Source organism: Silene latifolia, chromosome X (genome assembly GCF_048544455.1).
Source record: "Silene latifolia isolate original U9 population chromosome X, ASM4854445v1, whole genome shotgun sequence".
NCBI classification, from domain to species: domain Eukaryota; kingdom Viridiplantae; phylum Streptophyta; class Magnoliopsida; order Caryophyllales; family Caryophyllaceae; genus Silene; species Silene latifolia.
Window position 1 is genome coordinate 97,081,977 of NC_133537.1, and position 72,089 is coordinate 97,154,065.

The following is a 72,089-nucleotide window of genomic DNA, read 5'->3' on the forward strand; positions in this document are numbered from 1 at the left end:
ATCCAATGGGAACAAGTACATCCTTGTGGCCGTAGACTACGTCTCAAAGTGGGTAGAGGCAATTGCCACTCCAAATGATGATGCAAAAACGGTCACCAAGCTCTTCAAGAAAATAATCTTCCCAAGATTTGGAGTTCCTGGAGCAATCATAAGTGATGGAGGAACGCATTTTCATGAAAAGAAACTGATGTGACCATAATTAGCGCATATTTAGCCCCCGAATTAGCCTTGTTCCCATGCTTTTTAGTGCATATTTGGGTCATTTATTGTCTTTAGTTCTTTGTTTTGCATATTTTTTGAGATTTTGATCCCTTGGTAGGAAATGAGTGCAAATCTTGCATTTTCATGGCAAAACGAGACTAAAGTGATTGAATTCAATGACCAAGCATCAAGGAGAGACAAGATTAGAAGGCCTTTGTACATATTATGGTAGATGAGCAATGTTGAGGAAGGATCCTTGCATCCCCAAGGAAATCCCCAAGGATTTTATGAAGAAAAGGGAAGAAAAGAAGAAAAAACAATGCTAAGCTACAATCCGAGCGGATTGCCCTGAATCCGCCCGTCCTCCACAGCACAATCCGTGCGTCTTCTGCCAAAGACGCCCGGGCAGCGGCCACCAGAATCCGGTCGTCTTCTCCCAAAGACGCCCGTCTTCGCCTGCTACAATCCGCCCGTCCCGACACCAATACGCCCGGATTCCAGTCCGGCACAATTTCGTCTTCTTCAAGCATCCGTGAAAGAAGCCCTTCCTTCGAAAAATACCGGCGTCTCCCTGCTCAATCTAAAAAGTGTAATTACTAGTTCAGCCCTTAGTTAACCCTAATGCATCCACCTAATTTCCACTATAAATACCCCATTAGTCTAATTAGAAGAGGATGTTCTTCTTATCAATTATTAGAGTAGTTAATATCAATCAAATCCCTCTTTAGTATTGTAATCAACAATTAATCAAGTTTTAATACAAGTTTTATTTCCTTAATCTCTCCTTTGTTCATCCTTTATTTTGGGTAAATGAAGATTATTTGGGTTATTATTGGGAGATTGACAACCTCTCAATCAAGCATCAAGTACTTCTTTTATTCTTTGCTTTATTATTGGAATCATTAGTAGGTATAACTCTCTTAATCCCTTTTTAATTATTGTTAATTACTTTCATTTATTTATCATGTTTCCTTTTGTTGGTATGATTGACAACCTTGCTAGCATGATCAACATGATAATGAGTGAGTAGTGACCTAGCTGGGGTTAATGGGTAATTAGGGGAAACCAACATGGGGAATGATTCATGCTTAAATTAATATGCTTTCATAGTTTATTTGCTTGCTTGTTTTGATCTCAACTCATGCACATGTTATGTTTGATGAAATGTGAGCCTATGAATCCTTGCATTTTTTTACCCATCACCTATCTTTTCAATGAGACTTGTAAGACATAAACCAACTCGAGTCTCATTAGACCATGCATGTTGTTGAGTAAGAAAGACTAAGTCGACTTGTAGGTGTTGTACAATCTAATCGATTCGGCTCCGGGACCCAAACTTTCCTAGGATTTTAAGATATAACCCAACTCAATCCATCACAACAATAATTGCTTGCTTATAATTTGAGAACATGTTTGTATGATCAATTCCCATGATTCCCCTATGACCCCATGATACCCTAGTGCTTTTTATCAATTGTTTACAACCCTTTTATTTAATCTTGCTTATTTACTTTCATTGCTATTTAGTTAGTGACCTTCTACATCAACCCAAATTGTGACACCCCTAAGACACCACTAGTTTCAATAGAAATCTCATCTCAATTCCTGTCCCTTGGGATCCGACCTTTACTTGCCTCTTTACTAATTGTAGAGTTGTTTGTGAAGCTATAAATTGTGTTTTGATTCGGACGTGACCCAACGACAACATCTATTCAATTGTGAACTCGAAACGGACCGATCAAAAATGGCGCCGTTGCCGGGGACGGTGTTAACTTGATTTAGATTTTCTTATATTGTTATTAGTTGTGTCTTTCTTTGCCTTGGGGAAGTAAAACTCCTCAAGATTTGTTCTAATTGTTTTCGAGTTGTTTGATATTTTGCATGTCTAGAAGGTCACAAGGTGATTTGTTACCTTTTGATCGTGAAATTGAAAGAATCTTGACAAACAATAGAAGATTTGCTAGTAGGTATTAGTGAGGTTGTGATATTCAACCAACTATTGAGTTCATCAACCCTTTTGCAAGAGAAGGTGAGGAGAACCCAACATAAAATACCCCACAAAATCAACCCACAATGCCTAAGTTTTCATCTCATTCCGTACCACCGAGGAGAACCTACCCAATGGTACTCCCACACCACAACATTTGACCGGAAATTTTATTGCCAAATCCGCCTTTATCCAATTAGTCGAAAGGAGCCAATTTGGGGGGATGCCTAGTGAAGACCCTCATTCTCATATGGAAACCTTTTGTGACTATTGTGATGCGATTTATCAAACCGGTGTAACTCAAGACCAAATTCGATGGGTCTTATTTCCTTTTTCTCTAATCGGCACCGCGAAACAATGGTTGAAGGGCCTTGATAAGGCCACTCTCAGAATTGATTCTTGGAAGAAGTTGGCTCTAGCTTTCTACAAAAGTTTCTACCCACCGGAAAAGACTAACATGCTAAGAGCTCAAATTACGGGTTTTAAGCAAAGGGATGAAGAATCTTTGTATGAAGCTTGGGAGCGGTTCAAGGGAATTTGTCGCTCATGTCCTCACCATGGACTTAGCGAGTGGTTCTTGGTACAACAATTTTGGAACGGTCTATATGATGATTCAAGGAACATTCTCAACATGGGATCAAATGGAATGTTCACCGAAGTTGATGACAATCAAACATGGAACAAGATTGAGGAAATGGCGGTCCATAACTCACAATATAGTAGACCTCGCAAGGCTACTAGAGGAGGAAGGCATGAAGTGGACTCCGTTACTCAATTGGGTGCTCAACTTAGTGCTCACATTGACACAATCAATTTGAAGTTTGAACAAGCTATGGCTAGACTTGAAGAAGCCTCAAAATCACCAAAGCATCATGTTAATGCCATGACGGCATCCTCATCAATCCCAAGTGGGATATGTGAGAATTGTGGAACTTTGGGACATGACCAAAGTGAATGTAGGGGAACAAATGAACAAGTGAATGCTTTCCAAGCATACAAGAGTGGTACCCCTTATTCCAACTATTACAATGAAAACACCAAATTCCATCCAAATCTCTCATACAAAAGCCAAAATGTTCAAAACCCTCAAACAACATACACTCCACCTCCCATGAGAAACCAAAATCAAAGACCCTTTTACAACCAAAACCAAGGTTACCAAAATCAAAATCCATACAATCAACCAAATGACCAAGGTTTTGATGTTCAAAAAGCGGTCCTCCAAATGCAAAAGAATCAACAAGAGTTTTTCACTCAAATGCAAAAAGATAGTCAAGCAAAGGAAACCACCATCAACAACATTCTAGCTCATACCAAGATGTTGGAAACCCAATTGACTCAACTAGCATCTTCAAGCTCACAAAGACAAAAAGGGCAATTACCACCTCAAAGTAATCCCCCAAGACATGAAACGGTTAGTGTCATTCACTTGAGAAGTGGTACAAGGTATGAAGCATCGAAGAAGCAAGTTGAGGATGAAGTTGTGGAAGCTAGTGATAAGGAAGAAATTGTGCAAAACTCCAAAGATGGAGAACCATCAAAAGAAGAGATCTCAAGGAAAAATGAAGACAAGGTCAAGGAGAAGGAGCCCATTGTGATTAGACTTCCTTTTCCAAGTCGTCAAGCCAAGCCCAAATTTGATGACCAACTTGGAAAGTTTATGGAAATTGTGAAGAATTTGGAAGTCTCAATTCCTTTCACGGAATTAATCAATCACGTTCCGGCCTATGCGAAATACATGAAAGATATCCTCACAAAGAAGAAGTCGATCTGGAAACTTGAGACTATCGCCTTCACTAAGGTGAGTAGTGCAATACTTCAAGGGAGATCACCTCCAAAACTAAAAGATCCGGGAAGCTTCTCAATACCGTGTACCATTGGCGACACCACAATCAACAAAGCCTTATGTGATCTAGGGGCTAGTGTGAGTGTTATGCCGTACTCGGTGAGTAAAAGGTTAGGGATGGGAGAGCTTAAGTGCACCAATAACACACTCCAAATGGCTTATAGGTCGACGAAGACACCATTAGGGATATGGGAAGATGTCCCCGTACGAATTGGGAAGTTTTTCATCCCGGTGGACTTTGTCATTGTTGATATGGAAGAAGATTCCAACATTCCAATCATTCTAGGAAGACCCTTCTTACACACCGCGGGTGCGGTGATTGATGTAAAACATGGAGAGCTCACTCTAGAAGTGGGAGATGAGAGTATAACTTTTAATCTTTACAAGACTATGAGAGCTCCCCGTTTACATGAACTGTGTTTTATGATCGATCATTATAGTCGGAAGGATGAAAGGAAGAAGTCGGAACTCCAATGGAAGAAGAAAATTGAAGATGCTCCATTCAAAGAGCAAGTGAATTGTGACAAAGAGAGCTTGTAAAGCTCACCAAAGTAAAGCAATGAAGAAGATGGCCTCATTGGCCAAGAAAAGGAAATGGGAAAGTTGTCTCCATCAAATCAAGAGATTTTCAATGATCAACTTAATGAAGTATGTGGTCTTTGGGACGACGAATTTGAAGGGATTTTTAATCCCTACATTGGTAATGCCATCGATCAAGACCGACAACAAGGGCCAAGGTCTATTGAGGACCTCCATCATGATAATGAACAAGCTTTTGATTACTTTTTCAAGGTGTTGAGCAACATCAACAACACCTTGTACATACCCCATTGACATCTCATCACGAATGAGAGTTTGGTGGAGTCCTCCCTAAACCACCATTTGTAAATATTTTTAACTCCCTAACTTGCATTTCAATTCTTATATTGCATTTTTGTCATTTTTGGATTTTTATACTTTGATCAAGATAATTATCATGTTTGAGAGAAGTGAGGGAGGGACTAATAATTTCAATTAATGTGTAGTGCTTTAGCTTAGTGTGGGGATGGCAATTGCCTTGGCTATCCATGCCTTAGTAGTGCCCCCACAATGAAGAACACGAGATATGAATAAGAATGGAAAAATGACAAGGGATATGCAAAGTACACGGATGGTACTGAATCCGGGTACAAAGGGGTCGAATCCGAGCGGATTCAGGAGAATCCGCTCGTCTTCAGGCAATCCGGGCATATTGGGTAGAAGACGCCTGTCCTATTATTAGCTGAATTTTTGAAATTTCTGACTGTCAACGAATCCGGGCGTCCTGCAGTAGAATCCGCCCGTCTTCAAAAATCCGCCCGTCCTGAAAGGAAGATGCCCGTCTTCTTGGCTGAGGAAAACAAGAAAAATCCCTGTAAAGGAATCCGCCCGTCTTCTGTAAAAGACGCCCGTCCCGTGTTTGCAAATCCGAGCGTCTTCACTGAAAGCCGCCCGTCTTTAGGCGAATTTTTCCCAACCCAGAACAGGCCAAATCCGGGCGTCCCGAGCAGAAATCGCCCGTCTTGCCCTTACATTTCAAATTTTTCGGGTTTTATAAACCCCCTCACACATTCATTTCTTCATTCCTTCATTCATAACACTACTCATAACCCTCAAAACCCTCATCCTCTCCATTACAAAAACAAGATTCCTCAACAACATTCACCAAAATCAAATCAAAACATCCTTTTAACAACAAATCAATCACTCCTCTTTCAACAAAAATCAAAACCAAGCACAAAATCTTCTACCTTTGAGTCGATTTTTGAATTCATAAAGGCAAAGCCTTTCATCTTTAAATCGATTTGGGTGCAATAGAAATTGAAGATTTTTCACTCTTTTCTTGGTTTATTCAACAATGGCAAGGACTAAGGGAGCAACAAAAGCAACAAAGGCAAAGGCACCAAAGGCAAAGGCACTCTCATCAAGACAAAAGAGTCTTCAAGCAAAGAAAGCATTGGCTATGGTGGTAGCTAACCCAAACTTGGAAGTGCAACAACAACAACCTCCCATGGAAGCAACAACATCCTCTACTCCAGAAATTGCTCAACTTTCGAATTATCCGGAGGTAATTTTCATTTCCAAATCCCATAGAGAAACTTTTGCCAAGTTTGCTAGAAAATCATTTCTATCCACCAAGTTTATTTGTGAAGATACCTTAGATAACTTGGGTGTCCTTGAGCAAACTAGAGCCTTCTTCAAAGCCATGGGGTTGGAGAAATTGTTTGAATCAAAAGAATTGACATACCCCTCCCTTACCTTAGAATTTTTGAGTTCTTTGAACGTTAACAAGGTTGAGACCATGGAGACCATCGAGTTTCGTCTAGCTAATGTTAGTAGGCGCATCTCCTTTGAGGAAATGGGTAAAGCTTTGGGTCTTAGTGATTCACCGAGTTATTTTAAGAATGTTGGCAAGTATGACCCCGACCCTATTTGGGAGGCGATTTCCGGAAGGAAATTTGAAGACTTTCATGCTAGTCGCGCTCTATTAGTCCACCATCCGGGCATTAGAGTGTGGCACAAGGTCATAGGGAACACCATCATTGCAAGAAAAGACACCAACCATTTCACCAAACTCGATTTTGTTCTTCTTGAGTCGGCTTTGAACATTGGAAGGGAATTCACCAAGCCTTTTAACTCTCTAAGGCTCTTGGTGGATAGATGGCTAAATATTGATTGTGGGAAGAAAGGCACCACCGTTATTGTGAATGGAGGCCTAGTCACTATCCTAGCTAAATACTTTGATCCAAACTTCAACAAAGATAGCAAGTATGAGGCGAGAGAGGGTGGTCATCTCATTGATATTAATACTATGATATACAAGTACTAGTGGGTTACCCATAACCCTCTTGACACCAAGTATGGATGGCTCACTAGTGATGCTAGATCTTTCACTTTGCCTTCAAAGATTTGTCGATTGAGTGTCGACCGGACCAACTATCTACTTCCCCTATCAAAAGAGGCCGAGTACATTATCCAACAATAAAAGGGTGAAATTGAAATGCCCTCCTCTTCCATTGTCACACCACCCTACCCTTTCGAGTACCAAGAGTTCAAGCCGGAAGGTGATGAAGCAAGAAATGATTATTTGACTCTTCTCATGCAAGAGATGCACAAGCAAGCTTTCGAGGATCGGAAAAATGCTTACTTAGCCCAATATCCACCCCTCTTACACTTAGCTAGGCAAGGACTACTTGACCCTTCATGTCCTTTGCCTAGTTGGGCGGATAGGGAAGTCTTCTTTCCGAGTGCATCTAGGGTTGTTCCGGGTGATAATGAGGTTGTCGTTAATGAAGAGGTTGATGATAACATTGATGAAGAAGCTAGTGAAGAAGGAGAAGAGGATGATGAGCAAGGTGAACAAGAAAGTGAAGAAGAAAGTGGCGATGACACCGCTTCTAGTGAGGAAGGTGATGATAATGATGATATGATGGAAGATTAGCAAGCTTTAGAGGCTCCTACCCTCTTGAGGTTTGTCTATTTTTCTCTTTGTTCTATTTATTAATCTTGATCATTGTTGGAGTAGTCCTAGCACCATAGAGGACTCACACCTCGGCCCCATTGAGGTGTTCTCATTTTATTGCTCCCACCTTTTAAAATCCAAAATGACAAAATTAGTTTCATGCATTGCATAGTGTGTGCATGAACTACACCCATCCTTAGGACATTAGCAATAATGTCTAGATCGGTTTGGGGAAGTTAATGCATACACAACGGGAGGTAATCTAAATTATCCTCTCCGTCATAAACAAAACCATGCATCATGTAGTGTAGATTAGTGTAGCTTGCATTTAGTGTAGAAATCATGCATCATGTTTGCATAATTTCCCATCATTTTGGCCATTGAGGACAATGCCCATATTAGTGTGGGGATGGGGAATTCTAACTTAACTTTTATTCAAAAATCCAAAAAAATTGAAAAATTTCGAAAAACCATAAAAATTTGAAATTTGAAAAACCCAAAAACATGTTTTTTTCTTTGGTAGTGTAGTTATATATATATTGTATATTGTTTGTTCTATCCTTGTTCACATTGATTGACTACGCCACATCCGAGACATGAGGATATCGAAGACCGCATGGTATGATCTTTCCAATCTCCTTTTTCCTCTTTATGTTAATGACTATGTGGCTTTATTTTGATTGATGCGGTATAACAATGTGAACTTAGGACTTGCATTTAGTTTATATGTCATATTAGTTGATAGAATCGCTTGCATTAGGATGTATATAATAGTTGCATCATGGCATATAGTTGCATTTAGATAAAATATTTTGAAAAGTACCTAATTGAGAACTTTGACAAGAGCAACTAAGCCATTACAAATACTTTTTCAACGTTAGACTTTGCCTACTAGAATGGTTGTAAAACACCATAGATTGTGTCATACTAGTGTCTTTTGACCCATGACCCAAAGCCTAGTCAAGGGTTTGCATGTGAGTCACCTATTCCAACCCCGTGATGCGATGTGGACATGGTTAACTTGTCTAGGTGACCTTGATTGACCTTGTGGTAAGGCAACCCAAAAATACTTTTCTATCAATAAGCTTGAAGTGCTCATTTCGAAAATTTTGTTATGTGGAAGTAATTTATTGCTAAGGAAACCTCAAATGTTATGAAATGTTGAAATGTTGAGAAATTTAGTTGTTTTGATGGAGGCGTACCACTTTGATGTGCTTTGGAGAGGGATCCATTGAATTGGGCCCCCACACGGTTGTGAATTCAACCGCCCAGAGACAGAGTGACTATCACCCCGAAAAGCTATTGTCTAGAGGTTAACCGGTTGTCTAATAAGCGATTGGCGAAAGCAAAGGACACTAGCCCGGAAGGGACAAACCCCATCTTAAATTTTTGAAATGTGAAAGTTAAATGAGGACAATTTTGAATATTAGTCATATCCACCTTTGTTTATACCGATTTGAGCATTTCATTCCCAAAAAGCCTTTTGTTAAGCCACTTTGTCGAGCTTGGGACGATCCATGACCTTTACTTTTGTAGAGAATTCGAGACTTGTCATGTCATATACTACTAGCATCATAGGGATCATCATTCCACCACCATCCGATCGCTCTTGACGAAAGCATTTGGAATTGAGGACGAAAGTAGTCTAGTTTAACACTATTTGGAGGTGATTTAGTGCCATCCTCTTAGCCTTAGTAATTTGTTGAACTAGTATTTGTGAAGGATTATATGCTCTTAAATTTGTTCTCTCTTAGTTGCCTCCGCCACTTGATGAGGAAGTGGCTATTCCTTTTGTAGATGCATCCATTATTTGATTTTGTGTGCTTAATGTTTGGATGTGTCGCCATTTTGGCAAGACCCACCTTGCCTTGCAAGAAGGCATCCTACCTCATGATTGTCTTGTTGTGAGTTGAAGGGGCGGCGTGAGACCCGCTAATTGTCTCATATCGGCTATATTATTACGTTAGTTTAAATAATGGTCCTAGTCTTTGTCACCTCTTTACTCGGGACGAGCAAAGGTTCGGTTTGGGGATATTTGATGTGACCATAATTAGCGCATATTTAGCCCCCGAATTAGCCTTGTTACCATGCTTTTTAGTGTATATTTGGGTCATTTATTTTCTTTAGTTCTTTGTTTTACATATTCTTTGAGATTTTGATCCCTTGGTAGGAAAGGAGTGCAAATCTTGCATTTTTATGGCAAAACGAGACTAAATTGATTGAATTCAATGACCAAGCATCAAGGAGAGACAAAATTAGAAGGCTTTTGTACATATTATGGTAGATGAGCAATGTTGAGGAAGGATCCTTGCATCCCCAAGGAAATCCCCAAGGATTTTATGAAGAAAATGGAAGAAAAGAAGAAGAAACAATGCTGAGCTACAATCCGAGCGGATTGCCCTGAATTGTGGCCCTGGGGACGGGCGTCTTCAGGGCAATCCGCACGGGTTGCTGCTCAGCCTTGTTTCTTCTTTTCTTCTTCCCTTTTCTTCATAAAATACTTGGGGATTTCCTTGAGGATGCAAGGAACTTTCCTCATCATTGCCCAACTACTATAATATGTACAAAGGCCTTCTAATCTTGTCTCTCCTTGATGCTTGGTCAATGGATTCAATCAATTTAGTCTCATTTTGCCATGAAAATGCAAGTTTTGCACTCCTTTCCTACCAAGGACACAAAACCTCAAAGAATATGCAAAACAAAGAACTAAAGACAATAAATGACCCAAATATGCACTAAAAAGCATGGGAACAAGGCTAAGTCGGGGACTAAATGTGCGCTAATTATGGTCACATCAAATATCCCCAAACCGAACCATTGCTCGTCCAGAGTAAAGAGGTGACAAAGACTAGGACCATTATTTAAACTAACCTAATAACATAGCCGACATGAGACAATTAGCGGGTCTCACTCCGCCCCTTCAACTCACAACAAGACAACCATGAGGTAGGATGCCTTCTTGCAAGGCAAGGTGGGTCTTGCCAAAATGGCGACACATCCAAACATTAAGCACACAAAATCAAATAATGGATGCATCTACAAAAGGAGTAGCCACTTCCTCATCAAGTGGCGGAGGCAATTAAAAGAGAACAAATTTAAGAGCATATATTCCGTCACAAATACTAGTTCAACAAATTACTAGGGCTAAGAGGATGACACTAAATCACCTCCAAATGGTGTTAAACTAGACTACTTTCGTCCTTAATTTCCAAATACTTTCGTCAAGAGCGATCGGATGGTTATGGAATGATGATCCCCATGATGCTAGTAGCATATGACATGACAAGTCTCGAGTTCTCTACAAAAGTAAAGGTCATGGATCGTCCCATGCTCGACAGAGTGGCTTGACAAAAAGGCTTTTTGGGAATGAAATGCTCAAATCGTTATAAACAAGGGTGGATATGACTAGCATTCAAAATTTGACCTAATTCAACTTTCACATTTCAAAAATTAGATATGGGGTTTGTCCCTTCCGTGCTAATGTCCTTTGCTTTCGCCAATCTCTTATTAGGCAACCGGTTAACCTCTAGACAATAGCTTTTTGGGGTGATAGTCACTCTGTCTCTGGGCGGTTGAATTCACAACCGTGTGGGGGCCTAATTCAATGGATCCCTCTCCAAAGCACATCGAAGTGGTACGCCTCCATCAAAGCAACTAAAATTCTCAATATTTCAACATTTCATAACATTTGAGGTTTCCTTGGCAATAAAACGTTTCCACATACAAAATCTTTGAAATGAGCACTTCAAACTTATTGATAGAAAGTTTTTTTTTGGTTGCCATACCACAAGGTCAATCAAGGTCACCTAGACAAGTTAACCAAGTCCACATCGCATCACGGGGTTGGATAGGTGACTCACATGCAAACCCTTGACTAGGCTTTGGGTCATGGGTCGAAAGACACTAGTATGACACAATCTAGGGTGTTTTACAACCATTCTAGTAGGCGAAGTCTTAAGTTGAAAAAGTATTTGTAATGGCTTATTTGCTATTGTCAAAGTTCTCAATTAGGCACTTTTCAAAATATTTCATCTAAATGCAACTATATGCCATGATGCAACTATTATATACATCCTAATGCAAGTGATTCTACCAACTAATATGACATATAAACTAAATGCAAGTCCTAAGTTCACATTGTTATAACGCATCAATCAAAATAAAGCCACATAGTCATTAACATAAAGAGGAAAAAGGAGATTGGAAAGATCATACCATGCGGTCTTCAATATCCTCATGTTTCGGATGTGGCGTAGTCGATCAATGTGAACAAGGATAGAACAAACACAATATATACAATAATATATACATGACTACACTACAAAGGAAAAGAACTTGTTTTTGGTTTTTCAATTTTCAAATTTTTTATGGTTTTTTCGAAATTTTTCAATTTTTTTGGATTTTTGAATAAAAGTTAAGTTAGAATTCCCCATCCCCACACTAATATGGGCATTGTCCTCAATGGCCAAAATGATGGGAAATTATGCAAACATGATGCATGATTTCTACATTAAATGCAAGCTACACTAATCTACACTACATGATGCATGGTTTTTGTTTATGAAGGAGAGGATAATTTAGATTACCTCCCGTTGTGTATGTATGTACTTCCCCAAACTGAGTTAGACATTATTGCTAATGTCCTAAGGTTGGGTGTAGTTCATGCACACACGATGCAATGCATGAAACTAATTTTGTCATTTTGGATTTTTAAAAAGGTGGGAGCAATAAAATGAGAACACCTCAATGGGGCCGAGGTGTTAGTCCTCTATGGTGCTAGGACTACTCCAACAATGATCAAGATTAATAAAATACAACATAGAGAGAAATAGACAAACCTCAAGAGGGTAGGAGCCTCCATAGCGTGCTAATCTTCCATCATATCATCACTATCATCATCTTCCTCACTAGAAGTGGAATCATCACCACTTCCCTCTTCACTTTGTTGTTCACCTTGCTCATCATCCTCTTCTCCTTCTTCACTAGCTTCTTTATCAATGTTATCATCAACAAACGCATCAACCGCATCACCAACAACCTCATCATCACCCGGAATACCCCTAGATGCACTCGGAAAGAAGACTTCCCTATCCGCCCAACTAGGCAAAGGACAAGAAGGGTCGAGTAGTCCTTGCCTAGCTAAGTGAAGGTGGGGTGGATATTGGGCTAAGTAAGCATCTTCCCGGTCCTTGAAGGCTTGCTTGTGCATCTCTTGCATAAGAAGAGTCATGTAATCTTTGCTTGCTTCAACACCTTCGGGCTTGAACTCTTGGTACTTGAAAGGATAGGGTGGTGTGACAATGGAAGAGGAGGGCATTTCAATTTCACCCTTTGGTTGTCGGATAATGTATTCGGCCTCTTTTGAAAGGGGAAGGAGATAGATGGTCCGGTGGACACTTAAACGACAAATCTTCGAAGGCAAAGTAAAAGATCTAGCCTCACTAGTGAGACACCCATACTTGGTGTCAAGAGGGTTATGAGAGACCCACTTGTACTTGTTTATCATAGTATCAATATCAATGAGATGACCACCCTTCTTTGCCTTCTACTTGTTATCCTTGTTGAAGTTAGGATCAAAGTATTTAGCCAAAAGAGTGACTAGACCTCCATTCACAATGACGGTAGTGCCTTGCTTCCCACAATCAACGTTTAGCCATCTATCCACCAAAAGTCTTAGAGAGTTGAAAAGCTTGGTGAATTCCCTTCCAATGTTCAAGGCCGACTCAAGAAGAACAAAATCGAGTTTGGTGAAATGGTTGGTGTCTTTTCATGCGATGATGGTGTTCCCTACGACCTTATGCCACACTCTAATGCCCGGATGGTGGACTAATAGAGCGCGACTAGCATGAAAGCTCTTGAATTTCCTTCCGGAAATTGCCTCCCAAAGAGGGTCGGGGTCATATTTGCCAACATTCTTGAAATAACTCGGTGAATCACTAAGACCCAAAGCTTTACCCATTTCCTCAAAGGATATGCGCCTACTAACATTAGCTAGGCGAAACTCGATGGTTTCCATAGTCTCAACCTTGTTAACTTTCAAAGAACTCAAAAATTCTAAGGTAAGGGAGGGGTATGTCAATTCTTTTGTTGTAAACAATTTCTCCAACCCCATGGCTTTAAAGAAGGCTCTAGTTTGCTCAAGGACACCCAACTTATCTAAGGCATCTTCACAAATAAACTTGGTGGATAGAAATGATTTACTAGCAAACTTGGCAAAAGTGTCCCTATGGGATTTGGAAATGAAAATTACCTCCGGATAATTCGAAAGTTGAGCAATTTCCGTAGTGGTAGATGTTGTTGCTTCCATGGGAGGTTGTTGTTGTTGCACTTCCAAGTTTGGGCTAGCTACCACCATAGCCAATGCTTTCTTTGCTTGAAGACTCTTTTGTCTTGATGAGAGTGCCTTTGCCTTTGGTGCCTTTGCCTTTGTTGCTTTTGTTGCTCCCTTTGTCTTTGCCATTGATGAATAAACCAAGAAAAGAGTGAAAATCTTCAATTTTTAGTGCACCCAAATCGATTAAAAGATGAAAGGCTATGCCTTTATGAATTCCAAAATCGACTCAAAGGTTGAAGATTTTGTGCTTGGTTTTGATTTTTGTTGAAAGAGGAGTGATTAATTTGTTGTTAAAAGGATGTTTTGATTTGATTTTGGTGAATGTTGTTGAGGAATCTTGTTTTTGTGATGGAGAGGATGAGGGTTTTGGAGTTATGAGGTTTATGGGTAGTGTTTTGAATGAAGGAATGAGGAAATGAATGTGGGATGGGGTTTATAATAAACCCGAAAAATTTGAAATGCAGGGGAAAGACGGGCGGGTTTCCTTCGAGACGCCCAGATTCTGTCTGGATGGGCTTCAGCAAATTCTCGCCTAAAGACGGGCGGATTGCAGCAAAGACGGGCGGATTTGAAAATGCGGGACGGGCGTCTTTCAGAGGAGACGGGAGGATTCCTTTCCAGGGATTTTTCTTGTTTTCCTTAGCCAAAAAGACGAGCGTTTTCTCTTCAGGACGGGCGTCTTTATGAAGACGGGCGGCTTCTATTGCAAGATGCCCGGATTCGTTAACAGTCACAAAATTTCAAAAATTCAGCTCAGAAGGACGGGCGTCTTCTGCCCAATATGCCCGGATTGTCTGAAGACGGGCGGATTCTCTTGAAACCGCTCGGGTTCTACCCCTTTTACCCGGATTCAGTTCCATCCGTGTACCTTGCATATCCCTTGTCATTTTTCATTCTTCAAAATCTTGTGTTCTTCATTGTGGGGGCACTACTAAGGCATGAATGGCCTAGCCAATTGCTATCCCCACAGTAAGCTAAAGCACTACACATTAATTGAAATTATTAGTCCCTCCTTCACTTCTCTTAAACATGATAATTATCTTGATCAAAGTATAAAAAATTCAAAAATGACAAAAATGCAAATTAAGAATTAAAATGCGAGTTAGGGAGTTAGAGATATTTACAAATGGTGGTTTAGGGAGGACTCCACCAAACTCTCATTCTTGATGAGATGTCAAGGGGGCATGTCCAAGGTGTTGTTGATGTTGCTCAACACCTTGAAAAAGTAATAAAAAGCTTGTTCATTACCAATGTAGGGATTGAAAATCCCTTCAAACTCATCGTCCCAAAGACCACAAATTTCATCCACTTGATCACTAAAGATCTCTTGAGTTGATAGAGACAACTCTCCCAATTTCTTGTTTTGGCCAATGAGGCCATCTTCTTCATTGCTTGACTTTGGTGAGCTTTGCAAGCTCTCTTTGTTACAATTCACTTGCTCTTTGAATGGAGCATCTTCAATTTTCTTCTTCCATTGGAGTTCCGACTTCTTCCTATCATCCTTCCGGCTATAATGATCGATCATAAAACATGGTTCATGTAAACGGGGAGCTCTCATAATTTTGTCAAGATTAAAAGTTATACTCTCATCTCCCACTTCTAGAGTGAGCTCTCCATGTTTCACATCAATCACCGCACCCGCGGTGTGTAAGAAAGGTCTTGCTAGAATGATTGGAATGTTGGAATCTTCTTCCATATCAACAATGACAAAGTCCACCGGGATGAAAAATTTCCCAATTCGTACGGGAACATCTTCCCATATCCCTAATGGTGTCTTCGTCGATCTATCGGCCATTTGGAGTGTGATATTGGTGCATTTAAGCTCTCCCATCCCCAACCTTTTACTCACCGAGTACGGCATAACACTCACACTAGCCCCTAGATCACATAAGGCTTTGTTGATCGTGGTGTCGCCAATGGTACACGGTATTTAGAAGCTTCCCGGATCCTTGAGTTTTGGAGGTGAACTCCCTTGAAGTATTGCACTACTCACCTTAGTGAAGGTGATAGTCTCAAGCTTCCGGATCGACTTCTTCTTTGTGAGGATGTCTTTCATGTATTTCGCATAGGCCGGCATGTGATTGATTAATTCCGTGAAAGGAATTGAGACTTCCAAATTCTTCACAATTTCCATAAAATTTCCAAGTTGGTCATCAAATTTGGGCTTGGCTTGACGACTTGGAAAAGGAAGTCTAATCACAATGGGCTCCTTCTCCTTGACCTTGTCTTCATTTTTCTTTGAAGTTTCTTCTTTTGACGATTCTCCATCTTTGGAGTTTTGCACAATTTCTTCCTTATCACTAGCTTCCACAACTTCATCCTCAACTTGCTTCTTCGGTGCTTCATACCTTGTACCACTTCTCAAGTGAATGGCACTAACCGTTTCATGTCTTGGGGGATTACTTTAAGGTGGTAATTGCCCCTTTTGTCTTTGTGAGCTTGAAGATGCTAGTTGAGTTAATTGGGTTTCCAACATTTTGGTGTGAGCTAGGATGTTGTTGATGGTGGTTTCCTTTGCTTGACTATCTTTTTGCATTTGAGTGAAAAATTCTTGTTGATTCTTTTGCATTTGGAGGACCGCTTTTTGAACATGAAAACCTTGGTCATTTTGTTGATTGTATGGATTTTGATTTTGGTAACCTTGGTTTTGGTTGTAAAAGGGTCTTTGATTTTGGTTTCTCATGGGAGGTGGGCTTTTGTATGAGAGATTTGGATGGAATTTGGTGTTTTCATTGTAATAGTTGGAATAAGGGGTACCACTCTTGTATCTTGGAAAGCATTCACTTGTTCATTTGTTCCCCTACATTCACTTGAGTCATGTCCCAAAGTTCCACAATTGTCACATATCCCACTTGGGATTGATGAGGATGCCGTCATGGCATTAACATGATGCTTTGGTGATTTCGAGGCTTCTTCAAGTCTAGCCATAGCTTTTTCAAACTTCAAATTGATTGTATCAATGTGAGCACCCAGTTGAGTAACTGAGTCCACTTCATGCTTTCCTCCTCTAGTAGCCTTGCGAGGTCTACTATATTGTGAGTTATGGACCGCCATTTCCTCAATTTTGTTCCAAGTTTGATTGTCATCAACTTCGGTGAACATTCCATTTGATCCCATGTTGAGAATGTTCCTTGAATCTTCATATAGACCGTTCCAAAATTGTTGTACCAAGAACCACTCGCTAAGTCCATGGTGAGGACATGAGCAACAAATTCCTTTGAACCGCTCCCAAGCTTCATACAAAGATTCTTCATCCCTTTGCTTAAAACCCGTAATTTGAGCTCTTAGCATGTTAGTCTTTTCCGGTGGGTAGAATTTTTTGTAGAAAGCTAGAGCCAACTTTTTCCAAGAATCAATTCCGAGAGTGGCAAATTCTCTTGTTACGGTAATTTCATTTCTTGTTTATTTCGTTGATTCATTCTTCATTATCTATATTTCGTACTTTACATTTTAGTTATTAGCAATCTCATATTACTTTGTTACATTTCATTATCAAGTTATTATCATCATAATTCATAGCATTTCATATTTACACTCTATCATAGTAGTTCCACTAATTTATATGTTGTCATTATTTAGCATATTTATAATTCTGATATTTCCATTTAGTTATAATTCTATTATCATCATGTTTATTAATTCATATGACATTAGTTTAATTTCTAATATGAGTGCGTGTGGACATCGGCCACCCGCGCCGCGCGCACCCGCGTGTTGGTTTTGAGGCGGCGACACTTCTCCCACGGGACCTTGGTTTGCTAAAGTACGTCATGGGCTGTTAGCGATTGGTGAGGCATTGAAACCGGTGAAAGGTTGAATAAGCCTGCATTTGTGGAGTCGCCACTAATTTATTGTGGAAAAATTGGAAACCGTTCGAATACCTCGTGCCATGTCAAGACACAAAATAGTGACATGAACACTAAGAACTCATTACCCTTAGCATTCTATGTCTAGAATGACTCTCGAAGATGCCAATGGACACGGATGTCCAGAGATAACTGGAGTAAGGGGTGAGGATACGTATTAGGAAGCTCTTTAATTCGAACACCTAATCCCGCCCGCCTCGATAGCGGCCTCTACTAATGATTAGGGAAATTATTCATATTTGATCTGTTGTGGATGTAATGCATGCAATGCAACAAACATGGATTAATTCTAGCATGTGAAATTAGACTATATCGGTTAACATGTATTTTAGCAAACAATTAGGGTCGAAGTAAATGTAAGATTAATTACATGTGAATGCCATAAAATAAAATCATACATAATAATAATTGCGATAAATGAATTACAATAAATAATTAAAATTAAAAGAGGTTACAAGGCTTTATTTGATCTACGTCAAAAGCATGCTCGAGAACGGAATTTCAAAGAAGAAAATAAAAGAAAAATTAAACTAGAATTTAAAATATGAAAATACGTCAGATTAGAGGTGATAATACGAGTAATTCAATACTTGCGGGTTTTCGCCGTTTTAATTCAAATTGATTCTTCGGGTTTCGTCTTGTTCATGTCGAGGTTCTGGAGTCATAACTTGATACATAAGTTTTCTTTCGAGTTTTTGTGTGTCTAAATCCGTTCTTAACCTAAAGTTTGTTCTTGTGTATTTCCGACACGAGACAATCATAATCATGTAAACGTTCTGTAATTTCTCGTTTCTTATTTCGTTTATGACTTACCCAGATGCATGTAATCAATTAAAGCACTTCAATACGAGTCTAAAATCAATAATCCATCTTAAATCTACCAACGAATGATAACATTATTGCGGTTCTGACTTCAACTCTAGAACAGGCGCAAGGATTGCTGCGCCTCTTCCAGAGTAACATATTAATGCCGAAACATATTTTTATCCATACAGAAATTATATTAGTCAAATTAGAATGTAAAATGTTAGTTTTATTAAGTTAAAATATTAAAATATAAATTTTATTATTGAAAACATAATATAAATATATAGTTACATTAATAAAGTAACATATTAATATAATAAATGAATATAAAAAACAAGTTTTAAAATATTAAAATATTAAACCAACAGTTAAATTGATATTAAAATATAAGTTTTTATTTGTTATAAAATAAAAAACAACAGTTAAATTGATATTAAAATATAAGTTTTTATTTGTTATCAAATAAAAAACAACAGTTAAGAAATGAATGGTTTTACTGTTACTTAATTTATTTTGTTTATTAAGTGAAAATATTAAAATAGAAATTATGTTTTTGAAAATATAATACAAATGTTCTACATAGCTCGTCGCATTAATGGATTGGTTAAAATATAATTTTAGGGTTTTAAGGGTTTTTTAGGGGTTTAGGGTTTGTAGGGTTTATTTGGGGTTTAGGGTTTATTTGGGGTTTATGGTTTCTAGGTTTTTTAGGAGTTTTGGGTTTATAGGGTTTATTTGTGGTTTTAGGGTTTTTAGCCATATGTACGATCATATGTGTAATACGTATGGTTAAGACGTAAATTTAAGACCTAAGGTTAAGATATTATTCTAGTTATGGTTTAAGATCTTCTCAATCGTATGTTGTTATAATTAGTTAATTGTCCCGATCAACAGTGTAGTACTAATTTTAGCAATGTTTGATCAATATGAGTTTATATATGATCGGAACGCAAGACTTGATTAAGATACCTATGTCTTATGGTTTAAGATGTTATCGATCGTGCATTGCTATTGAGTAATCATAGCAATATACGATCAATACGAGTTTAAATATCTATGTCTTATGGTTTAAGATGTTATCGATCGAACGTTGCTATTGACTAATCATAGCAATATACAATCAATACGAGTTTAGATACCTATGTCTTATGGTTTAAGATGTTATCGATCGAACTTTGCTATTGACTAATCATAGCAGTATACAATCAATACGAGTTTAGATAGCTATGTCTTCTGGTTTAAGATGTTATAGATCGTACATTGCTATTGACTAATCATATCAATGTACGATGCAATACGGGTTTAGATACCTATGTTTAAGATGTTATAGATCGTACGTTGCTATTGACTAATCATAGCAATGTACGATGAATACGGGTGTAGATACCTATGTCTTGGGGCGTAAGACATAAATTTAAGACCTAAGTTAAGTTGTTATCAATCGTATGTTGCTATAATTAGTTAATTATTCCGATCAACATTGTAGGACTAATTTTAATAAGTTTCCAAGACTTAAGATGAGATCGTACGTTGCTATCGACTAATCGTTGCAGCGTATGATCAATAGGATTGTACGAATTGTTCGGCGGGAAAAGGACAATTTAGGGTTGAAACAACATAAAAAGTGATGGTACTTTATAGTTAATCGTGGTCGTTCAGTTGTCAATAAAATATTAGATGATATTCCACATTAAATCGTGGCCATTCATCCTATAAGTGACCAATCACAAATAAAGCCACGGTTTAGTAAATATTACAACCTTTATAAGCATTTTTTTGTTGTTATCATATCAACTAGGAGTAAAACATAATCACAGTCTCTCTCTAGCTTCTCTCAATAATACTTGTTTTCTTCTCTTCTCTATTTGTTCAACTTCTCTCTCTCTCTCTCTCTCTCTCTCTCTGTCTCTCTCTCTCTCTCTCTCTCTCTCTCTTCTCTTAATAATACCTTTAATATTCTTAATTTTAATTTAATCCTTATTTTTGAATACGTCAAGATGGAAAACGCGGCCGTTGATGTTGTTAAGAGATCAATTAGAGGTAAACAAACTTTGGTGGATGAGCTCCGTGTGACAGAGTTGGAGCATGTTTCGAGGATGAAATCCCTTATGGAACGCCGCAACCGTTGGCATGAAAGAAGTGTGAAAGATTTCGACAAATCACTCGAGGCCCTCATACAATCCTTCTTAAGTGACTATCAGAGGACATACGATTTCAGGAAGGACTTGGAGGGGGAGATCGGGGCCTTAGAGGCCATTTTGCCTTCTTTATCTTAGAAATTAGTTTTATTTTTTTCCTTAATATTGTAACCTTTAATTTAGTTTTAGTTTTTATTAATTTAGTTTTCCTTAATATTGTAATCTTTAATTTTCCTTAATATTGTAATCTTAGAAAATTCTGTCTTTTAGTATTCTGAGCCGTATTATTTAATTTAATAGTTTAATTGAATTTATTCATGAACCACTTTATTTAATTTAATTTAATTTAATTTATTTATGTTATGGTTCACCAAAGGTCACCATCCTTGTTATAAATACGGGTGAGTTAAAAGAAGTATCCATTTCTACCTAACCTTTTCTTACTCATTCACTTTATCTCTCTTTATCTTCTCTCTAAAAACTCAGAAATTTCAAATGGGAGGCCTTGACGATATTGCTATTCAATCTTTGTGTTTTTTAGAAGAACAAGTTTCCATGCTCCGTGAACAGGAGTTGAAAGTGATGAAGATGGTGGTCGGGGCGATTGAAATTCGCAACGATTGTTATGTAAAAGGCATAAAGGAAATGGAGAAGGAAGCGGATGGTTTCATCAAATCCGTGTTGGGTACTTATGAAAAATGTTGCAAACTTAGGGAAGAATTTGAAGATGATATTATGATTTTAAAATCCTTAGTTAATAAGGATTAGGCTTAATATTATACTTTTTTTTAAGTTTATCTTAATAATAATCTATTTTCGTTGTTACATTTTGTCGTTTAATTCTCTACTTTTTTTTTAGTATAAATTTGTTTGTTAATTTTGCAACTGAAGAGACATGCATGTGGATTATTTTGGTAATGAAAAAGGATCTTCATAGAATTATAAAATATAATACAAACCATACTTATAATAATCCTTACAAAATACGAAATATTAACTAAAATTAGTTAAAATCCAAGAGATTCAAGTTGAACAATCTCCCTTTCAATTTTCCTAATTTCAATTTGCGCTGGTTCACGATTTGCCCTTACATAGCTTATCATATTATCCATATTTGCTTGCACGTCCTGCATCCCTCTTGTTATCGCAAAGTCTCGTACATGAGACGCTCTGGTGATTAGGGTTTCCAACTGAGTGTCAATCTCTCGCAGCCGAGTGTGAACGTTTCTGCGATCCATTGTGTATTGAACTAAGAAAGCAATAAACTGTCTATCCATCTGAAACAAGTTAATTAAATTAAGAAGCAACAACCGCACAATCAGTTAAATAGATAGTTAAAAAAATCGATTTGGGTTTGGGATTTATTCAATAAAATCAATTGTGACAAAAACAAAAAACTCAAACAATAATTGAAGATAAAAGAACAAATACCATGATTGATAATGGAGGAGTATGGAAAATAAGATTAGGGTTTGTCTTTTGAAGGATAATTTTGAGATGAATGTGTTTTGCCTTTTATAATGGGAAAAGGTAGCAGTTAGGTTTTTTTTATTATTATTATTAAAAGTTGTGACTTGATGTGATTTGGAAGTCAAATCATTTTTCAGAATTGTGAGTTTATGCATGCCGCCGGATTTTCTTACACACGCAACAACAATAGTCATTTCAAGTTATGTTTAGACAAATCAAATTTGAATTGTTCATTTTTTATTACTCTTTATGGTTTGTATTATGTCAAATCAATTTAAATTGTTCATTTCATTATTCTTTTTGTGTTGTGTTTTCTCAAATCAATTTTAACGGTTCAAATAAACAAGTAAAAGAGATGAATTGAATAAAGTACATAAATGAAAAATACTAGAAGTCCACATTTTATATAATTTAAATATTATACAAATTAAAAACTAACAAACCGAGATGAATACCCAAATAGGAAAAATTGTGGATTTGGGTACAACATCCATACATACATACATACATACTAAATTAATTTGAAAAAAATTTAACAGTAACATTTTCAAGGTAGTCATTCTCTTCCATGAGAATGATCCTATTCTCCTTTATTTTTTGGAGGTCTTGTATAGCAGATTCATAATCTGCATGCAACTTCATCTGCTCCATCTCCGACAAGACGTCATGACTAATACCCATCTCCCGAATCGTATCAAGGTAGTCGTTGATCTTCGTCTCTAAATCGTCTAAGCGGCGGATATAGTATTTGTTCCTCTCCATGTGTATCAATGTTAAGCGAATGTTCTTATCCATTATATGAAAGAAGTTTGGAGTTTAAAGATTTAGGGTTGTTTAGAGCTTAGGGTTTTAAGAAAAGGAGAAGGAAAACAGAAATGAATGGGAAATTGTTAGTTGAGAAACTAGGGTTTGCATTTAGTGAATGTGTATTTATAGATGAGATAATGAAACAACATGTGTCCTTTCAACTGCCACGGATTTTATTTTAATTAATAAATTGAAATTAATAAATTTTGTTGAAGGAGTTGGAAGTTGTTTTTAAATAAATATGTTTAGGAAATAACATTTTGTCCTTCAATATTCCAATACAATGAGTACTTCTTTAATTAATTTATTGTGTCCTTTAAAATTCTTTAATCGATTTTTTTATTTATGTAAACAGAAATTATCGATTTTTTTTTTACTTATATGATAACGTAACTTTTTTAATCTCTTATATGATAACGTTACTTTTTTAATTTTATCCTGTTACATCTTAACCAAATAATTACCAAATTTATAGAAAAGTTTTAAAATTCTGAAATTGTTTACGTAAGATATATTTAATCTAAATTGTTCAAGTAAGATAAATTTAATTAAAATTAAATAAAACAAATGCTAGTAATCATAACAATTCTTGAATATTATTTGATCCAATTAAACATTTTACACAAGAAAGCACCATAGGTGACTTGGAATTACGCCAATTTTAATGATATAATCCCTCTCCATCTCCCAATAGTTCCTCCATTCACCTTCTACTTTGCGATCATCAATCTCATAATAATCTAGAATAACTTGAATGTCAAGTACGACAGTTGCTGATTCTGAAGTAAGTTGGATACGCCCAGTAGACAATTTAGATGTCATTTTCCTTGTAAGAGGCCTTCTTGGCATAGGAACGACTGGGTAAGTGTCACAACCAGGTAAAAAACCCAACCTAGCGCCTGCAAGATCAATAAATTTCTAATGATTGATCATCACCCTTTCCATGAACTCCTCCCCAATTAAGAACGTCGGATCTCTACTGAGCAACTTGTCATAGCTTTCTAGGGTTGTTACAAATGAGGGATCGCAATATGGTGACGGCAAGACACCCATAATCTTAATATTTGAAAGATTTTGTAGTTGGAAAAAAAAAGTACAATATGACTAAATCATAGGGTTTTAGAGGGAGTGTGGATAATGGTAGGATTAGGTTGGCGGGAGAATTAGGCGGGAATTTTTCAACAAATTAATTAAAAGAAAATTAGGGAGAAAACCTTCCAACTTCCACCGTAAATATTAGGTTTTATTTTTAAAAGTAAAAATAATTAAAAATAAAATATGACTAAAAAATTTAAAATAATTAAAAGAAAATTATGGAGAAAACCTTCCAACTTCCACCGTAAATAGTATGTTTTATTTTTAAAATTAAAAATAATTAAAAATAAAGTATGAGTAAAAAATAAAAATAATTAAAAGTAAATTGAGATTAACATTTAAACTTCCAGAATCAAAGTAGTTCAACACAGCAAACTCTAAGTTATCATCAACTCCATCACCTTCATGTTCTCAAAACAACCTTCATCATTTTAAAATGTCGAATAGTTTTGATTTAAATGCTTTGTATATCGAGGAGGAGGGAGAAAACGAAGTCATTGACGAGAATGACACAACCACTGAATTGTTACGGCATGCAGCACATGTTCTGGAAGGTAATGAAGACAATCAACCAGCTATTGAGCCTACGATTGGTGCGGAATTTGAATCAGGTGAACAGTTTGCCGCTTTCTGTTATACTTATACTTATAAGACGGGGTTTGAACTTTATGTTCGTAGTAGCCAACTTTTGGCTCCCTTCAAGGAGCAGGGGGTACGTCGAAACAGAGTTGGGGATAAAGAACCACGATTCCACATGATGAACAAGATTAGGCTTATGTGTTCAGAGGGCAATACGACGAAGAAAAGCTCGTGTATAACACCATGTAAAATGTATGTATTTGGGAAGTTAAATCACGACACTGGGAAATTTGTAACCTGTACTTGTAAATTGGTACATAATCACGATTTGAATCCTGAAGTTAGCCGGCATGTAGTCAATTATAGGCACATAAGCGAATATTTCAAGACCAGGTTAATGTTGAACGACAGAGCTGGCATATCAATTACCCGGAACTTCAACACATTAGTTAGGTAGGTTGGAGGGATTCATAAGCTACATTTCAATGGGTAGGACGCGAGAAACTTCATCAACAACGAACATCGCAAAAGTAGGTTTCATGGTGACGCTAAAGAGGTCTTAAATTATTTCGAGGGCTTAAAAGCGCAGAATCCAGATTTTTACTACGCTGTTGAAAGGGACGCGGATAATAAGCTGTTGAACATTTTTTGGCCTGATGCACGATGTCGTGCCATGTACAAGGCTTTTGGTGACCCATCGTCGTTCGATAGTACATTCCTAAGCAACAGGTACCAGATGCCTTTCTGTCCATTCGTTGGAGTTAATCATCATAGAAGTACAATATTATATGAAGCGGCTTTAATTTCATACGAAGACACCGAGTCATTTGAGTGGGTGTTTGAGAAGTGGATGGAATGTATGGGGAGAGCTCCGACCGTCTTAATAACTTATCAATGTAAAGCAATGGAGGGGGCAATCAAGAAAGTGTTCCCGGAGACTAAACATAGATTATGCCTTTGGCATATACTTCAAAACGCGGATAAGAATCTAAAAGACCACCCACAATTTCCTCAGATTGACAGAGATTTGCGTACGCTTGTACACGAGAGTATCACGGAGGAGGAACTGCAAGATATGTGGGACGATTTCATGGAAAAATACAACTTACGACGCAACAAATGGTTGAGGGGTGCATGGGATATGAGACAGCGGTGGATGCCTGTTTTTTGGAACGACACTTTCTGTGCGGATATGTCTTCTACTCAGAGGAGTGAACAAACAAACAGATTTATTAAAACGTACATGAGCATAGAAACCGGCCTGATGCAATTCATGAAGCAGTACGAGGATGCCATAGAGAAAAAGGTGGAGGACGAGAAAGTCAATAACGCCAAAGACATTAAGAGCCCACTTAAATGGGATCCCATGATATTATTCGAGGATATCTTTAGTAAGGTCTACACAAACAGTAAATTTGGAGAGGTGAAAACTGAGGTATATGGTTGTATAAGCACCAACGTCGAAACTCTTCCAAATAGTTTGGGTTTCATCAAGAAGTTTAGGGCCACATCAAAAGTGACATAAGCATTTTGGAAGAAAGATCGAAGAAGTTTTGAAGTGAGTATTGACACAATCATTGGTGAGTATAAATGTGGTTGTAAGATGTTTGAATTTAGAGGGATCTTATGTCGCCATATCATGAAGTGTCTTGATATGTTGGAAGTAAAAGCTATCCCAGACAAATACATATTGGATCGCTGGCGCAAGGATTTGGTTAGAGGATACGAAAATATTCGAGTTGGGTACTACAACCCGGATGAGTCAGAACGTGTTAAAAGGTCTCTTGAGATAACGGTAAAAAATGATTACATTAAAAGGTTGGCTATGAAAAGTGAAGGGTCTTCTGCCATTTATAACAGCAGAACCGATGAACTAATCAAAGAGTTGGAGGCTCATGCTGGGATACAGTCTATAGATTCATTTGCGGCAGGTGGAGTTTCCTCAAAAATGTGGGGTCGTAGGAGATTACGACCTAGGGAGACTATCATAAACACACCTCAACAAGAAGGTGACATTAGAGACCCCCCCGACAAGCGAGGGAATGGCAGAAAACGTATTGTAAAATAGACAAAGAGAAGGAGAAAGACAAATGATGAGGATCCGATGACCACTACGCTCCCCCCAAATACGAACCCAACCCGACATGTTGCAAACGATGATGCTTCATCCTTTATGAGTGGCTTTAGTGGCACACAAAATACTCCACGTTTTACACCGTCACAAAATACTCTGACGTTCCCCAATAACAACAGACTCCGCAATTTAGGTCACAATATTCAAATTCTCAATATTCTCAATATACTAATTATAGTCATAGTTTGTAAATAGGAAGTATGATTTTTTTTTTGTACATTATTTGACTTCTTTAAACAAATAATGTATGATTAATCAAAATCAATGACTATTTTCCTTAATTCATTTTCACAGTATTAGTTTATGTCTTCAAGTATTAGAATAGCATTCGGTTAACTTGTGCAAAATTATGCCAAAAACAAAAAGAAAAACCCACAAGAGGATTCGAACACGAGACACATAGTAAGGAAAGCACGAACTAAACCACTGCACCCACTACCTTATACTTGTCATATGTCAGTCCTATATATATATATATATATATATATATATATATATATATATATATATATATATATATATATATATATATATATATATATATATATATATATATATATATATATATATATAAGGTCCTTTTAACTTCCAGTCATGGATATTAGCAAATACTTCTTATAACTTAAAAAAATAAAATATTTATTAATTTAATTAAAATTTTAAAATAATGTGTATAAAAAAAGACATAACTTACTCATACCCACATAAGCAAAAAAAAAGTACAATGAAAATTAATCATAAAATAAATTTAATTTAAAATTTAAAATTTTAATAAAAAAATTTAATTTGAACAAATTAAATATTAAAAAAAGTGTGTATAAAACAAAACATTTAGCAAAAAAAAAATTATAACGAAATTTAGATATAATTTAAAATAATAAATTTTAAACAAAATTTAAATATAAGACAAAAGAAAAGGTAAAAACCGAGAACATTAATCGGAAAAACCGAGAACATTAATTGGGGGGGGGGGGTAATTAATGAAGGAATCAAGGGCTAAATTAGATTAAATCAGATACTTTGAGTTAGACAAGTGGCGCGTTATTATTGGTGGTGTATGAGGGCCTCATACACCTAGTGTAATTCTATCACCTTTCTAATTTGCCCACAAACTTTACACCATAAAATTCACGCACAATTCTCATTGTGGGATAGTCTGGTCATATATTCAATTATTCCTCACTCCCAAGTATTCTATAATCTGTACTTCAGTAATATCATACATTTTCTTTTGCTACTGGGCATCAACTATTGCCAAATTGGAGAGTCTTGGAAATATGACACTTTGTGGTAATTAGTTCACATTAGTTTTAACATCTCAATTTTATTCTTTTTTTTTTTCATATGCCACGTGTCAGATCCACACTTTCTCAACCCATTTATATATATATATATATATATATATAATTAGGATCACATGAGTCCACACTATCTTTTTGAGTCCCGTGAGTCCACTTATGTATCACATGTTGTACACAAAAATATCACGTTTTTAATTTTCTTTTTTAAAAAAAACATTTTTTAATTTTTAATTTTTTTTTAAGTCTAAGCTGTGATATTGTTTAGTATAAGCTGTGATATTGTATCTAGTCCACGAGTCCAGTAAAAGAGTATCACAAGTTATACAAAACAATATCACACATTACAATAAACAATATCAGTGGTTGTACTAAACAATATCACGAGTTATACTAAACAATATCACACTTTACCCTTCTTACGAGTACATCATTAAAACCAAATTGAAGTAGGGACGACTATCGTTGATTGTGATGCAAAACTTAACCAAATTGAAGTAGGGACGACCATTCACGAATACATACCACTCAGGCTGATTGCTCTGCTTAAACAAGGGTTTGGAACCATGAGTCTAAGACTCACGGTCAAGTGTAGTTATTTATGCCAGTTCATGTGGGGAATTTGTGCCAATTACTGTGCGATTCTTGCTGATAATCCTTTGGTCCTGTTTATGTTTTACCGTAAAATTGTAAAAACTCGTATTAAGTTGTCCTACACCAGTAAATTCCAACGTCTGTTTACAATCTTAATCCTTGTAAAGTTCACTGTTAATCTTGGTGTTGATGACTCTTTTTACCGGAACGCCTATTCTGGGAAGGGTGTTGTCATCCGCAAGTATCCTTTCGATCCAAGCGTGGTTCGGGGTACATTTCATTGCGGGTTTAATTATATCCCTTTGTTATAGGGTACATGTCAGTATTTTACCCCTACAACAAAAGGGCAATTCCATATGACGCACTGTTCCGCAGTAAAACCATGTTGCTGTTCTTCAACATTGCTTGGTATGCATCTTCTTTATACTGCTTTGTTGTAATGTCGTTACTGAATTAAATTCTTACTCCTAACTTCTCACTATGGAAGCTAGTAATTCCTAATAGTTCGTGGCTAGGATTATAGGTCGGTTAATTTTTGATAGCTCTAAACGTAGGTATGAGGAGTTGATGGCCTACCCAATTATAACTGATGAAAATTGTCGTCACCAGTACTACAAATGATGTAAAATACGTGTGACTGATATTATTTTGTATAACGTCTGATACTTTTTTGGACTCACGAGACTCAAAAAGATAGGTGGACTCACCGGATCTTGCCTATATATATATATATATATATATAAAAGATCGTTTTATGTTTAAATGCTTCCTAATTAATTTTGTCCAAAACACTCCGTAAATATATGTGTACCGCTACACATATTATTTACGTACTAATATTAATCACATTAATCAATTAATACAATTTTAGTGAATTAGCAATTAATTAACTAAATCCCATCTCATAAAATCTATAAAATATAATTAAAATGCTACCCTAAAATAATAAATAAACGCCACCTAGACAAAGTCATGTAGGATTCAAAAAGCCACCTACATTAAAATTTAATGTGACGTGGCATATTTAAATGTGATGTTGCATATTTTTAATTTGACATGGCAAATTAATGTGACATGGATTATCAATTTATTATTACATGACATTAATTTAAATCATTTATCTATAAATTAATTTAATTTACTTATATCTATAATATTAAAGGATATTATCATTATTCTAAAATTAATTTTATATATTATAAATATATTGTCTTCAAAAATTTATATAACTCTTACAAATTTACATCAAATTTTATAATTTACAATTAATATTGACATTTTAATTGAAATTTTTGTAATAAAACATGTTAATAAATTTCATAATTTTTAATTAAAATTGAAATTTTAATTGAAATTTTTCTAATAAAACATGTAAAGGAATTAATTAAACCTCTTCATATTACTAAACACTCACCATTATTAACATTTTCCTATTTAATTCATTGTTTTTAATTTTTTTTAATAAAACCTATTAATAAATTAATTAAACCTCTTCATATTACTGAACACCCACCATTATTAACATTTTCCTATTTAAATTTTTTTAATTAAACATGGTAATAAATTGATTAAAACTCATCATAATACTTAACACACACCAAATTAATTAAAAGTTTTTCCTATTTAATTATTTTTTGTAATTTAATATGTTAATAATTTTATTAAAACTCCTTATATTAATCAACACCCATAATTTTCATTAACATTTTGTCCTATTTAATTCATATTTTGAGGTCATCGGCAATCAATTATCTAATTTAATAATACCACAAAATTAATTAAAAATTAAATTAAAATATGGAAATTTATGGTTGTGTAATGAGTATAAAACCTATAATACCTATAATAGTTTCTATTCACTTTATTTATTTAAAATATGCCCATTTGTCATGAGTTTCTAAGTAGTGGATTGTATTTTATGGTTTAATTTATTTATTTGATTATATTGATCATATTGAGTATTATTGTCGAGTATTATTGTTGAGTATTGTTGTTGTTGTTGCTCCTGTGTCCCATAAAGTATATTTTAATTTGTTATGTTGTTGGTTTTATGAATCGTTCGCTTTATATTTGAATTCATGTTTTCCTGTTGGTTTAATTTTAGTGACTTACATGTGACAATGTTTTGATTCGTTTGTCAAGTTTTTGCCAGGTTGATGTTTATCTTTTGGTCAATGTATTTTTTATATAACTTTAAAGCACCATGAAACGTATGTGAAAGCAGATAAGGCAAAACATAACGTGGGTAATCTGAAGAGGGAAGAAATACAAAAGACACGAAATTGAGGTAAAATTAAAGGTAAAAAAATGTAAGGTAGAAACTGATAAGTAATGGATGATTGTTGATCTCAAAATAGAAGTCTTATAATATTTCTTTTACTTTGTTATTAAACGTATATTGTGGTGTAATTTTACTATTATACTTTTCTGATCAACCTATTTGAATTTGTATTTTTGTATTCACGAGTATAATCATCTCTAACATATATTTTTCGTTTTCATTTTATATGAACTATTATCAAGGCATGTAATAAAAGGAAGTGAAAGTGAACCTTCGGGTAAATATTAAATAGTATGATTTCTAAATTCTATTTCGTATGTTTTAAAGTTTATGTGTTTTTTTTTCAAAACAGGAATAATACATAAAACTTACTCTCATAATTTCCTTAAAAAAAAACTACTCTCATAATTAATGGTAAATAAATAAGTCCAAATAATTGAATGAAAAATCATTAAAATTTCACAATTTACTTTTTCAACCATCATGACAATAATTAATCATTTTAATTATGTCATTTCCTCTTCCAATTTATTTTTTCTCCAACTCCCACCTTTTGATTGTTTTTCTATAAAATTTACTTTACTTTTTTAATGGTTTATGCTTTTTTAACCATTATAAGATGATCGTTGATCTGAAAATGGATATCTTATAATATTTCTTTAAATTTTTATATTAAGCGTATATTGTTGTGTAATTTTACTATTATGCTTTTCCGATCAACCTATTTGAATTTGTATTTTTATATTCACGAGTATAATAATCTCTAACATATATTTTTCTTTTTCATTTCATATGAACTATTATCAAAGAATGTACTAAACGGAATCGTACTAAAAGGAAACGAAAGTGAACCTTCAGATAAATATTAAATAGTATGGTTTCTAAATTCTACTCCGTATATTTTTAAGTTTATTTTTTTTTTTTCAAAACCGGAATAGATTATTTTATAGTCTTTAATACTATTTTTATTTTTATATAGGATCGTGGAAATAAGTATAATAAGAGATGGATCAAATTCTTGAAATAGTAATAAGGAACTTAAAAAAAAATTTGAACCTTTTAGAATTCGGATTTTGGCAATATAGTTTTTTAAATTATTGAGCAATGGAAATGAAAATTTAATTCGTAATACATGGAGTAGATACCGACCATACTGTTGAATCGTATCTAATATTTTTATAACGATATAATAAATGTTTTTCGGATGTAAAAAATATTTGAAACATGCACGTGGTGATAAGACTTCAAAGATATTTCTATGGGAGGGTTGATGGAGAGGTCTGGAAATAATTTGGAGATGACTATACTGAGGTATTGAGTTTACACCTTATAAGGCGTCATTGAAGATTTTTCCATACGGAATTTATTATATACGGATGGTTTCAACTTTTAATATTTAAAAAACGCACTTTATTATATTGCGGAGTAAAACACACGTATATATAATGAGTCGTCTTTGTTGTTGCTACGTTGTAAAGTTTCTCAAAATTAGTAGCTACCACATTGTCACTTGCAGGATTCGATTTAAAAAAATAAACCAAAGTTGTCAAAGAAATAAGGTATCAACTAACTAATTTCTATGTATTTTGAGACTGTATATTTTTAAATGGATCAACAACTAATTGCTCGAACAAATATTAACGATACGATAAAAATATCAAAACTAAAAGAGATAAACTCGTGAATTTCACGGGTCACAAACCTAGTTTATTATTTAATTACCGCATAATTAAATAATAAAAGCCGCGCCTCGAGTTCGTAACTCGAAATCTCTCTAAAAAGGATCGACTAACCTTTTAGTCTATAAATCAAGGAACTAAATAAATTGTATCTCATACAATTAATTAGTTGTCAAATGGGGTCCGTTCCTTCAGGTGTGACCGAAAGGGGTCAGTTGATCACCGCCGTCTCACGACAATAACGTCAAACTCTAGTCAGCCAACCATTATCGATTTACGTTAATCAAATGACGAGGATCAAATAATAAATATCCTGATGATATTCCTTTAATGAGATTTATTATGTAAACGCACTATTGTGGAGGACGCTAACTCCAACAAAAGAAACAAATGAATTGATATTAAAACATCATATTTCAACAAATGCAAATACTACTCATGCATGGCTCCCTTAATCCCTAGACTAGGGAATTACTCAAGCATAATGAAATCTAATCTAATGACAAATGATATAATAAAGATGAACATACTAGCTAGAAATGTAAATGGCAAAACAATAACAAAAATAAGGTTACCTTAACAATTGGAAATGAACTTGGAAATGAAGAACAAGATAGAACAAATGGAAATAACTTGTAAATGAACTTGTAGTATAAATTGAAATGCTTAAAGGAAATGTTTGTAACAACTAAAGGAATACTTAAAGGACAGCTAAACTAAACTATATTTTATTCTGAAAACTAAGACTAAAGCATATGGAAAAGTGTGTGGAAAGATGTGTAAGAAGTGTATATGAAGTGTGTTTGAGGTCCCGGATCAACACCTTTTATATAGGAGTGAAAGATGAAATGTGAACAATTAAGGAGGAGGTAATCCCGATCGGGGACACCACACCCCGATGAGGGTCGTGGTATTCTATGATTTTTCTCTTAATTTCGTCTTTAGTTGTATAGAGAATCCGATGCTATGTCTTAATTACTCTTAATTTCTCCAGTTGAATGCTCATATGGAATCCAAAATGGCATTATGCTTCCCGAACTTAGGTGAATGTTAAAACGCCATTATGCTTCCCGAAACACCTTTGTATGGTCAAGACTTGCTCTTATTAGCCCCGTGAACTTAGGTGAATGTTAATTTGACGGGAAAATGCTACCGAATGCTTTATTTCCAACAAAATGTAATGAATACGAGCAAAAACACGTAGATCACGGAATTCGATCACAAATACACTAATAGAAGTGCAATAATCAAATAAACCGAGCTAAAGTAGGGAGTGAAAGTATATATAAAATTGACTTATCACGAGCCTCCCTCAGTCTAGGAGATGCAAGCAAACAGACACCAACTCGCACCCAATTGTCCTCTCGGGAGAACTCTCTAGCGTCTCTTGCTCCATCACGATCCCCAGCTCCGCCGCAACACGAGGACCCTCTACCGCAGCTAGCTGGGCCCTTAGCAAGGTGATCTCATACTCTCGGCGTCGCAACTCGTCCTCCCGATGCCGCAGCTCCTGGTCACGAGTGATGACCCCGAGCTCCTGCCTTCCTGACCATCTCCATCGCTCTGTCCAAATCAGCACGAACCTGAGCCAACTCCGCCTGATCAAAAGTGCTCTACAAAACAAAGTGTGGTTCGTCAGCCTCGAAGATATGAAAACCAACAACAATAAACAACAACAAAAAACACAAAGACAACCAACAAAATAATACCTGAACAAGCCGGGCCTCCCTCGCGGCCAAGTCACTAGCAAGTACCCTCCAACGGTTAGCCATCCGTCACAAGGTCTGATGATTGCCAGTTGACACATACACCAACAAAAAAAACTCTCAACAAAACCCGAGTAAGCGAGTGAGAGTTCAAACCAACAACTCACCCTCAAAACCGTCAGCCTCCACTCAAGCCTAACTTCAGTCACGTCAGGAGCAGCTGTCTTTGCCAGACGCAACTGCAACTCCTCACCACCTCGCCCCGAGTAGATGTTCTGCAGTGAAAAAGCTTGGGGCTAAGCCCTCAAGAGGTGGTCATTACCCTACATGGGAAGCCACATCAGCCAAAAGCAACGGGGAACCCATTACAAAAGCAAAAAATTGGGCATGAGGTAATATTATACCTCAATCGGGTACCAAGCAAGCAAGCCTCGACAAACGAAAGGTCTTGTACGACACATGGCAGCAGCAACTCCTCACCTGCACGACCAAGAAGGTGCTCCAAAGCCTCGTCGGGCGTCGACGCCTGGAGCAACACTCTAGGCGGGTCGACAGGTACCACGAAGGTCTCGTTGTGGGACTGGCGAGCTAAACGCTCCCCAAGGTACCACACTGGGTCGATCGTCGTCTCTAGGTACAAGCGATAAGAACTACGAGGCCGCAGATGCTCCCCAATGAAGGCTGGCACCCCAATGTAGTCCGTCAAGGGCCTCGCAATGAACTAAGGTCAAAAGCAAGAGTGGTCAGCTAACTTGGGCTTTATGGCTACCTAATTAAAGCAAGGACAACCAATTTTCAAAATAATAACCCTTAGACACACACAAAAATCCACAAAAGTTATAGAAAACAAAGATAATAAAAGCAAAGGCCTCATACCTAAAAAATGAGACCAGGACCAACCAAAGCGATTTCACTCCCCTCGTCCATCGTCTTTGGAAGAACGGCACCGTACATCTAGCGAGTAAACCGAGCAAAAAAAGGCGTCACCCAGTCATATTGACCCAAGGCGTCCAGGTCAGCTAGCAAAGGAAGTACTTTGGTCGACAAGCGCTCGCCCTTGTCGCAAAATTATGTGGTACTCGAGAAGTACCACAACAATAATCGTACATCCTGCGCGTCTGCTTGACCCTCCGCCTCATGGCTCTCTAATGGTGCGGAACCGGCCCAGTCACCCTCGGCCTAAAGTAATCTCTCACGAAGGTGTTCGCCATCAAAATGGGAGTCACGTCAGTCCGCGGGGCAAAACGTCTCCGATCAACCCCGTGATCACAATAGAAGACACTCTCTCCGGTGTCTCCGGAAACTCAACCGGCATCTCGCCGAAGGAAAGACCTGACACCATGGCGAAATCCTCTAAGGTGATGTCGATCTCCCCAAACTGCATGTGGAACGATGACGTCGTGTCCCAATAGCGGTCGATCATCACCCGGATAAGACACAAGTTCAATCAGATTGATCACATGTGAATCTCGCGCCAAGCGGCCACTAGAAGGCCCAGCGCCGACCTCTCTATCAACACCCTCGAGCCGGCTCGCAAGATGTCATAGAACCACATGCAAGTCGAGAAGCCCCAGAACGTCCTCATCCCAGCAGTCTTCTAAAATTAAAAACCAACAAGGTTAGAACGCCTATTCAAGTTCAAAACAACAAAAATAGCAAATTCATTAAAAAATCTTACCAGTCCCTCGCCATCACGGTAAGAGATATGAGTGTTAAGCCGCAGCAGCAGCCGGCTACCGTCCCAGCCCTAGGCTTACATCAGAGCAGCTCGCAAGTTCAGCCCCCGCGGAGCCTGAACCTGCCTAGCGTCCCAGTAATGGACAAAAGCGTCTCCCGTCTCTGTCTCCACCCACCGCCTCTTTGCACCATGAGACTCTACAGTACGAGGAGGACCTCTCTTAATAACCCGCACAACTCACTCAAGCTCCCGTCTGGGAAATCGGGGAACTCTCCTCCTAGTGGTGACCCTAATCCCCGAATAGCCAGCCACAGACTCCGCATGAGTCCCTTCACCAGCCTCCCTATGCTGAACAACCACATCCACGGCCTCCTCAACAACGACATCCTCAACAACGTCCTCCACAACTACCAGGCACGCGCCCCGAGGTACCAACCGGTGTATGATACTGTCGTTATGTATCAAAAATAAAATACCTAGATACTACTAACAGAAGTCAGCGGTAAGTAGGATCGATCTCCACAGGGAGGCGGTTTACTATCTACTTGTCTATTCTATCTGTCCAATGTCACAAATGGGGGTTTGAAATGTTTTGACTAGACTAAAGAGATTAAGGCAAGAGGGAAAAGAATAAGAGAAAATAATGAAGAAATGCAAGGGTAAATCAGATAAAAGAGAGAAATATGCTAGGAATCGGTCTACCGTGGCAGCTACACTATCAAGTCAACCGAGTCGATTAAATTATTGATAAGAAGAGCGAGGTCGTCACCTTTCGGTCCTTAAACCTACGATTATACCCTTTCGGTCTCTAATCGCCCTAGGGTCTCCCTAACTTAGCTTTCGACCTAATTAGTTATCACCTATAGTAATTAAGCAAGCCTTCCCTTCCAATATTTCGATCCAGGTCGGGGGTAACTAAATAAATCGTCTCCTGCATGCATTCATTCAACCTAATCACAATTATATTGCTTAATACAATTCTTATCGCTAAACTAATCTAATCAAGTCGATCCTAACATATTGCTACAACGGCTTCCCTAGTCCTAACATATTAAGGGAATTAGCTAAACATAATTAAATAAAGAACATAAATAATAAAGAGAGAAGAAGTAAGCATTAAATAAGAGTAAAGGGAAAGATTAAATTACTGAATTAATGATCCGGAAATAAGGAAGAACAAAAGTAACAGTGTATTCGAAATAATCAGAGAGGAGAAAAAACCCCAATAAACTGACGTCCTAACTCTCCTATTTATAAGAAAATAGGAATTATTTAACCTAATGACGGAAATAAACTAAAAAGCCCAAGCCCGAAAGAGAATCCACTCGATCGAGTGGTTTAGAACCACTCGATCGAGCAAACTCAGGCTCAAACCGCTCGATCGACCAAAGGAAGTGCTCGATCGACTAAACCCATATATGAAACAGTTCGATCGACCAACTAAAGTACTCGATCGACTGATTATTTGACCTAAAACCACTCGATCGACTAGTAAAGTACTCGATCGAGTGAATCTTGACTTCAGCAGCTCATTAATCTCGTTAGTTTGACTTTGAGTTGTCCTTTTAGCTCCCGAAATGGCTTCACGCATCCCAAGACAGCAAGATTTCCGCTCCAAATTCTCTCTACCTCCAAATGCATGCAAAACGGAGGATAAAAGGCTTGATTTCACTACTTTCTGGTTCATTCCTGCAAATAAGACAAAATAACCCAAAGTAGCATATTCGGGCATTTTGTAACATAAACTACGATAAAAGCATAGAAATACGTGCATAAAATAGGCTAAAAAGACTATATAAAATGCACGTATCAAATCTCCCCATACCAAACCTTTACTCGTCCTCGAGTAAACTAAATGCAAACTAAAGGAACGGAAAAGATAACTCAGAGCTAGCTACAAATGCCCACTTAAACCAATTTAATGCAAGCAAACTAACACTTATAGCAAGACAGTCAAATGCAAATGAGTTGTAAGATGTTTATAATAAAGCTGAACCGTCGACCTTGCAAGACCTTTAATAATGGACTCTCACGGGTCACTCTTCTCTCATGAAGCAAAGGGTGAACATATATATGTAAGAGAGAAATAAAGATAGTCGCTCACCTAAACTACAACCCACATAAACATGCATGCAGCTAATATGATAGACAATTCTAGCTACCGTACATACATTCCAACCAAACAAGGTCCTGTCACAGCCGAGGGCTTACAAAAATATGGTAAAGTGAGGCAATGGGTAAGAAAAGGCAAAACATGTTATGGGAATGTGGAGGTATAGGCGGCCAAGCTAGTACCTAAACAAAACCATATGACAACATCCATTTCCAACTCGATTACGAATTAAGCACATGCGCCCTTCATTTGGCACAAAACTCACCAAACCGAACTGAAGATACTCCTCAAATGATATAGATAAAGCATAGGAGCGAAACCGTCAACCAATCAACATCTTTTTTTTCTTTTTTTTTTCGAAATCTTTTTTCTATTTTTTTTTCGGTTTCTTCTTTTCTTTTCCTGTTTTTTTCGAATTTCTTCTTTTAAATTCCTTTTTTTTTCATTTTTTTTTTCTTTTTCACGTCTGTTTTCATCATCCTCCCTTTCTTCTTAAATTACCAACTCCGAATCAACAGAATACGAGCCAAACTTGGTACAATGAAATATATACCGCAAAACATACACTAAACTAGCTTGACAAGGCAGGCTAAATTTGGAATGTAGCTAAGGGTCAACAGGCAAATATGGCTAAAGTGGAGTTAAATGGGTAAAAATGAAAGAAAGGGAAATTGTAAGCATCTCCCTGCATGTGACACCAACCACTAACCCGAATGTATGCAGGCAAAAAGCAATTGAATTTCATATACGTGCAAATTGATGAACATGTTATGCAAGGAGTAACTACTCACAATCCTACATGAAACCGGTCAGAAATGACACCAGTTTATAAGGCTCTAAATCTTAGAAATTATAAGTAGGTTGCGAAAATTTTCAGGTCAAGTCTATTCGTTCAGCTAAATTTAACATAAAATCGTAGATATACAATAAGACAAAGCTAAAAGATAAAAGTGTATTGCAAGGCTTAAGCAAAAAGACAAATAATAGTGCTATTTCATCACTGAAATCCACCGTTCCGACTCAATCTACATGCTAAAATAAACATGAATTTTTTGAATTTTTTGAATTTTTGAATTTTTATGAGATTTTAAATTTTTATGAAAATAGACAACAATGCATACAAAAATTAAACGTGACAACAGAAATGCAATAAAAACAAGATGCAGACATAGATATGGATGCATAACCTCCACAAACCAAACCGTACAATGCCCCCATTGTACCAAAACATGGAAAGGAAATGCCAACTAAAAGAGAAAGAGAGTAATTGCGGAAAACTCACAAGATTGCGCGAATAAGGGACCTCCCCAAACCGACCATGAACATGAGAGATTGCTAAAGGCCCGGAATACCGTCTCAGGAAGCTAATCCAAGTCAAAAACACTCGATGGCACTCGAACAGTGGTCGATCGAGTGAATTGGGGGTCTGAAACTGCTCGATCGAAAGGAAACTAGGTCGATCGAGTAGTTCTCTCTTTGCAGGTGCTCGATCGAGTAGAAAAACTGCTCGATCGAAAGGATTTATCAACAAAAGTGCTCGATCGAGTACAAAAAGTACTCGATCGAGTGATTCTCAGTGTGTTCCTACAAAACGCAATTAAAAACAGCCCGCAAACTAACAAAACAAGCATACTGAGATAGTCTATGGTATGAAAACCATTTATTACAACTGAAATGAAATAAAAATGCAAAATAAAAACTCCGGGTTGCCTCCCGGGTAGCGCTAGCTTCAGTCAGGTCCCAGCTCGACCTTCTTTTCTTCGAGGCTCTCTAATTAGTCATAATCAAAACAGCTCAAAGCGCGCAGCATTAAATCATAAATCTGCGCATGTGCTACACAGAAATGTAAGTAGCACCATAGTGGAATAAAGAAATAGGAAATACAAGTATATAAACATTTAAGTCTAACAAATTTCCTATGAGAGCTCCTAAATTTATCCACAAAATATAGGAGCGCGGGTGCAGTAGACGATAAATTAAGGTCCTGTTTCAGATTAACAATTTAGACATGACAAGTACGGTGAAAGACAGTTAAATTAATTAACCATCTGGGAGAGGGTATGTTATTAAAATATGAAGCATGAGTAGTATGAGGCATTATATTATTCAAACAAACAATAATGGAATTATCGTTAACTACCTCCGGTTGGTTGCTCTCAACGATGGAATCATAGATAAAAGAATTTATTACCTCTTCCGTGCTAGGAGCAATTACCGACTCAGCTGCTTTCTTGTCACCCTCCTCAGTGGATTCCGCCCCGAAAATCGCAGCCTCAAGTGCATCCACCTCGGCTTTGAATAGGGGAGACTCACCATAATCATTGTCATCATCAAAATCATCATCTAAAACGAACCCAAGTGAAGATTCAAAGCTCCCACTGGCCAACTCACTCGATCGAGCAGAATTATTACTCGATCGAGTACTTTCCTCCTGCATTTCACTCGATCGAGCAGAATTATCACTCGATCGAGTACTTTTTTCTGGAAATTCACTTGATCGACTAATATAAGTCACTCGATCGAGTGATTCTTCCTGTACAGCGCTGAAGTCTTCGTGTAAACTTTTGAAATATGATAGAAATTCGTCGTCCGAGTCATAAAAATCATCCTCAGCATTGGGCAACACGGTTTCTTCATGGGGAAAACCGTTCTCAGTAAGGTATACCTCTTCTGGTTGCCAACTATCTGACTCAGCTACTAACTGAGCAATTTCAGACTCGAGCTTATCAAATCCCGCACAAGTGCGTCTATCATCATCTTGCATTTGAAATGCAAGTGTCTCCAACAAAGATTTCAGCTCCGCAATTTCTTCTTTCTGTATATCAGGAGGATCTTGTTGCGGTGGCCATTGATAGGGTGGATGTGGCAGCACAACTACAGCTGCTTGACTAACTCGTCCCCAAAGCCTGAACTTGAGGAGCTCGTCAGTTTCTGCCATGCAAAGGGCTGCATTGTGCTCAGCAGAACCACATCTCCCGCAGTAAATCACCTGATGCGCCATATAATAGGACATAGGTGATGGGTCAAAGGTACTCAAGCCTTCCCTTTGACGATCTTTCACCTTGAACTGTCTAGGTAGTACCTGTAAGGCCTATCAAAACAACACTCAAGGAAAAAGAAAAGAACTGCCTCAAGGAATAAATTCCTTGAGGCTAAAAACAGACAAAATAAAACAAGTAAATAAATAGTTGCCTCCCCGGCAACGGCGCCAAAATTTGATACGGTCGTTGTGTACCAAAAATAAAATACCTAGATACTACTAACAGAAGTTAGCGGTAAGTATGGTCGATCTCCACAGGGAGGCGGTTTACTATCTACTTGTCTATTCTATCTGTCCAATGTCACAAATGGGGGTTTGAAATGTTTTGACTAGACTAAAGAGATTAAGGCAAGAGGGAAAAGAATAAGAGAAAATAATGAAGAAATGCAAGGGTAAATCAGATAAAAGAGAGAAATATGCTAGGAATCGGTCTACCGTGGCACCTACACTATCGGGTCAACTGAGTCGATTAAATTATTGATAAGAAGAGTGAGGTCGTCACCTTTCGGTCCTTAAACCTACGATTATACCCTTTTGGTCTCTAATCGCCCTAGGGTCTCCCTAACTTAGCTTTCGCTCTAATTAGGTATCACCTATTGTAATTAAGCAAGCCTTCCCTTCCATTCTTTCGATCCAGGTCGGGGGTAACTAAATAAATCGGTCTCCTGCATGCATTCATTCAACCTAATCACAATTATATTGCTTAATACAATTCTTATCGCTAAACTAATCTAATCAAGTCGATCCTAACATATTGCTACCACGGCTTCCCTAGTCCTAACATATTAAGGGAATTAGCTAAACATAATTAAATAAAGAACATAAATAATAAAGAGAGAAGAAGTAAGCATTAAATAAGAGTAAAGGGAATGATTAAATTACAAAATTAATGATCCGGAAATAAGGAAGAACAAAAGTAACAGTGTATTCGAAATAATCAGAGAGGAGAAAAAATCCCCATAAACTGACGTCCTAACTCTCCTATTTATAAGAAAATAGGAATTATTTAACCTAATGACGGAAATAAACTAAAAAGCCTAAGCCCGAAAGAGAATCCACTCGATTGAGTGGTTTAGAACCACTCGATCGAGCAAACTCAGGCTCAAACCGCTCGATCGACCAAAGAAAGTGCTCGATCGACTAAACCCATATATGAAACAGTTCGATCGACCAACTAAAGTACTCGATCGACTGATTATTTGACCTAAAACCACTCGATCGACTAGTAAAGTACTCGATCGAGTGAATCTTGACTTCAGCAGCTCATTAATCTCGTTAGTTTGACTTTGACTTGTCCTTTTAGCTCCCAAAATGGCTTCACGCATCCCAAGACAGCAATATTTCCGCTCCAAATTTACTCTACCTCCAAATGCATGCAAAACGGACGATAAAAGGCTTGATTTCACTACTTTCTGGTTCATTCCTGCAAATAAGACAAAATAACCCAAAGTAGCATATTCGGGCATTTCGTAGCATAAACTACGATAAAAGCATAGAAATACGTGCATAAAATAGGCTAAAAAGACTATATAAAATGCACGTATCAGTGTAGACTAGGCCAAAGTCCCCAAGGTCCTCACGACCTCCTCCTCCTCCTTCTGCTGGGTCCCTGACTTAGAACTAGTTGGCCTAGAAGCCCTCAAACACTCTCCTAAACCAAAGCCAAACAACCCACGTCCGTCGGAATTTCGGCATTACGACGGCACAAAACATGCAATGCCCTATGAACAAAAACAGAAAATAATCTACAAATACAGACAAACCAACAAGGGCAAACCAGCCCATTTCCACCCTATCTACACAAAAAGAAACTAGAAAAACATACCACCAACTCGATATTTTCAAACGAATGACGGGTCCAAACCAACCCAAGTAAAAAAACAAACCCCTTCTCAAACGAAGCCCACAAAAATGTCATTCCCGACAAAACAAGTCAACAATGCCCATGTAACACCCCATGAGTTTATGAGATTGAGTTGTCCTATATCGGGATACTGAGAGGCTTGGGATATGTTTATAAAGAATTCCGCCCACCACTTAGTAACAAGGCCTTGTGCTTTTGGGCTTAAGCGAGAACAAATAATTGGCCTAAAGGTACACATCTCATCATCTTATTGGGGTTGTGTTACGACGATGGTGGGTCAGGTTGTTATAAATGGTATCAGAGCAACCCTGTGACCATGTGGTGAGCCTTTGGTCAGGAGTACCCGGGTCACCCACCTAGGGAGGGAGGATTCTGGGCTTCGCTGCGATCAGGTTTGAGGCACAACGTGGACGCTGTGTTCTTTAAGTGGGGGAGTTTTTAACACCCCAAGAGTTGACAGTAAAGTTGTCCCACATCGGTAAAATAAGGAAGCTTGTGATATGTTAATAAAGTATTCTACCCACTACTTAGTAATAAGGCCTTGTGCTTTTGGGCATAAGTGCGGACAAATAATAGGCCCAAAGGTACACATCCATCTTATTGGGATTTTGTTACGGTGGTGGTGGGTCGGGTTGTTTTTAATTGTATCAGAGAAACCTAGCGACCATATGGTGAGCCTGTGGTCAGGAGTACCATGGTCACCCACCTAGCGAGGGAGGATTCTGGGCTTGGCTGCAGCCAGCTTCGAGGCACAATGAGGATGTTGTGTTCTTTAAGTGGGGGAGTTTGTAACCCCCAAAGAGATTTTGAGGAAAAGTTCTCCCGCATTGGTAAATTGAAAGGCTTGGGATATGTTTATAAAGAATTCGACCTACCACTTAATAAAAAGGCCTTGTGCTTTTGGACTTTAGTGAGGACAAATAATGGGCCCAAAGGTACACATCTAATCTTATTGGGGTTGTGTTACGACGATGGCGGGTCAGGTTATTGTAGCCCAAAAAAAGACAAAATTGACGCAGATTAAGCGCGAAAGAGGCCAAAAATTCAAATTACGGCCACGGCAAAGCAACGTGACTCGATCACGTCCCATCGTAACCTAAACTATCCCTAGGGCTTATTTCGTTAGCATAAGACCGTCTAACGACAACAAAAAGCAAAACTTAAGCCCCTTGCAAGCAACAAGGGCTTCACATAGCAATAGCAACCTTCCTGACTACAATGCAATCTAGTGGTGTCCATATATCAAGAAAACCAACAATTTATGCGAAATAAGACGGTTTCTCACTTTACTCACATTTTTCGCATAAAGGGGGCGAGAAAGGAGACCAAAGTGCAAACTAAAAGCATCTCTATACTCCTAGACGGGTTTCGAACCTAATTCAAGCAACAATTGCGCCAAAAATCGAGCAAGGCAAAAACGCCAAAATCGATTTACGACGCGTTAGGGGTTCTCCTTATTAAATCAACAAAAACGGGAAAAAAAGCAAAAGGAATCGAGAGGATTCACATACCTTGAGATGACATAATGTTAGTGGCGTAATTGCAAGTAACAAACGAGGTTGAAAATGGCGATTTGAGAACCTTTTTTGAATCGTTTGAAGAGATGAAGACGAATGATGGACCAGACGATATTGCGTCCATTTTGGCAAAAAAAGGAGAGCTCCATTGCCTCGTCAATGCACCAGCGCCCCTTGGGGGTATCCTTTCTTATTTTTCGCAGATTTTGGGATTTTAAGCCCAAATACTTAAACAAATGACCGTTCCACAAAATTACGAGTGATAACTCGTGACTTTTTTCCCATTCCAAATTTGCAAATAGCGAAATTAAAAATCGTTATTACTCTCAAAAACCGTTATTTTCCACATTTCAAATTGCATATAACGAAATTAAAACTCGCTATTTACATACTTTAAATAAGGGAATTAAAAACCATTGTTTTCCATATTTTAAACTACAAGTAGCGAAATTAAAAATCGCTATTTCTCTCCAATTTCACAAACTTCAAGTAACGGAATTAAAAACTGTTATTTTTTGCACATTTCAAATTACAAATAAGGAAATTAAAAATCGCTATTTATCTTAAACATCACTAAATTCAAATAGCGAAATTAAAAACCGTCATTTTTCGCATTTTAAATTGCAAATAGTGAAAACGAAGATGAGAAAGATTTTAGAGAGAGAAAAACCTCAAAAAATCTAAAAAAGGGGTTTCTAGGTTTCAGCAATGGCGAAACACAAGAAAAACTTTACCAAAAATCTTCAATCGAACAGTAAATCTCCTAATCAATCTTCTAAATCGCCTCAATTAACAAAAAACCAAAAACAAGTAGATACTAATGTAGCGAGTAGTAGCAAGGGTACCGCTTCAGGATCAAAAATTCCGAGAAAGATCAATTTACGATATGATCCGGCCGATTTTGAGTCTGAACTGAAAGTTATAGTGGAGGATATAGATGACGAGGAGGAAGATGTATCACAAGATGAGGATGAATTGCAGACGCCAGCACTCCGCCTCTCCTCTGACGATGTAGCAGGTGAGATTCAGTACTGGTCTACTGCGGTTTATTGTTACATTTTGGGTACGAATCCTCCGAGTTCTGTTATTTCTGGGTTTGTGAAAAGAGTTTGGCAAAGTTATGGGATTGATCGTATATCGTTTATGCCTAACTGATTGTTCCTTGTGAGGTTTAAAACTAAGGAAAAATAGCAGGAGGTTGTCAACAATGGTCACCTCATGTTTGATAATAAGCCTGTTATTGTGAAAGAGTGGAGTCCAAATGCGGAATTGATTAAGCATGACATATCAGTTGTTCCCATTTGGATGAAACTTTATGGCTTAGACATCAAATTTTGGGGGAGTGTATGTCTGCAGAAAATTTGTGGGTTGGTAGGGAAGCTCATCAAATGTGATGATGCTACAACTCATAAGGCTTTTTTGGGCTATGCTAGGGTCATGGTTGAGGTTAGAGTTGGACAGACTTTTCCTTCTGAGTTAGTGTTTCTGGATGAACTAGGAAACACTCAGAGGATTAGGGTTGTTTATGACTGGCTGCCTCTTAGCTGTGTGAAATGTAAAGGAATGGGTCACCTAGCTGATCATTGTAGGAAGGAGAATGGTGCTAAAGTGCAGAAGGTATGGACGCCTAAGTCTAAACCTAAGGCTCCTACTGGTCCTAAAAAGACTCCAAAGACTCCTACACCAGTTACCACACCAAAACCTGTCTCCCCTGTGGTGCAGCTTGTGACAGCTAGTGTGCCTGTTAGGAGAGAAGTGAGTGGTGACAAGGATAATGGGGTTCCAACTGGGGGTAAGGAACAAGGGCTTACTGCACAATCTGCACCTAGGAGGTTTCTTACTAGGATGCTCAGGAATGAAGTAGGAGAGGCCAGGATCTTTACACCCAGGGGGATTACTTTTATGGATGCACTCACACTTTCAATTCAGAAAGTCAAAACTGATTGTCAGCAGAAAATGGTCAGTCAGAGGAACCTAACTAATAATGGGTAGTCTGGGCTTCTGGAATGTTAGTGGACTGAACAACATTTCCAAGAAAAATGAAATAAGGTGGTTTATGCACCAGAATAATATTGGGCTATTTGGTTTGTTAGAAACTAAAATAAAAGGAAATAAGTGGATTATTACTAGGAATAATATGTGTGGAGATTGGGCTATCTGTACTAATAATAGTTTTCACAAAGGTGGGAGAGTTTGGCTTTTGTGGAATCCTAAACTATTTCAGGTGGACATGATTCATACAGGTGCTCAATGTATTCATACAAAAGTGAAGGACATGATGCAGGGGTTTGATTTTTATTTTACTCTAGTGTATGGTTTTAATAAAGCTGCTGAGAGACAAATCTTATGGCAGGAGTTGAGGAATTATGCCACCACAGCTAATGGTCCATGGCTTGTGGGTGGTGATTTTAATAGTATAATGAAAGTGGGGGAAAGAATTGGAGGAAGTGATGTCACCTTGGCTGAGATTTAACCTATGAGGAAAGCTGTGGATGATTGTCAGTTACAGGAAGGGAAGATGATTGGATCCTATTTTATATGGAACAATAAGCATGAAGATGGGACCAAATTCTACAGTAAGATAGATAGAGTGTTGATTAATGATGCTTGGTTACAGAGATTCCCTGATTCAGTGGCTCAATTCCTCCCTGAGGGGTTATTTGACCACTGTCCTTGTGTGATCCAATTCACTAGGACCAGTGCAAGGAAAAGGGCACCATTCAAGTATTTCAATATGTGGGCACTTGCAGATACTTTTGATGAGGTAGTGCAAAATGGATGGTAGGAAGATATATTGGGATCTCCTATGTACAGTGTCACAAAAAAACTCAAAGGGTTGAAGCACAGGTTGCAGGAGTTGAATAGAGAGCAATTTAGTGACATTGAGAATTTAACTCATGTCACTGAAATTGCTCTTCAGAACTATCAGGAGCAATTAAGGGATGATCCCCTTAACGCTGAGTTGTGTCAAGCTGAAAGAGCTTGTGCTCAGGATCTGATGGGTTTGAGGAAGGCCAAGGAGATGTATCTAGCTCATAAAGCCAAAGAAAGATGGGTAAAAGATGGGGATTCTAATACTTCCTTCTTTCACTCAAGCATCAAAAGAAGGAGGTCAATGAATCGATTGTATCAAATTAATGATGCTAATGGTAAGATGTGCAATACACCTGAAGATATCAAGCTGGCTTTTGAACAGTTTTATAAGGGTTTATTAGGTACATCTACTGAGGTTAAGCATGTGAAAACTGGAGTTATTAAATCTGGGAAGTGCTTGACTGATGAACAGAGGGATCTTTTGAGTGCTCCAGTGACCGATGAGGAGGTTAAGGCTGCTATGTTTTCAATCCCAGGCACCAAGGCACCATGGCCTAATGGCTATAGTAGCCAATTCTTCAAGGATAGCTGGCATATAGTTGGACATGAAGTTTGTAAGGCAGTAAGGAATGCATATGAGACTAGGAATGTTTTAAAAGAGTCTAATAACACTATCTTGACTCTCATTCCTAAAGTGGAGCTGCCTACCACTGTGCTACAGTTCAGGCCAATTGCCTGTTGTAACACAGTGTACAAATGTCTTGCCAAAGTCATTTGTGTTAGGCTAAGGCAAGTACTTCCTGATATTATTAATCCTGCCCAGAGTGCCTTTATTAAAGGAAGAGATATAGTTGGCAACATCCTTATTTGCCAGGATTTGATCAAAATTTATAATAGGAAAGCTTGGTCCCCAAGACTAATGATGAAGATTGACCTGCAGAAGGCGTATGACTCCATTGAGTGGCAATTCCTTCATGGGATGCTTGAGGGATTAAATTTCCCAACCAATTGTATTAAATTGATAATGGAGTGTGTCACCTCTCCTTCTTATTCCTTGGCTTTGAATGGAGAAGTTTTTGGCTTCTTTAAGGGCAAGAGAGGCCTTAGACAGGGAGATCCCCTCTCCCCTCTGCTCTTTACCATCTTTTTGGAGTATCTGAGTTGGCTGATGCAACTCTTACCTCAGTTTAAGGGGTTTAAACATCATTCTCTTTGTTCCAAGATTAATCTCACTCACCTCTGTTTTGCGGATGATCTTCTGATGTTTAGCAGAGGTGACATTCAGTTAGTTAGCATCATGATTAGGGCCTTTGAATTGTTCTCTGCTACCTCTGGTTTGAAGATGAGTGCTGGGAAATCCAACTTTTATTGCAATGGGATACCTGGCTCCATTGTTCAAGCAATTGCTCAGGCTACAGGTATGAAGAGAGAAGCCTTAGCTTGCAGGTATCTTGGGGTTAATATCATCCCTAAGAGACTGGGAGTGTTGGATTGCCAATGCTTGGTTGATAAAATTACTGAGAGAATTACTAGGTTGGGGGCCATGAAATTATCCTATGCTGGGAGAGTGGTCCTTGTTAAAGCTGTGTTGAGCACATTACATAACTACTGGGCACGTATTTTTATCTTACCAAAAACTGTGTTGGATAAAATTGATGCTATGTGTAAGAAGTTCTTGTGGCATGGTACAGATTGCAAGGGGAGTCCTACACTGGTGGCTTGGAGTAATGTTTGCAAGCCCAAGAAGAAATGAGGATTTGGTTTGAAAAATTTACAGCAATGGAACATAGCTTCCCTTGGGAAGTATGTCTGGTGGATTGAATAGAAGACTGACCACTTGTGGGTGAAATGGATTCATGCCATTTATATGAAAGATCAGGAATGGCAGCATTATGAACCTTCTAGTGGAGCAAGCTGGGCTTGGCGCAGAATCTGTGGAGTCAAAAACATTCTAAAACCGTTTCTTTATGATGAGCAATGGAAGATTACAGGTGCAGAGTACACTGTGAGTATGGGCTATCATTGGTTAGAACAGGAAGGAGCAGATGTGTCATGGTATCCTTGGATTAATAATAGGATCTTGGCTCCTAAGCATGGTTTCTTCACATGGTTAGCTGTACAGCAGCGTCTACTTACTCAGGACAGGATGATGAAGATAGAGTTTCTTCAATGCAATTGTTGCTGGTTATGTGGGCAAGAGGAGGAGTGCCATGATCACTTGTTCTTCTCCTGTGTCTATAGCAGGAAGTGTCTAGCTCTATTTCAGACCTGGATGCAGATTTCCATTCCAGTACAAGGTGTGATGGAGTGGTGGCTCAAGTATAGGAATAGATCCCTGATGGTTAGACAAGTGCTTGCTGCAAGTCTGGCCTACCTAATGTATGAGATATGGCATGCCAGGAATAGGAGTCGTGTTGAGAGCATCTTGTTATTAGCCAATGTACTAGTTAGACAGGTGCAGAGGGGTATAGTAATGAGTCTGAGACTTCGAAATGTTACAGGAAGTAATAGTAGAGTCAAAGTGTGGCTAGAAAAAATTTGTAATGGTGTAAATTAACTAAAGGCTATCTCCCTAGTTAATCAATTGTTTGGGTTATGATTAATATAATACTTACATTTTCCCAAAAAAAAAAAAAAATGCAAATAGTGAAACTAAGAATAACTATTTTTCCACGTTCCAAATAATAAATAACGAAATTAAAAATAGCTATTTTCCACACTTCAAATCCCAAATAGTGAAATCGTAAGTCGCTATTTTCTCAAAATTCCCAATTACAAATAATGGAGTTAAACCGTTATTCTTCTGAATAATGAGTAACAATCACGAGCACGAACTCGAGGGAAAGGTTTGACTCATGAAAGCCCTACTCTCCCGAGCACATTGGACATCCCCGACGGGTCCACCTACCAAAGGCACAACAAGTGCCGATGTCCTCAACACAATGCAAGTGCCTCCTACAACACAGATTCCCCAGCAGAACCTCATAAAACTTCCCCACGGAGTTAACTCTCAACGACTAGCAAGCCCGCATAAGCAACGACACTCCGACGCTAGACAAAGCAGAGAAGCCTAAAACACCTCCTTCCCCTGCGGAATCTACCTTGCTCCAGCAAGTCAATCGACATTGAGATGATCCCGATAGATTATCCATTCCGACAGTCATTCAACCTAGGTGGAAGTCATTACCAGGCAATCTCTTGAACGGGGCCCGACAATTCGGCCAATTCCCGCAGTCAACCATTTGACCATCAATGGCTGGCGAGTCTCTACGCACGGGAAATTTCAATGATTGGTGAGTCTCTTCGCACGGGCAACTTCAATGGCTGGCGAGTCGCTACGCCAAAGCAAGTTCGATGGCTGGCGAGTCTCTACGCATAAGCAAGATCGACCGGTTGGCAAATTCGCATGTCCGGGGAGCATTAATTGACGTAAATCAAGGACATATCTTGACGACACCTCAGGTATGGCTCTTTCTTATAGCTGGTGAGAATTTATACGTAGTTTAACGGACTTTAAATGACCCGCACCGATAGTCGACAAACTCTAAAATGTTCCCGATGGCAGATCCTTGACTCGAACCCCCGAGTCGCCTTAACGTCGCCCTTCGCGACGGCAGGTCCTTGGCTCAAACCCAATTGAGCTGCCTCGTTGTCACAATAGACTTCCGGTTGTAATCTTCGATTGGACTCAGAGGTATACTTTGACTTTCTTGCCTAAGCCTTAATCAAAGTGGGGGCTTTATTGCTACCCGGTATCTGCGGGATCCCAACAAACATCGGATGATTATAGGGCTATAACATGTTTCAGAAGTCGCTATGATTAATCGACAATTTTTATAACAGTGCATCGGAAAACCCAAAAAAGGATTTCAGAAATGAAAAACACCTTAAGAAATTTTAGAAATACTTGGAATTTTTTTTGCACGTCGACGGCGTTGAAATGACACTAATCAGAGTGTAAACCGACACCAGGCCCAAAAATCGACTCAAAATTCAAATCCCAACTCAACCCAAATCAAATCCGAGTCAAGCACAAAATACCCACCTAAATAATACCTAATCGCAAGCTTACAAGGCTAAGAAAATAAAATCAACCACAAAACACATCTTAACAAAACCTACAATAGAATAAAGAGCAAAATCCAAATTGGCGAAAAGGACGGTATACCCCTTTCCCCCACTGTCTAGCTCGCGCTCCTTAGGGCTGCTTATAGGCCACGTTGCCTAAAAACCACCTCAATCAACCACCCCCACTCATTCTTCTATAAATACTCCCCTTGCACCCTCATTTACAACCACACGAGAGTCTGCCCCTTCTTTTCTCCCTTAAAATTCTAGACCTCAACTTCTTATGTCAACAAATTGACACGTGTTTTCGACCTACCAATTGAAAATTCAAGCCTTACACATTTTTTTTGGTACCGTGGCCGTGAATTCGACCGGCCCAACACTCTTTTCTTACAAATTGGTTTTTCGACTCATAAATTTAACACTTTGTCAATTTTCATCAAGCAACTGAACATGTAAGTATGACGGTGTAACAAACTCTTTTAACTTCAGGTTTTCAGTATTTTCATGACTTTATAAACATAAATCAAGCATAACACGATTTAAAACATGCAATGTTTGAGCCAAAGCCGAGTTTTGGCCGAGGCAAAGGCTCCTTGTGTCGCCGTAGGGCTCGCGCCCCAAAGGGATGTCCAAGTCAGAACTCAAACGTGTTTGAGTACATCATTCTTTCAACATTTTATGTTATTTCCATTTCTTTTATTTCTACGGTTTTCACCATTTTCAATCTATTTTGATGACAAATGATTTTGACCATTGCCAAAATCTTCTTTGGTTCTTTACACCATGACGGTTTACTCAGTGACTTGATGATATTGTTGGTTAATTAAAAATTCGTGGATATATGACTACACATTTCTCTTATTTACCATTTTTTGTCCATTTCTTTACACTTGAAAGCATTTTAGTCATATTCATGATCATCATGGGTTCTTCATACCACGTCGGTTTAATCTGAGTACGATGATAAATATCGATTATTACAAAGCAATGGACTTCACATTATTAGTTCATATCAAAAAAATTTTCCTTCATTTTATTTCATTTTAATTAAACCTTTGTCTTGACAATAACATACGACATCCTTGGCTAACATATATGCTACGTCGATTTAACTCGAGTACGGTGATGAAACGGTTAAGCATACACCTTTTTACACTTTCATTTGTAAACTATTCATGTCAAGCTTGCAAATCTAAACCCGACACTGAATGTTACCAACATAATGGTAAATATTCCAAGTCATGCACATCATATTCAAAACATTAACACAAAAGCAGTCTTAATAACCTTTTCAACAAAAGCGGTTTTTAATGGCCATTCTTTAACGGTTTTAATGACCTTTGAAACCAACAGGAGACACCCCTTAGGCCACCCAATGGATCGCGCCCCAAGGCATCTCATGTATTTCACATTTCAAATTTGGGCAGAGCCCATTACATCTCCCATAGGGTCGCGCCCCAACGGGCTGCCTGGCACTGTTCTGGTTCGTCCATTTTAGTACTTGTCTAGGACGATCCAGATTAAGGTTAACCCGAATCTATACGGATCAGAATGACGAGTTATATTTTGAATTCTAACATCTTTAAACGCACTTTTTCAAACAAATAGATCGTGTTAGGCACCATAACCTAACTCGGTAAATGGATGTTTAATTTTCGCTTTTGCATGCAAATCAACTTAAATCCAACATGACATCAATTACTTGAAACTTAGATAAACAATCGACTTAGTAAACATTCACATGTTAGATTAAACTAATGACTGTGGATTCATGCATTTAACCCATTTTATCAACTTTTGCACTAAAAACCACGACCGATCAGTAAAGACCGCTAACGCGGGCGGGATTGGGTGTCTGATTAAACGACTCTCCAATACGTACCCTCTCCCCTTACTTAGAACCTTTTGATTATGGATAACCTTATCCATGGCAACGAGAGTCATTCTAGATATAAAATGCTAAAGGGGGACGAGTCCTTATCTTTAGTATCTGTGTCAAGCACCGCTTCATGCTTTGTTTGGCCAAGGTATAAAGTGGATCTCGAATGGTGTCCATGCACTCCACAATTGCTTGGTGGTGACTCCAAACATCTTTACATCATCTCGAGACCTACATCGAGACGAAATCGTCCAATCTAAATTGATTCGCACCTTCACGTCCCCAAAACGTGGCTCTTCATACCGTTGCACGTCTGTGAATCGGTGTGCAGGTGGCTCATGTCCACACTATCGTCCCAACATACCGAGCTCCTACCCTTCCTCTCGTACAACATCCCAATACTTGTATGATAGCTGTTGTTATAAGAAAACTCAATTAAGTCCAGCTGATCCTCCTGACTTCCACCAAATTCCATCACACAAGCTCGCAACATATCCTCCAAAGTCATAATGGTCCTCTCTGTTTTCCCATCAGTCGCAGGGTGAAATGTTCCGCTCCTCCTTAAAGTAGTACCCAAAGAATCCTGTAATTCCTTCCAAAACCTCGATCCAAACCGCGTATTCCGATCTGACACAATGTACCAGTACTCCATATAGATTCAACACATTCTTCCTATGAGCATTAGCCAACTCAACTTTGCTCCAAGTATCTATCATTGGAATAAAGTGAGCTAAATTGGTTAACCGTTCAACGATCACCCAAATCATGTTATTGCCTCGTTGTGTCTTTGGTAACCCAAGAATGAAGTCCATAGAAATTGACTCCCACTAACATTCAAGTACCTCAAGTGACTGGATCTTACCTAGCGGCCTTCGCTGCTCTCTCTTGACTCTCTGACAAGTCAAGCATCTAGCAAGAAAATCAACTACTTACTTTTTTCTTCATCCCCGGCCACCAAAAGTTTTTTTTTTCAAATATTTATATAACTTGTCACCTCCTGGATATACCAAATAAGGTGCACAATGAGCCTCTGTCATGATCATCTTTTTCAATTCGTTATCCTTTGGTACACACAATCTATCATCAAACCGAACACTCTCATTCGCATGGATAAAAAATCTTGATGTCGTACCCTTTTCCACTCCTTCCTTTCACTCCTGGATTTTAGAATCAAGCAACTGCTTCTTCCTAATCTCATCATAAAGCTCGGGCTCCATAGTTAGATTACCACTGCAACGCCCTTCCGGATCATGTAGATTCCCATATTCTCTACCTCATCTTTCAATCTCATCAACGATAAGTCGGTGCATAAAGAATGCAACTCTTCCTACTCAATGCATCAGCTACCACCTTAGCCTTTCCCTCATGATAGACAATCTCTATATCATAGTCACCTATCATTCTATCAACTTCATCCATCTCCTATGTCGCATATTCAACTCCTTTTAAGTGTAGATGTACATTAGGCTTTTGTGATCCGAAAACACTTTAAAGGTCACCCCATATAGGTAGTGTCTCCAAATATTCAAAGCAAAAACAACTGCACCCAACTCTTGATCTTGAGTAGGATAGTTCTCTTCATAAGAGTTTAGTTGCCTCAATCCGTGAGCAATCACCTTCCCATTCTATATTAAAAACCATACCAAACTATTCTTCGAAGTGTTAGTATAAACCCCGAAGTTCTCACTCCCCTCTGCAAAGCTAAGACATAAGCTGTAGTCAAAATTTCTTTTAAGGTTTGGAACACCGTCTCACAACTTTTGTCCCAACGAAATTTATTCCCTTCCTTATCAACGTCGTAATAGGTGTAATACCCTTACCTTTTGGGACTCGCAAACGTACCTTGGAATGCGTAAGAGGTCCATCGAATGAGATGAGATACACTCAAGAGTGAGAGGTTTACCATACATTAGACCAAGTAAGACCTGGACTAGACCTAGTGTAGCAGTATTAGACAAAGTAAGTCATTCACTCGACCAAGAGGTCCGACACTTGACCGAGTGGGTGGCACTCGACTGAGTAAGTGTCACTCGGTCGAGTGGACTCACACTTGGTCGAGTGGCGCTGAACCAGAAACTGGAATAACAAATCTAAAACCTCATCTTTATTCATTCTATCTCATCCTTTCTCACTCCAAATCATCTCCCTTGTCTCTAAAACTCCCATAAACCTCTTCCACCACGGATCCAAGCTTGCTTTACGGAATCTCTCACCTTGTTCTTCACCATCCATACTTATAAGACGTTTTCCACTCATCTTTGTTTAAGTCTTAACTCTAATCTTTAGGGGTTTTCACTTGGGTTAATTAGTTAGTAATTAGTATATGTAATATGGGTAATTAGTGGGTAATAATAAGGGGTTTGTATTATATAATAGAATAGGGTAGATTTGTTATGGTATTACATGATTTGTATAGAATTAAGACGGTCTTGCAAGATGGAATCGTATGGGATTTGGGTAACTCATGAAGAATGCTTAAAGGTAGGTTAATCCTACTCGGTTTCAATAATGTGGTGTTGTTTATGCTGATGTTGTAAATAGTCTCACATAATTAGGGCATTTGCATTGTAACATGTTTAGTGTTTAATTGCATGATTAAGAGGATGATTATGATATGTTGGGTTGCATTTCATGTATTGGTTATTATTGTGTATGTGGAGGATGTGTTGTTGTTGAGGAGACGTAAGACGGTTGAGAGACCGTCATACGATTGAGTCGCCTCTTGGAGCTTCCCACTCCAAGAGGAATGTGAACATTAATGGCTTGAGTTTCGAGTGATGTGTGTGGTTGAGACACGACGTCTGGCAGGGGATCGGGTTGGCTTCCGGACTCGGTACGTCTGGGCGTGTCCCGGTACCTTTGTGGCGAGTTGTGGTGTCGTGGGAGTGTCCCTGGCACCAGTGGTTTTGGGTACGTCTGGGTGTGTCCTGGTACCGGCATGGTGGTGGTATAACCGAGTTTCAATCATTTAGTTAGCTTGTTGCATATTTATTTATCATGTCGTATCTTTTGTTTATTTATTGAAATTGACGCGTTGTGTGTCTGTGTAATTGTCACTTATTTCCGGGGTGGGCTATGTCGATCCATATGATATTTCCGATTATATGGGGACCAGGTTAAATACAGGTTATCTTTGGTAGCACGTGGGAGACGAGACGAGCCTTGACGTCATCCGAGTCGAGTATAGTTAACTAGAAGAGTGTAGTAGTCATGAGTTGTATTCATTCACTTATTCATTTATGGTTATGTAATCCACTAAATAATTTATTTTTATTAACCATTTCTTAATTGCAACTCAGATTTCACTGCCTCGGAAACCGAGATGGTAACATCACCCTATTACCTTGGCCGGCTGAGATGGGGGTGTTACAAAGTTGTATCAGAGCCATAATTTTGGAACCTATACCAATGAACCAAGATACACCTAGGTGTGTCTAATAAAACGAACCCGACATGAGTACGATAGGAGATCGGTTTTAGATGAGTAGGCGTCCTCATATCAAAACTAGTGCCTATTGTCTTGGTTGGTCAATATGTGGGTGGTTAAACATATGGGTAAATGCTATATAGAAAGTTGTATGGTTGTATGAATATGTGATTTACATTAGGCTCTTGTGTGATGTAGTTATTTTCCATGATGTATGAATATGTTTGAAAGTTGGATGCTATATCGATATGAGTTGTATGCTTCGAAATGGTTAATATGTATTGGTATAGGAAGAATGATATTACTCTTTAAATTTTGCTCCTTGTGTTAATTAAGTACATGTTAGTGTATCTATAGTGTATGATTGGTGAAATATGTTGGTAGAGTGGTTGCTAATACTACGATAGTGTACCAAAGACGGTAAATAGGATGACGAATTAACTAACTCGGGTGAGTCACCGATAGTGTACCAAAGACGGTAACCTTCTCTTTGTATTGCAAGGACTTCATCATTCTAATCCGACAAGAAATTCCAAGCCATAAGCGGTCACTCTAATGAGCTGAGTATGAGTCCACACTCGGCCGAGTACAGTGCACTCGACCGAGTGAACCATTTTCCGGAAGTTGGAAACATTCCGTAAAATGGGCCACTCGACCGAGTGAACTCGCCACTTGACCGAGTGGAGATGGGCTGGCAATTACACGGGTTCAACCCCATTTCTTCATTTCTTATCTTCTTCATCCTTTCTTTTCATCTCACAAAAACCACTCCAAAACTCACTAAAAATCATTTTAGCAACTTCATTGTACTCCTTTGGTGCTTAGGATCAAGATTCTTGCTTCATTTCATCTCTTTAATTCCTATCATTCCAACAATGTAAGTGATTATTCTTCTCCTAATTTTTCTCCAAATCGATTTCTTAAGATCTAAACTGATTTACTCAAGTCTTATGAATTATTTTCATACCTTTATTTAATTCATGTTTGGACTTAGCATTCTACATCATTATTGTTACTAAACATCAAATTTTTATGTCAAAATTTTGGCCACCATTAAAGGACACGAAAATGCTTGGTAGTGAACGTATATGTGGATTTGGGTGCTTGTTGTTGGGTTCAGTTGAACAACAAAGGCCTAACCTTTGTTGTTATGGATAGATCTTGTTTAATATGTGAAAATTTCGTTTTAAAATTTCGAATTTTAGACACGTCATGCCCAAATTTTGATTTTTCATGAGTAAAACTTGGTTTATTTGCTTTATAAGACTACCATCTTAGTTGGTAATGTGGTATTTGGTCTCAAACAAAACAAAATTCCGTCTTAAAATTTGGGTGAAATTTTTGAAAACCTCCGAAGTAGCCATGCACAACTTTAATTGTGTCTTAAAAAAATTGTTTTAGGATGTTGATAAGCTATGAATTTAGTGGTTATGGTTACACTATGAGGTAAACCAAGAAAGTTTTTTTTTTGTCTTAAAAATGTGACTAATTTCTCAAAATTTGACACTAACCATGTCAAAAATTTCATTTTTGATGCTCACTACATGGTTAACTTGTCCACGGCTATCTTAAATATCAAATTTTGATGTTTGAGGAAGCTTCACATTGAAAATTTTTCCGTCTTAAAGACCTTTAAGTGTTTAAAATAAGTACTATACTCGCCCAAATTTTTGATTCTATCAAGTCAAATCTTGTCTTAATTACTCTTTAATAATTTATATTTGATGTGTAGTAACTATAAGCCTTTCATGCGAGAGTTTCCAATCTTAAGATTTTTTTAAGATTTTCAAAATGAACAACCGTCACATTGGAGTTGAGTGTGGTGTCTCGGCATTTAGTTGGACTTTAGTCGAAAATGTGATTACAAATAAGAGTAATGCTCATGTTTAAAAGTCATGTTTGAAGTCACATTATGTCATAAAAACTCTAAATTTCGGAATATGGAAGATTTTGGTATTGAATAAAACACGGGGAACTATGTGTAGACACCTCGTTTCTGCACCTCCCGCCAACCAGCCAGTGATGATTGGGCCGCATGTTTAATTACGCGGAGCGATTTATAACATTTTGTAATTACGTCGAGATGTGATAGCTCAAACATTCGAGTCAACCTAATGGTCGTCATCTACACACCGATACGGTCGTTTTGACAGTAATTTGAGTACATTTGGAGTCCGGGTCAAAAACAGCTTCCATTTTCTAAATTGTCTTAAACCCGAGTCGGAATATTCTGGAATTTGTCGGAGTAATATTCCTAAACTTTAGCTATCATCACCAAAATATCTACCTTGTGGAATAAGAAAGCCTACATCTTCCCTAATTCCTAAAACCAACCGCAGAAATCTATCTTGCTGAGAAGGAAACTGCCCTAGAGAGAACGCAGCAGGTATTGCGCTTCTTGGAAAGGTCGCAGTTCTTGCTGCGCCTCTTCCAAGGATGATTTTTCACCAATTTTCATATTTCTTTCCTAATCCTACTTTTTCCATAATTCCTCCACGTGATTAGTACAAATTGAGGCCTCCGCCTCAAATATTTTTCACACGAGTGTCCGCCCTTCTCTTCTCCCTTTGCATTCTAAGACTGCGCTACGTGCTTGATCTACTCAACTATGTAAGCTCAGATCATTCTGTACCAGTCACGTTTGCATGACCGACAAATTTGACGACCACACTTTAATCAACTCAATCAATTTGTTCTAAATACTCTTTAGCGGGCACTTTCATATAACATCGAGTCGAGCAATCAATAATACGACAACTTAGTTAATCTCGCTTCGTCAAACATGTAAGTCTAAAGGTGTAAATCCCAATTTTATTTACTGTATTTTATTTTATATTAGTTAATGTACGAATCTATATCATAAATATGCTCAAAACCGTTTTCAAAAATCAAGTTTCAATCTGTTTTGATAAAAAGAGCAACGATAATGACATCGAGAAGAAACGCATCAACTGATGCGCCTTCTGGAATAGTCGCAGCATCTGCCGCGCCTCTTCCAGGGGCTGCTTATCAGCTGCTGCTCTTCTTCTTCTTCCTTGTGTCGTTGTTTGCTTTCATCTTCTCGTCTTTTCTTCTTTATTTCTCCAAATCTTTTATAGTTTTAGTTTCCAAATTGTTTTATTAAATTCTTTTCAATAATTTTCCGACTTAAATCCCTTATAACTAATATTTGCCGGTTTTCCTCACAAATTCAAACCCGGATTTTAGAGGCTCGATTTGTCCATATCAAGTCCAAATTCGTCTTTTGTACATATTTCTATTTATTTTTCTGATTTTTTTTCCTTTTGCTTCAAATTTCCGTCTCTAACTCGAGGTTGTATATAAATAAATTCGGTCATCATAAATAACCATAATTTGTAATCCTTAATTCGTTTTAATTCATCCTTTTATCGTTTATGACGGTTTTATATGCATATAATACAATTAAATCACTTTCACTCGAGTTATATAACAATAATCAACATTAATCAATAGACAAACAGTAACAATTAACGAGTCTTACTTTCACAGTCAGAACCCAACTCAAGAACAGACCACGATCTGATGCGCCTCTTCTAAAGGACGCAGCAGATGATGCGTCTGTTCTGAGATGGTTTTTGCCTCTGAACTCATCTCGTTCAGACGTAGGCATTCTAGCTAGGTTTTAATCAACTATTATTCTTATTATCGCCAACAATTTGACATATTTTTATATTTCATTTAATTATTTTATTTCTCTTACCTTTTTTATTTCTTTTCTTTTCAAACCATTTTGTTTTCGAGCGTACTTGTGACGTAAATTCAAGTTATCCGCTTAATTCAATTGTAATTTATTTCTTGTAATTTATTTCCTTTGTAATATTTATCTTAAGTGATTTATTTACTTGGCATTCACATGTAATTAATCTAACTTCCAACTTCGACTCAATTGAGTGCTAAATTGTTTGTCAAACCGACTTAGTCTAATTCTCATATGCTAGGATTAAAATGTGGATGTTGCATAGCATGCATACAATTGATAACATATCGAGTATGAATAACTTCCCTCATCATTAGCAGAGGGTGCTATCGAGGCGGGCGGGATTAGGTGTTCAAATAAACGATCTTCCTAATACGTACCCTCACCCCTTACTCAAGATCTCTGTGAACATCCGTGTTCATTGGCATCACGAGAGTCATTATAGACATAGAATGCTAATTGTAACGAATTTTTTAGTGTTCATGTCATTACTTTGTGTCTTGACATGACATGAAGTATTCGAACGGTTCTAATTTTCCATAAAAATTGGTGGGGACTCCACAAATGCAGGCTTGTCAAACCTTTCACCGGTTTTAATGCCTTTCAAATAGGTAACGACCCATGACGTGCTTTGGCCCTCGCGCCGGAGTTCCGTGGGAGAAGTGTCGCCGGCTTGAAACCAACGCGCGGGTGCCTGAGTCCACACTATGTTAAAATTTCTTAAAAGGTTAACTATTAAATTTAAGAGTTGGAGAAAATTTCCATTCACTTTCAAAGTTAGTTCCAAGTTTTTACCTTTTCCCTTCTATATCTTGTTGTCTAGTTTCTTTTGTAGCATGTCAAGGAACACGAGGAGCAACCGTGGGAGAAACAACCGTCAACCTCAACCTGAAAGGGAGGCACCACCTGCCATTACCCTTTCGAATACCCGGAGATAGAGTTTGAGAGCGAACCCCATATGAATACCTTCATAGCCCTTGCCCAAAGGCGTGTGAACGCCACTAGGTGTGTGTCGGAGAGTGCCTTAGAAGCCTTGGGGATAGAGGTACAAGTGCATGACATTTTTAGTGTCCTTGTCATGGAGGGATTGTATAATTTGGCGGAAATAAGCTACCGCAACCTTTCCCTAGAATTTTTGAGTTTTTTCATCTACAATCCAAAAGACCATACCGTGATCTTCCGACTCAAGAACACCTCCTTCAACCTATCTAGCGATGTCTTTGAGGAACGATTAGGTGTAGGAAAAAGGACTACCCTTACTCTTGACAAGGTGGGAGAGAAAATGAAAGCCACAAAGTACATCGATCTTTACATGGGTAACCAAAACACCGACGTTAGTGCCATGAAAATAAATGATGTGGAACACCCCGTTTTGAAAGTCTTCCGATGCCTTATAACCAACCTTCTTTATGAAAGGAGGGACCCTAGAAAACTCAGCTCCACGGAAGTATTACTTCTAAGCTCCTACCTCAATCCATGTTATGAGAGGCATTTTTACTTTAGCCCCGTGACTATGGTATGCTTAGCATTTGAGAGGATGACCAAGTCCGACAAGTTCTCTTTTTATTGCGGCGCCCTAGTGACTAGGCTAGCCAAGAACCTCTTGGGTTATGAGCCAGGGGATATTGATAGACCCTTGAGTGCGGAGGTGCCATACTTTGACATTGCCCACATGAAGGTCATGTTTTGGGTTGTGTAGAGGAAAGAAAAGAATGGGTACTCGTGGAAGGTGAACGCGGACTTGTTCATAAAGCTTCTCGTACCCGGGAGATTGCCCAAAACCTCCCACCTACTCGAATTAGCCCCACCTAGCCCTCCGGCCTGGTCTTACCTTGTCAACGAAGACATTACTTATACGCTTGATGGTGAGGCGGTGGGACAAGAACCAGCCCTGCCACTCCTTTCCGACCCTTTTAGGACTTCTCCACATGCCCCGTCGTCCTACTATGTGCCTATAACTTCGCCGCCCCTTGATCGCCCTAGACACTCCAATCATGCCTCGTCCTCTTCTTTTATGCGTGAGCCTTCACCATACCATCACCCTCCCAAGCACTCCATGCATATGCCATCTTTCACCGGAGGATATAACCAACCACCGTCGGCTTATGATCACTAATACCCCATGGTGGACCTAATTGAGAGGGTGAACCATTCCTTGGTCCTAAGGGACATGCATGAGTTCACCTATAACCACGGGATAAGACCGACCGAACGCCCTAACTTTTGGTCCGGGGATGGGAACACTTCTGGTGTATTCAAGGCCTATGGTATTCAACCCTCGGATTGGGGTCATAGGATTCGTCACGGTGATGGACACATGGTTGGCCCTTGAGCGGGACCGCACTATGCCACCGAGAGTTTCCTTGACAATGCTCATCAAAGTGGTGGTTACCAAGAAGGTGTGGGTGGTGGCTACCAAGAGAATGTGGGTGGTGGCTACCAAGAGAATTTGAGTGGTGGCTACCAAGGGAATGTGGAGACTACCTATCAAGAGGGAGTGGGAAGTGTCTCCCATGAGGGTGGGGGTAATGTTTTCTATGGGAGCGGGAGTGGAGGAGGAGCATCGAGTTTGGCACCGGGAGTTATGGAGTATAATGGTCGCTATGTCAACTGATGTGAGCGGGTCGTTGTTCACTCAATCAAACACATTTATATTCTCAACATAAACTAGTAAGTGGTTAAGTCAAGGTCGATCCACGGGACGGTGTGTTTTACGTCCTAAATCTATCTATTCTAAGTTGTGCAAGTGTCATGATTATATGAATTTGAGGTTGTGTTCTAAAGTACGACAAGGAAATGTAAAAAAATGAAGAGCAAGGTAAGTAAATAAAAATGGAGATGTAAACAAATGAGTAAAGACACTAGGGTGTCATGGGATCATAGGGGAATCATGGTAAGATAACATAAATGAGTAACATAGATGCAAGCAATTATCATTGTTGGAATCGAGTTAGCTTATGTCTTACAATTCCTAGGGAGACTTAGGTCTCGGAGCCGAGTTGATCAAAACTTTATAACACCTATATCGACTTGGTTTTCCCTATTCAACTATATTCATGGTCTAACAAGCCTTGATTTAGCTTATAGGAGTATCTTACAAGTCTTGTTGAAAAGATAAGAGAATCATGCTAGGCTGTCAATCAAGCATCTCATCAAACATAACATGTGCATAAGTTGAAAGTACAATAAGCAAGCATTCATATGAACTCATTAAGTATAGATTTATCCCATAATTACTCCCCTAATACCCCCACTAACCCTAGCTAGAAGACTACTCACTACACATCATGATTAATATGCTAGCAATGGTGTCAAACATCACAACACAAATGAACATGATGATTAAGCAAGGTAATAAAACGAGAGATTAACAAGTAAATAAAGAGGGATTAAGAAGGTTACCAACTTGGAAAGTAAAGATGAACATAAATAAAGAAGAATCCTTAAATAAAGATGGAGACTTGTCATTAAGTCTTCACATACATACCCAAGAGATCCAAATGTAAATAACTTGAATTTAACAAAGGAAATTGGAAGAATAATGGAAGAAACCTTTGATTAATGATGGAGATTTGTCAATTCCCCAATAAAAACCCTATAATTCTTCAATTACAAAGCTAGATCTAAGATTATTTGAGAAATAATTAAGGAAAGAATTAAGTGCAATTTTTGGAATGATTAAAGACTAATTCTATTCTAATCTACTCCTAAGAAGGCTTAATCTAAACTAAAGAAGCTTAATCTCCTCTAAATACAAGAGGGGTATATATAGTAATTAATATTTAGGGTTAATTATGGGTTTAAATGAAGGCTAGGTTCACCAAACACGACTAACTCCTTACAAGACCCCAGAGCAGGTCGTGCGTCCTGGAGCTGTGAAGAAACAATCATGGAGCTTAGGCCGAGCATCCTGGGGGTAGCACGCATGGGCTAAGGGTAGGGACGCACGTCGTAAGTATGGGGACACCCGTCTTGATGTAGGGACGCACATCCTGATGCTCAGCTCGAGCGGGTAGGTGCTCAGCTTGTCTATTTGAGCTCAGATTGTAAAACAGACGTCATTTCCTTATCCAGACTCCTATTGGAGTAATTCAAAAGCCTAGGCCACTTTATTTTTCAATGTCGTTTCCTCTAGAATAGTTTAAGAGCCAAAAAATCAAGTCTTCGTTTGGTTCTAAGCAATTTACTCTTGTAATGGCTCCCTTCTCGTCATCCTTGCCCAACAACTTGTGGGGATATATTATTGGGTCGTGGGGATTGTCCTTCATCGCCCTAAAACTTGATTTATTAAGCTACGGCCTTTAGCATTGGTCCCCTATTCGATGCTTTGTCGTTGGATGCAATCAATTTAGCTCCGATTTACTCCGTTTAGGTAAGGTTAGTGCTTATCTCCTACCAAGGACACCAATTCTCATAGAATATGCATAATAGGAAGCTAAAGACAATAAAAAACCCTAATACACACTAATAATCAAAGGAATGAGGCTAGTAGGTGAGCTAGATATATGAGGCAATTTTGACATAAATGTTGTTTCAAAATTGGCGTCCAACTCATATTGACCATTGCTCTCCTCTCCAACTTCATCATACACTCTTGGTCCATAGTCAATCAGGCACTCCCCATTCTCAAAAGTTACATCTTCATATTCACATCCATCAAGAATGTTTGTAAACTGGGGTACAAGGTTGAATATGGGATGTTCAATGCTTATGAATTTGGGAGGTGGGGGGGGGTGGGATTCTGTAATACCATGGTTTTCCAAGTGTGTTACTCGGCTGAATATCGCTTACTCAGCAGAGTAAGTGTGTCGTGTGTTTTTGGAAAGTTTACTACCCAGGAATACTCGGCCGAGTATGGGAATACTCGACCGAGTAGAGGATACTCGGCCGAGTATACTCTATACTCGACCGAGTATCCGGTCTGACGAGTGTTATTTCCGCGGTTTGATTTAGAAAGGATTAGAGTTATATAAAACGGAATTTACAGTTTTTAATCATTTTAACAAAACCTAAACAGTATTACGTAACTCTAATCCTCTCCAAATCTCTCTCTCAAGTGCGTGCACCGTCGGCAGTCTAGTTCCTCTTTCCTTGCGTCGATTGCGTCGGTAAGCCTCTGATTTCATGAGTTTCATTAATTGGTCTTTTAGGGTTTTGCCCTAATTTGTGATTTGGGGGAAAAGGGTTTTTGCATATGGTAATTGGAATTATATGATTGTTGTTAGGTGGAGACTTCATAAGGAGCCTTTCTAGCTTGTTGATTATCTCATTGCAGTTTTTGCTAAGGTAGGGTTCCCCTACTCGGTTTACTGTTTAATTCTTATAAGATTATGTGGTAATTGTTGTACGGTTGATTATCTGCTGATCGTTGTTGGTGTGTTGAAGTTGGTGTGGGTGTTGTGATGGTTGTTGGAGATGTTCACAAGGTGCGTCCTCGGCTGAGTGGAGTCACTTGCGGGAGTGGCTTCACGCCCAAGTTTCGCCCTCTGTGGAACCCGCCACGGGAGGGGATGTGCACATTAATGAACAGGGTTATCGCTCATTGATGAGCGGAGCTTAGGTGGGCAAGGCTGCGGTCCCCCATTGGCGGTGATGATTATCTGTTGCGATTGGTAATCTGGCAGGGCTACACACTTTATTGTACTTGTCTTGTTTTGAGTATGCAGTAAACTGACCCCATTGTTGTTTTGTAAAGTCTGTGGTGATCCATTCGGGGATGGTGAGCAGATTGTGACAGGTGGTGATGAGTACTAGCTATGGGGACGAGATAGGGAGTCATCACTCGAGTCTAGCTTCCGCTGTCATGAGATTTATCTTTCAGTTTCAGTTATTGAACATTAGTAATCTTTATTTTGGATTTGTTTTTTTGGAACATGTAATCATTAACTATTCATACTTTAATAAATGTTATTTTGGAATGGTAACTATGAAATACTAACCTCGGACAACCGACATGGTGACGGTCTCTCATGCTAGGGGGGTCCTGGTAAGGCGCCTTGGTATATGGGGGTGTCACAAAGTGGTATCAGAGCTACGATTCTGGAACCTAAAACCAATGAACCTAATGAACATTGGGAGTCTAAATAAAATGAAACCGGGGAGAGTTGTTTGGAGCTACTGCAAAGACTTGGGAGACATCCCGAAGTCGCATTGAGGCCCTTACAATTTTTAGCCGGTCAACATGAGGTGTTTTAGGAATCGTGTGTGTTTAAAGTAATGTGTGTTGTACTTCTAGCTGTAATTTTTGTGAAGTTGTTGGATGAAATGAGAAAGTAATGTGTGTTTTACTTGTACCTTTAAGTATATGTTGGATGAACTATATTTTTGGCTTGAATGGAAGTGATTGGAGTATATGTAATGTGATGTGGGGTATGTCTATATGATCATGATGATGTTAATGTTTGAGTTGTTGGTAGTAGCATGTGATTAAGGTCATGTGTCTCTATATATGAATGTTGTGTTTAATTTACATATGGGTATTGTAAAAGTTCACCTATCTATGTACTGGATTTTAGAAGTATTGAGTTGTTATTGTTTCCTTATTCATGTTTAAGTTGTTTTGTTTAGAAAATTTGATTTGTATGAAGATCGATTAAGGAAGGGCTATCTTGAAACTATCATAAGTCGAGTTTTAGAAATGATATTGTTGTGATTCTTGATTGAGGTGATTGGTTGTCTTCTTACGATTCTAACGATAGGTCGCACGCCCAAAATGACCAAGTAACGAGTATCTTACGAACATAGGTTTTACGAAAACTGGACGTTGCTGAGAACTGTGTCGTTACTCAACCAAGTAGGCCATACTCGGCCGAGTATCTTTCATACTCGACCGGGTAACCCATATTCGGCCGAGTAATCTTTCCGTGATAAATCTGTTCAGCTTATGGAGTCGTGAACGCGACCGAGTAGTCTCATTACTCGACCGAGTGTCCTGTACTTGACCAAGTACGTCGTGCACTCGACCGAGTACTTCTTTGGGCGGTTGTTTTGAGTCGACGGCTACGTTCTTACATATGTTTTGAGCCGTAGGTTAGGTGCACACGCATGTTTTAGGTCTTAAAGCATTCTTTTATATATCTGACAGTCTTGATACGGTTAGCAGATGGTATGATATGGAGAATGTCGGCTTATGAGGGATTTGTGTTGGGTAGGGATGACATGAGTTATAGAGGTTGTTTGGGATAGTGGAAAAAGTAAAGGAAAGATTGATGAGCTTATCGAGGTATGGGGCATGTTTTGAGAGATGTGGTGAGTGATATAGTCGCATGTTGAGTAATATACAAGTAAGTGTATATGGGCAAGGTTGATGTAAGTGTAAAGAAACGTGAGAATGCAAAGATTGAGATGAGGAGTGTGAATAGTGGCAAATTAGGATGTGTAAGGATTTATGTAGGGAGACCGTTAAGATTGTGTTGGTTAAGGACAATTGTGGCGAAAGGTCGTTATAAAGGGATGGAAAAGAATGGTGTATAGTGAGATCGAGTTATGCCACGATGTGTAGGTAGTGGCCGAGCTTAGGGAATTTGGATTACCAAGAGGTGAGCCTAGTGTGTAATTCTTTGGGCAATTAACGGTATGAGGTAAAATTTTGATTCCTCGGGATACGAAAGGGAGACACAACTAATTGAAGAGTAACCGTTAGTTGTGTGGACTTGATGGTGACAAGTGTGAGTGAGTAGTATGATGAGAGATGATTAGTGATAAGAAAGAATGAGAAGATATTAATATGAATGAATGGGATTTGAGTGGCGGAGCAAAAAGAAGGTAACCGGATTACTAAAGAGTTAGGTAGAAGAAGGAAGGAGATGAATTTTTTAATTGGTATTATTGGATAGAAATAAGCTGAGAGAACGTTGACCAAAGTTATGGAACATGAAAGTAAGGAATCATGGAAATGTACGATAGCATCATGAGAGGGTGTGAGTTAATGGTTATATAGGAGTTCAGGACGACATGTTAGCCGTGAGTTTCGAGGTATTAAGGGAATAAGAAGCTGGTAGAGTGTTAGCACGATATGGGATTTTGGTGGAGAGTTAGGAGACGATATAATTAAGGATAGAATTGGAAAGAATATTGAGGTAAATTTTGTGATGGAATTGATTTTCGTTATTTGGGATGATAGCCAAAGAGAGGAAACGGATTATTATATTAAGAAGTGACAGTAAAAGAGTAGTTGCATGAACGATAGTGGTGTCGTAGTGTTGTCACTAGTGGTTAAGGATGATGTTAAATAGGGATGTCAGTCGTTCTAAAAGGTTGATTTTGTGGAGGCCTAGTTGGTATGTTAGGATGTGAGGGAGTATAAGTTGTGGATATAGGAGGTGTTTACTAGTAGTTGGGTACTGATGATATGGTTACGTTCGCTAGGTGGTGATAATTGTGTGGATGGGAGGATATGTTATGAAGGGCATCTGAGTTAAGTTCGGATGAGAGATATTCATTATCAAGTGGTAACTTACGTGATCAGGATTGGCTAGTAAGATTCGATTATGGGTCCATGATGTGTGTAAATCTTTGTGTGAGGTTCTGACCTCACGAGTAATGGTATGGTGTGATAGTTATGAGTCGTTATATGAGTGTTCCACGTCATATGTTAAACTTATATGTATATGTGATATCTGTAAGTGATAGTTTGAGGCTCCGGCCTCATGAGTAATAGTATGGATGATATTCATAAGGTTATTATCTATTATTCCATGTAATATGTTGCGTTGTGATCTATTAAAGCGATTATAAGGTAGTCTTCTGGTCAAGGAAGTTGTATTGATTAAGTGTCTATGGGATTGTATAAGTTGCGATGACTATCGATGTGGTTGTTGTGCCTTGGGTGGTGATCCGAGCACGGTACTTCATGTTGTGATACGAGTATTTTCGCATTGCGGTGCGGCTGTTGATGGCGGTGTTGCGATGCCGTTATCGGTTGTGGTGGAGTAGGCGGGATACTTATGAGACGAGTTTTCGAAAGTGTATACCAGTTATATAGATTGTTGTCTTGTTTACTGTTATTTCCTGTGAGATTTGGTCTGGACATATGGACTGTTGTTTTGTTTATTGATGTTTCTTACCAAGTTTTGGTTTGGAAGTGAGGGTAGAGGATGATATGGAAGAGAGTAGCGCATGTGGTCGTTGTAATCATGGTAGAGTCATATCCTGTTGATGGGACACAGTTGTGAGGAGTTGTTAGAGTACTTTCGATCTTGTTTTAGAGGAGGCATTGGTTGACATAGTTGTGGCAAGAGTTTTATGGAATGGGTGTGCGCTGAGCAGGAAGCGGCAAGTGGTTCGTAATCCTTACTGCGACAGTGAGTATAGGTGTTCGGAACTAGTATTAAGTTATGTTCTGGAAGAGTTTTACGACAATAAACAGGGGAACTTGAGGATCTAGTATGAGTGTGTGTAACATTTGTGGATCGTGAGTTATGATAGTGGAGATAAGTGCATGTAGAAAGAAGTATGTCGTTTTGCGGTAATGGTTATGCCAAGGATTTTGTGGTATAGTTTAGGTGGTGTGCCGAATGAATGGAGGTATGGGAACGACGAGAGTAAGAGAGCTTTAGATATAGGAATGGATGTAGGTAGGTGTTGAGGCTATAGGCGGTTATCGTTGACATGAGGTGGTGATAAAGATAATGAGAAGATATACCGAACGATATAGTATTAGTGAGTTACGAGGACGTAACATTTATCTTAAGGGGAGTAGGATGCGACAAAGAGAGTTTGATGGTTGCACATGTTGTAGTTTAATTGGAAGTTTGAGTGTTGGTGTAGAATAAAGGATGGATTTGTGTTGTGGTTGATTTTATTACAGTTAATGGCAGTGCTTGTAGTAGTATGATGTTTATGAGGGTGATTAAACTTCGATAGTGTTGATGGATTGGGTGAGGATGTTTATGCGTATGAGTAAACTTCGAGGACGAAGTTCGTTTTAAGGGTGGTAAAATGTAACATTCCGTTTTGGCGATCACATGCTTGTCTTTGGGTTAGTTTGAGTTAGCTTAGCTATGTTTTTGTCATCTTTTCAGTTTGAGTTGGGTGTTTTGTTTCGTGTTATGGGAGTTGTTTGGTTCTTTTAGTAGTTGTTGAGAAGTTGTGTTGTAGTTGTTGGCCTTGTTTTGGGTGTATAGTGTGAACTTCGGGGACGAAGTTTTTTTTAAGGAGGGAAGACTGTAATACCACGGTTTTCCAAGTCTGTTACTCGGCCGAATATGGCTTACTCGGGCGATTAAGTGTGTCGTGTGTTTCTGGACAGTTTACTGCCCAGGAATACTCGGCCGAGTATTGGAATACTCGACCGAGTAGAGGATACTCGGCCGAGTATACTCTATACTCGACTGAGTATCCGGTCTGACGGGTGTTATTTCCGCGGTTTGATTTAGAAAGGATTAGAGTTATATAAAACGGAATTTACAGTTTTTAATCATTTTAACAAAACCTAAAGAGTATAACGTAACTCTAATCCTCTCCAAATCTCTCTCTCAAGTGTGTGGACTATCGGGAGTCTAGTTCATCTTTTCTTACGTCGATTGCGTCGGTAAGCCTCTGATTTCATGAGTTTCATTAATTGGTCTTTTAGCGTTTTGCCCTAATTTGTGATTAGGGGGAAAGGGATTTTTGCATTTGGTAATTGGAATTATGTGATTGTTGTTAGGTGGAGACTTCATAAGGAGCCTTTCTAGCTTGTTGATTGTCTCATTGCAGTTTGTGCTAAGGTAGGGTATTCCTACTTGGTTTACTGTTTAATTGTTATAAGATTATGTGGTAATTGTTGTACGATTGATTATCTGCTGATCGTTGTTGGTGTGTTGGAGTTGATGTGGGTGTTATGATGGTTGTTGGTGATGTTCGCGAGGTGCGTCCTCGGCTGAGTGGAGTCACCTGCGGGAGTGGCTTCACGCCCTAGTTTCACCCTCTGTGGAACCCGCCACAAGAGGGGATGTGCACATTAATGAACAGGGTTATCGCTCGTTGATGAGCGGAGCTTAGGTGGGCAAGGCTGCGTATCCCCCACTGGCGGTGAGGATTATCTGTTGCGATGGGTAATCTGGCAAGGCTACACACTTTAGTGTGTAGTCAGTTACTTGATGTGATTGGGAGTTGGAGGTGGATGATGATCAGCTGATATCTTATCGTACTTGTCTTGTTTTGATGATGCAGTAAACTGACCCTATTGTTGTTTTGTAAAATCTATGGTGATCCATTTGGGGATGGTAAGAAGTTTGTGACAGGTGATGATGAGTACTAGCTATGGAGACGAGATGGGGAGTCATCACTCGAGTCTAGCTTCCTCTGTCATGAGATTTATCTTTCAGTTTCAATTGTTGAACATTAGTAATCTTTATTTTGGATTTGGTTTTTGGAACATGTAATCATTAACTATTCATACTTTAATAAATGTTGTTTTGGAATGGTAACTACGATATACTAACCTCGGGCAACCGAGATGGTGATGGTCTCTCATGCTAGGGTGGTCCTGGTAAGGCACCTTGGTATGTGGGGGTGTCACAGATTCACAAGAGTGGCTTCATAATGGCATCCAAATTCTTCTTCATCCTCATTATCTTCCCCTTATTCCTCAGTAAGCATTTAGGTGGCTTTTATTTGGGCAATTTGATTTGCCAACTCCTCACCATTAGTAACATTGTTTTCGAGAACATTGTCCCTAGCT

The 72,089-nt window shown here is 38.4% G+C and overlaps 3 protein-coding genes and 2 non-coding genes across 5 annotated transcripts; 4 read left to right on the top strand and 1 right to left on the bottom strand.

Moving 5' to 3' along the window:
* Window positions 1-2,645: 2,645 nt before the first annotated feature.
* LOC141625866 (small nucleolar RNA R71) lies at window positions 2,646-2,752 on the bottom strand. Its single transcript, XR_012535613.1, has one exon. It is a non-coding gene; the product is annotated as a small nucleolar RNA R71 (small nucleolar RNA).
* Window positions 2,753-17,033: 14,281 nt separating this feature from the next.
* On the top strand, window positions 17,034-17,140 carry LOC141623998 (small nucleolar RNA R71). The gene has a single exon (XR_012533810.1). It is a non-coding gene; the product is annotated as a small nucleolar RNA R71 (small nucleolar RNA).
* A 7,328-nt stretch (window positions 17,141-24,468) lies between these two features.
* LOC141617916 (protein FAR1-RELATED SEQUENCE 5-like) lies at window positions 24,469-26,679 on the top strand. The gene is made up of 3 exons (XM_074435047.1): window positions 24,469-24,744; window positions 25,201-26,046; window positions 26,215-26,679. The coding sequence occupies exons 1-3, from the start codon at window positions 24,469-24,471 to the stop codon at window positions 26,677-26,679; spliced, it is 1,587 nt and encodes a 528-aa protein (XP_074291148.1).
* A 19,054-nt stretch (window positions 26,680-45,733) lies between these two features.
* Window positions 45,734-46,988, top strand: LOC141617918 (uncharacterized). Its single transcript, XM_074435048.1, has 2 exons — window positions 45,734-46,474; window positions 46,740-46,988. The coding sequence occupies exons 1-2, from the start codon at window positions 45,734-45,736 to the stop codon at window positions 46,986-46,988; spliced, it is 990 nt and encodes a 329-aa protein (XP_074291149.1).
* A 3-nt stretch (window positions 46,989-46,991) lies between these two features.
* Window positions 46,992-47,300, top strand: LOC141617919 (uncharacterized). Its single transcript, XM_074435049.1, has one exon. The coding sequence runs from the start codon at window positions 46,992-46,994 to the stop codon at window positions 47,298-47,300; it is 309 nt and encodes a 102-aa protein (XP_074291150.1).
* Window positions 47,301-72,089: the final 24,789 nt, after the last annotated feature.

Bases quoted from the DNA above. Each gene is read 5' to 3' on its own strand.
- LOC141617916 (XM_074435047.1), top strand. From the start codon at position 24,469: ATGTCGAATAGTTTTGATTTAAATGCTTTGTATATCGAGGAGGAGGGA. The intron at 24,745-25,200 runs GTACGTCGAAAC...TTAAAAGCGCAG, and splicing joins CTCCCTTCAAGGAGCAGGGG to AATCCAGATTTTTACTACGC. The intron at 26,047-26,214 runs GTATATGGTTGT...TGTGGTTGTAAG, and splicing joins TTGGAGAGGTGAAAACTGAG to ATGTTTGAATTTAGAGGGAT.
- LOC141617918 (XM_074435048.1), top strand. From the start codon at position 45,734: ATGTTTGATAATAAGCCTGTTATTGTGAAAGAGTGGAGTCCAAATGCG. The intron at 46,475-46,739 runs GTCAGTCAGAGG...AAACTATTTCAG, and splicing joins CTGATTGTCAGCAGAAAATG to GTGGACATGATTCATACAGG.
- LOC141617919 (XM_074435049.1), top strand. From the start codon at position 46,992: ATGAGGAAAGCTGTGGATGATTGTCAGTTACAGGAAGGGAAGATGATT.